Consider the following 72,089-nt stretch of genomic DNA (forward strand, 5'->3'; position numbering starts at 1 on the left):
TTCCCCCTAAAAGAAAAATGTGAATATTGATTTAATAAGTTCGTTTAAGTTGCTAGTATCCAATTACAATGTGTAGGTATCTAATGATTGCCTCAAAATGTACATTTATGTAAATTCTGCGCGTAAAGCAATTCCGGAACATTTGGCAAGTAAGATCGATCAAGGGAAAGATAAGAGATTGGAATTGACTAGTGAGGCCAATGTGAGTGCATACTAGTGAGATGTAACGTTTAATGGAAATAAGACTTGCGATGAGTTTATTTCCTAGAGTAATATGCATGAAGTCATGGACATGATTATGTGTTGTTATAATTATATGTGATTATTTGTATTACATTGATTGTATGTATGCATGACTAAAGATAATGATATGCTTTGTATATGCTATATGATTTATGTAAAACTTTATTATGTAATAATGGAAAAACATGGAATAAGTTATATGATAGAGTCATAAGAAATGAAATGAACACGAGAGAATAAGATAATCAAGTATAAGTCATATGATATGGTATAAGTGATTATACGAGAAATGTTAGGAGACTCTAAGAGAATAGTATAAATTCGAGGGCATAAATAAGGATACATAAGTTATATAGGGAAGATTGATAAATTAAAGGAAACTATGGTTTATGTATTATAGTGAAGAGCTACAAAGTTTTATTAAAGAGTATTGTGGAAGTCATGAGAAATTGAACTAAATAAATAGATGGTTTATGTGAGTGGAAAAGGAAAATGATATAAAATAAGTGGAAATTATTTATAAGATAGAATGAGACTAATTGAACCTGTAATATAAACTTTATAAAGGAGTACTTGGGTAAAATCATTATATGATACAATTATAGAGTATTACTATACAAATTATATTAAAATGTGATATATGAGAATATGAGTAAGTTTATAGGTTATTGATAGGACATATAAGAATATATAAATGTATGATGATATGAAAAAGGGAACTAAGTTTAATGATGTTGAACTCTATGAGTAGAAGTTATGTGATTATAAGTAACATGATTATGTGATCACAAGATATGATACATGATATGAGATATATGAAAGAGAAAATATATGTTATATGAAATATTATATGACTATGCGATTATATGGAAATGTTCTACGCGTAAGTGAACCATGTGTTTATATGTATATGGGATATGTGATTTATATGACGATGAGCTATGTGAAAGAACTACATGACTATGTGTATATGTGAATGTATGTTAACATAAATATTAATGCCCATGTTATGTGTCATGAGAGCTAGGGGTATAGTTGGCATGCCAAGAGTCGAGGGTCTACGCGGTCCTTCGGGACATATATGTATCCTTTGGAACATGTGTGAAGTCTGGGGAGACACATACTTGATCCTTGGCATATGTATATGATTCTTAAGGAATGATATGTGGTCCTTCGGGATATATGTATTCTTTGGAACATGTGTGAAGTCTGGTGAGACACATACTTGATCCCTAGTATATGTATATGATTCTTAAGGAATTATATGTGGTCCTTATGGACATTATTATATGGCATTACGGTGCAATTCTACGCGGTACTCCGGTGCAATTCTACGTGGCACTTCGGTGCAATTATACGAGTTGTGGTGACAGCATAGTGCACAACCTCTATAGACTCACATATCTATAGTTCTCACATGTGTACATGGGCTTTGAAAAGAGAACATAATTTGATATAATGATATGTGTATTTCTCGTGACATGGTAGAAGTGCATATATGTCATGGTGATATGAGATGCTTTGCGTTTATGTATTATATGATTATAGAAATTAGTAATGTATTGTGGCATATTAAAATATATATATAATATGCTTATATTCATTATATGCTCATATGACGGAATTGAAGTAATGACAAGGGAATTAGTAAGGATAAACAGGTTGGTGATATGAGAACAATGTATGTGATATATGTATATGATGTGTGATATGTGATATGAATTGCATGATATGATATATGTGTGATAGGGGTTATGGTATCTGTTACATAATATACAAGAATATATGTTGATGTATATGTAATTGAGTTGTATAATTTGATAGCATAAAACAGTCATGCATGATTAGTGGGTATGAATTCCATTAGATGTGTTTTCTTTATGCCTCACTAAGTCATCGACTTAGCATGTGAGTGTTTCACACGCAGGTTACAGAAAGTGAATATAGAAGCTGTGAGGAGCAATATAGGTCAGCATCTCCCTTACAAAATTTCAAATAAGAAAATAGAGGATTTAAATGTTTTTGGTTATTTTGAGTATAGTTGGCATGTACTAATTGGTTGAATTAAGTATGCTCTGATTGATTTTGGTTATGATGGTCAGTTTATGTAACTAAACCGCTTTTACTTTAATGAAATGTTTAAATTTTCTTTGAATTTTGTCAAGAGTCAAAGTTTGAAAAGTCAATGTGACACCTCATACTCGTATGTGGGTCGGATACGGGTTGGGGGTGTTACTTGTGAAATCCACCGGCCTTTCACTGATATGCTAGACAACCGTCTTTCCTCAGGATGACCTTCATCTTCAATTTTCACAATGAGAAATTTCTCCCATTGAATTTTTCAATATTAAATTTCGTTACCATAGCTTCTTTTACGGATAGCTCCCACTATTTCACTATCGTGAATAGTTCTCTGGAACTTTTAAAGAATGGGTAATAACTTCTTATTTTCTTATGTTGGGGGATCCACCTTTTGGTGGCAACCACAAAGACAATAAGCAGATATTACACACTCTAATCTGGCTCGGATACCAATTGTTGCGGAAGACGGCTATCGGATAGAGCAAAATTGCAACTGATAATTTGAGAAAAAAAATGAAGATAAAAGTGACATAAAATTTACGTGGAAAACCCCTAAATAATATAGGGTAAAAACCACGGGCAACGGTAGAAGAATTTCACTATGAGAAAATAGGAATTACAACTTCTCTCGATCTACTAAGGAGAAAACAATGATAATTTTCTCTTGATAAAAAAGAGAAAACAACTCTCAAGAAACTCTCTAAATTCTTTAGTATTGTAAGAAATCTAGAATGCTTTAGGATGGTTTTGAAGCTAAATGGGTTAGGGTATTTATAGTTGAAGCTTAAGGATTAATCTTGTAAATACCCTAAAGTTCAGTGACTAAATATAATTATCCCTTTAACAAATATTCAACAAAATTGGCTAATAATAATTTTTTTTTTCAAAGCCACCGGTTGCCATGTGGTTTTTTATTTTTCAACACAAATATGTAAGTGAACTAAAATTGTTTTTTTTTTTTGCCCTGGGAAAATGGCTATAAAAATGTTTTGGTTTTGAAAACTTGTTAAAATATGGACAAATTCTTGTGTTGTCTGTATGAACTACTTAAATTGCTTTTAGGTTTTACTTTCATTAATGTACTTCAAGTATCCAAGAGACATTCATCAAATGAATTCACAAGCTTTTCCTTTTCCTAAATTGATGTGAGTGGTTAATCTGCGGTGATAGAGAAATGGGGGTGCATCTAAATGAACTTTCACAACAATTGAATGTTCCCATAGGGAAGATCAAGTACCTTTTGTTTTTCTTTTGATTTGTGGGTTATGGTTGAGTAATTGATGTCAAATCACTAATAATTGGGGTTCGAAAGCCATGGAAAAGGTAAACAAAATGTATTAATTCATAAATTGACATATGAAATATGCATGCCTATAGTACATGCAACAATTTGCGTTGCCCTTTGAAAATAAGGAGAAAGAAGGACGTCCCACGTGCAGTCACACCTGGGACGACAGACAGTTTCGAAAAATAACACGTCTTTTTGGAACAGTAGCAGCAATTCGTGGCATTGGATGAAGTGTACCGATCTGCTTCACGTGATACCCCATATGCCTCACTCTCCCACTCCCTTGGCTTGGGCCATCCGGCCCCAGCGCCTATCATAATCCACCCTAACACTTGGTCTTTTCCATTTCTTTATGATTCCATGGCTCCCCCTCTCTCTATTTATATCAAATCTTGCTTTCAGATATTCTTTCTCTACTTCTCTCCCTCCCCCTTTCAGATAATATTAGTCGCTCTTTGCAAAATAAAAATAAAAAAAGGGTAAACTTGTCACTATGTCATTTACATAGGAATAAATCATAGCTAGCTGGATGATCATCACTTCAAAGCATTACCCTGTAAATTAATATCCCAACTCATATTATGTTCTCTTTATATAAAACTGATACGTAATCATGCGTATATAAATGTTTAATCGGGTGGGAAGTTTTTTGAATCGTTTCTCAACTTATACTCGTTATAAGTAATGCGTCCTTCATTTTGTGCCGGCCGGCATCACCAACCCTTGCGTTGTTGTGGGTATTTTCTGATCATTGATGGCCACTTACTCCACATCAATCAACACAATTCTGTAAATATAGATCGCTAGCTGATTGATGATGGTAATAGATGTTTGAAAAAGCAAATTCTGACAAACATCATTTACAGACACTTTTTAGTTGGTCTTGTCTCTTCGACAAAATAACTGTTGTATAAATCCTCCTCTGCAGGCTGACATGGCAGAGAGTGATGGGATTGATGGAAAAATCACAAGAAATTCAGCCTTGATCGTTATGATATACTATCAAAGATTAGGCAGTAGTACATACAAGCATGAAACAAAAAGCAATCCATCATACAAACTTATTACAAACAGTAGTTGTCTTATTCTTTTCAATTCCCTGATAGAGGAGATTGAAAGCACCTGAGAGAGTTATAATGCATGATACGTAATATACATATAGAGAGAGCTGTGATGATGAGTAGTGTCGAGTGTGACAGTCACATGTCCCGTACGTGGAAGACGTTGGGATTCTTAACAACGATATCATACATGTGAACGGAGCAGAACTTGGAGAAGTCTTTAGGAAGAGAAATGAGATCAATGGAGGAGTGCTTGTGGAACTGGTAGAGTTCAGGGTCACCCCCGTAGTACCTCTCCCACCCTAAACCTCTCAAAATGCGGTCCAAGGACGAGTAGGAAGCCACCACTTCACCCGACGGTAAGTGCACCAAAACCCGTCTCCGGGGACTACTTTCAAGCCGATATACACCATTGTTGAACACCCAAACCCCAGCCATTTTGGTTTCCTTTTCAATGTGTTCGAGAAAAGTCAATGAAGGTAGTTTGTTATGTTGGTGGGGAGGGAAGGAATGATTGGGGGGGTATATATATACGTGTGCTGACGGGACACATAAAATCAGTGAAGAGGGGATGATAAGTGACGATGTTGATAGGTTAGGGCGTGTTTGGGTTCGGTGGAGAATCTAGATACTGTGGGACCTTCGTCCCCTTAGGTTCAAATATGAATGAGGGTACACAGATGCCTTTAGGATGTAATTTAGGGTACATACCATCCATCCACCCGTGGGGTGTGTATGTTTGTGTTTGCAGAAAGAATCTCCTTTTCTTCATATTTTAATTTAGTAATAGTTTATTATATATGCGCATATAGAATAAATAAAGGTAACCCAAGTATGATTTTAATCGAGATTCTGGCGACACTTTTTTTTTTTCTTCTCTCAAAGTGGCTTTCAGGTATACATAATGATAATTTATTAGGTTTGTGTTTTATACAATGAGACTTTTAAATTCACATGCACAGATTATGAATAACTGATTTAAATTTTATTTAAATAAATGAATTTATTATAATGTTTTTATATAAGTTAGTATTTAAATTTAATGATTTTAAAAATTAATATTTAAATTTTTTCTTAAATTGATATATAAATCTAAAAAGAATTTTTAAATTAGTTTTTAATTTTTATTAAAAAATCACATTTATTTTTAGTGTTAATATAATATTTCATCGATAAATTAAACTGTATTATCATTTTGATTAGTTAATACTATTTCAGCATCCTAATAGATTATTGTTGGGATATTAAATTCATATAAATATCAATTTAAAAATACTTTTTAAATTCATATAAATATCAATTTAAAAATACTTTTTAAAATTTAATATTAATCTTAAAAATTAGGTGTTAAGTTTTCAAAGTTGTCATACCAAGTTGTGTAACAAAACTTTATTATAATTTTAATAAATAGTAAAATTTTATAGTTTATTAACTTATAATCAATACTTCAAGTATGAAACAATAGTGAAAAAGGGCAGGCGTATGTCTGCAGTCGAAATGTAGGGTGTAGCCCACTTACTTGCATCACAAGATGCCCACGTGAACCTGTCACTGAATTTGGTTTGGATGTGGCTGAAATTTAATTTATTTATTTTGTTTCTAATTTTCCTTTTGAATTAAATTGCTTAATCAATGCGTATGATGAGTGACAGGAGAGACACCTTGTCTATGTGTTTCTTACTCATCATTGGCTATCAATCGTTTGAAACCTTAAAAAGTCAGTTCTACTCTTGTTGCCTTCTTTTCATTTATTATTATGTAATGCACAACTTTATTAATTAGATAATTATTTTTATTTTTTATTTTAAATAAATTAACTGTCATTTTAATCCCAAACATATTTTTATATGCACATCTTTTTTAATATAATTTTGGTCCTATAGTAATGTTTATTATAATTTAATTTTGATAAATCTACGTATACTTTATAAATAAAATTGTTCTAATTAATATTACTTAAAAGAAATATTGCATCATTCATAATTAAAATCACTCTCACTCGACTTTAATTTATTTACCTCCCCTTAACCAGTTAGGTGTAAAACCTAATTAGAGTTTTCAAATATGAATAGTTGATCTATAATTAATTTATAAATTAACAATAATTATTATTATTTATTAAAAGAGTTAAGGAAAGAATATGAATATTAATATTTATCACTTTTGAAAATCTGTATCAAGGATGGAAGTGGGATTAAATTACAAGGGGTTTATCGTTTAACTTTAAAATAAATGTGGTCTAAAAAGTAATTAAATCATAAAAATTAAGAGATTAAAGATTTAATTTCATAAATTTTAAAACTCAAAAGTCTTAAAAATAATTAAATCGGACAAATTTGAGGTAAATGTCTAATTCTCTTAATTTTAAAACTAACAGAGTCTTAAAAATAGTTATATCAAAAATCATGAAAGAGATTGCAATAGTTATAATCAAAGTTAGGGGATTATCGTCTCTCCCACCTATAACATAATTCCATCCCTGATTTGTATCATCTCTAATCCGCTAATAGCCATTAATTGTTATGCGTATACATTTACTTGGTGAAAAAGCAAGAAAACCCACATGACATCACATGGACTATATCTGTAAAAAGAAATAGTACAGATAAGATGGTCCACACTGAGTCACTCAGTGTGAGGCCAGGCAGCTTGGCAAAGACCAAAAGAGCTCATAACCCGTGTTGTCAAAATCTTTCGTATTCATTAATTACCATCAACTTTGAAACATTACCCAACTCCGAATAAATACGACGCTTCTGTCTGTGTCTTCGCTACAAAAATGAAAACTCTTCAGCCCATTTTTTTCAAGTAATTCGGACTCTTAATTTCTTTTATATCAACCTTAAATTTCAGAAAAACTAAAAATATTAAATGTGTGAGATAGTGGTTTAAGGTCAAGGGATTAAATAAAGATAATGGTATATCAGTTGATTGATTATGTTTCACTTTTTTTCCTGATGTGAATAAATAGTCATAACTAAAAATAATTATTTAAATATAGATTTTCAAATGAGAAGAATTGAGAGAGAAAAAAAGATTTTTTAAAGAAAAAAAAGATTCGACCCTTTTTTTTAAAAGAGAAAGTTCAATTTTATACTTTGTATCCTAAGTGTCACGTGGTGGAATGGACGAAAAATTTGATTAATCTAGGGTAATTATATGATAATATATGTTCTAAAGACTCTCAACCATTTGACAATAGAAACTCAAACACCATTGCAGTCTATAGTGCTCAAACCTCATATTTATATTTTTCAATTGACAGCTAATGAATCTATCTCATTGAGATATAAGTTGTTCAATAGTGAACTGACTGCATCCATCCAGATATGTTCTGTGATTGAAAAAATCTTACTCTAAATTATATTTACTAACTCTAAAAAGCTTATTGTTCCGATGTAGCACCTCTAAAGCAGAGTTCATAGCATCAATATTGGTGTAGAACCTTAAATAACAATAATAATCTTAGCTTATAGAAATAATAAAATGATTTATTTTGTTTATAGAATATATTGATTTAGTTGGGTATACATGTTAGTCAGCAGTGGTCCTCAATTCCTTTGGTTCCAAACCTTTGTTTATATGTTTTCCTCTTTAAGCATAACCAAAGGCACCATGTCCTAAATGGAACACGCCCTCCCATCCCCCGATTCATGGTTTGGTAAATTCATATCCTACACTATGCATGTGTATGTGTATTCGAAATACTATACTAGCATTCTTTTTCGTACACACTACAACACGAGTCTTTGCCTTCCTCACGGAAAGGGAAGACGTGCACATAATGAGAGATCCATAAATATTTTTATATTAACAATAAAAAATTATAATTGGAATAAACATTATCACTAAAATAGATAACAAACTATATAAAAAAATTCAAATTTTAGAATAGACATATACGCACTCTAGAAAAGCTCTGGATATGCCACTACATGCATATATGAGGTTAGCTGGTTTGGAGTAAAGTTTCATGTTTGAATTTTGATGGTTGCATTTTTTACATCTTAATTCATCTTGAAGATTAAACTTTTGAGTTATTAAATTACTTCAAATTAAAATGATAATCAAATTGATATAATTTTAAAATATTGATGATTTTTTTAAAATATTCTAATTTAGGATTAAATTAATAAAATGTATAAGTCTAAGGACTAGAATTACTATTATAATGATATACTAATATAATATAAAATGAAGCAAAAAAGTATGCAACCCAGATGAGCAATGAACACGAGAATCCATCGAATCCCACCGAACTCGCGTAATATACAAGTATAAGAGGGTGAGGGCATATATACTCACTAATAAATTAAGTAAATAAATATATAAAGCAAGGTTAGGTCATTTATATATTTTGTGTAGCACAAAAGTAAAGTCAATAATTAGCTGTATTAGTAACCCAGAAATAGAAAATTATATCATCGAAGGAATGATGCAAAAGCTAAGGGGAAAGGGAAGAAATGGATAAAATTTTGAACTGTTCCTCGTTGGAGTTGGGATAAGTAAATTTATTTGGTGATTCCGTAATCCTTTTGTAAGTATAATTCCCTTCTCGAAACTTATTTGATAGCAAAGCCAGAGGGAATATTTTTTTTTATAGAAAGGGACTATTGTATTTATCATTGAATTGTGTGTATAATATACTTTGTCAAATGACCATAGTTCAGTTGGAATTTCAGTAACCATTAGCATTGTTTTTAGAAATAAAATAACTCAAACACTCCTTTTTTAAGAATATCATTTTTGTAATTAAAAAGGTAATGTTTTACTTAAAAAAGCAATCAATCATTTTTAAAAATAGTATATTTTATTTAGGTATTGTCATATTATTAAACCAATGAAACCCATTAGAACAAAGCAGTTACCATTAATGATAAAACAATATGTTGATATTAAATTATTATTATATTGAGAAAATAACATAAAAACAATATAATATTTTTAGAAGAAAATAAATAATTTACGGGGACAAGATAATTAAATATATATAGTTTTTAGATATAAAGAGTTAAAATTATTAAATTATTTTAAAATAAGATTAAATTAATAAGATATGTAAATTTTTAGGATAACAATTGTTAATACATCAAATCATGTTATTAGTATCTATTTGAAAGATTCAACAATTTGATAGCAAATGTCCAAACACTCCTATAACTAATGTGTTTGAACCCATGACCTTAAGAATATATAATCATACCTTAATCATCGTGATCAATTTATTTGTACAATTGAACTAATAATTAAATAACTTAAAATGTATTTTACGATAGTCCTTAATAGATGCAACCATAAGTAACCGAGAAAATAAGCCGAAGCCGAATACAGATAAGCTCGAAGCCCCACCAACAACTATTGTCAATCGTAACTTATAAATCAAACGGGTTGCTTTTAAGCTGTCTGCACAGTTTTATGTGTTTGGCATGTGCAATAGCAATAGCAATAGAAGCATACAAACGCTAATCTAACCCTGCTTTCACACAAACGTAGACGAGGAAAGAGAAAAGGATGGCTTAAGAATTCAGATCACAATTTTAAATTCTTCAAAACAACACAGTTAACAAAAGCGAGACTTGAAGTTGTTTGGCCTACGACTACAAGCACAGCCTGCCAATGCTATCAAATGTAACCATGTCTAAGATCATTCTTGACTTCACAGCATTACATTAATGTTCAACAAAATTAAGATGAATATAGACAAAATGAAGTTTTGTTTTCACCAACACATGTTGGTGAATCAGGCAAAACAATTACAACGGGCTCCAAACTTCATACACCCTTGGTCTCTTTCATTTAATCTTTTCGATGATATCCGAGATCACCTCCTCCATGTCAAGATCCTTCATCGGTTTAAATGGTCTCTTCATGTCCTACAAAACAAATATAAATCTATCTTCACAGAAAACAACCAGAGCATATTGTGTCTATTTTCTGTCAAGAACCATGACGCAGAAAGTCATTTATCATCTTATCAAAACTAATTCATATGAAAACTCTAATTTTCTCACAGATAAGATAACTATATATGAAGTGAAAGAAAAATAAATTAGCTGGTCATAAATATTGCAAGATGAAAATTTACCAACAGACTTATGAATGTCTCTCCGCCTTCCTCTCGTATTTCAAAGCATCCTCTTCTTGGCTGTTGGAAATTTGGAAAAAGAAATAAGAGGATAGATCAACCATGAAAAAAACACTGAACCGGGGGGGGGGGAATTCCAGGAAAAGAAAATACAGAAGAATCTTTATACCAGAATGGAAATCAAAAGCACATATAAGAACACTGGTAGCCAAAGACATAAAATTCAAGAAACCATACATAGACAATGATCTAGGCATCACCCTTTTTAACATATTGAACTAGACTCTTGTAAAATTGATCAAGAACTAAATGCAACATTCCCCGCAAGTACATAGAAATGTTTGGAGTTAAGTACAACTAAACATTGAAAATAGTAGCTCAAAATGTGGTTAGAAATGCAGTCCAACTGCACACATTATGTATGAATACGATTTCAACACACAACAAAAACTAAATGGTCTTTTATCTTGAATAAGAAGGATCTTTGAATCTCACGGGAATTAAACAAAATCAAATTCAAAAGTTCATCTTCTTCTTTTTTAATAAAACCAATTGTCAGACAGAAAAAGCATCATCAGTTTAAGCCCTCATGGTGCATATGCATCAAAAAGCTTGTACGCACATGTTTTACAGGTATTAAACAGAACCTTCTAATGTATGCTTCAATAGAGTTGAAATAACACAAACATGAATGCCTGTAGACAATAGATGATTAAAAGATTTTTTTCAGGAAAAAAAGAGGATGTGTTCACTGCAAACCAGATATATGAGGTTTAACCTTTTCAGGGTTGAGCGACACTTTGACGCCAGGAACACCTTTCTCCAAACCATTTTTGACTTGAAAGGCCCTTGTCTTGAATGAATTGCATTGCTTGCTAGAGAAAATGAATCATAAAACAAAGGATGTCAAGCAGCATAAAGAAGGAAACATTCCAAACAAAATTTCATTCAACCCAATCCATTAAAATAAAACTATGTCCAAATGCCCGAAACAAAATGGGAAAAGGGTTTGCTGCTCTTTTTCACACAAATACTTGCTACTTCATTTCATGTTCCTTATTGTTACAAAACTAAAGGGGGATTCTTCTAGACCAATTAATTTTGGACTCAACCAAGTTCGGACTTTGGAGTCGAGCCTAAATGAAGGAAACTCTACCAGTACTTTATTGTCCATTGACCTTACAAAAGAAGCATCAACCTCCATCAACTTGACCTAACAGGGGCTTACTTAAAACTACGTAAAAAGATGAATCCAAGTAAACAAGGGGCGGTTATTAGTTACAGAGGACATAACTAAGCACTGATACAGTAAAAGTAGAGTTTTGTTTCAAGACGTTATGTTCAACGTCCCCGGAAGTTTACAAGCCACAGCACAGTTATTAGTTTGCTTGGCGAGCAATAAACTATGAACAATGATTATTTAACGTTAGCCAAAAGTTTGACAACCGTTTCAAAACCCTAAACATAGAGAAATCCAAAATGGTCATCAGAATTCAGAACAATAAAAATATTTGCAACATTACAACCTCAACTAGTCGTGCCGTGTTCATTTTTTTTTTCTCGCAAAAAAAACCTTAAATTTTAATCTTCCATTTTTTGGAGGGGAAATCAGTGAAGAGAAACTTACCAGTGTTCAATTACTACAGTCTTGTTGCAGGATCCGCCGTCAGAAGCAGTCAACCCCTCAGACGAAGCTTTGGCTGTGTCAGCAGCATTCTCCAAAGATTCTTTTTTACTCTTAGGACTCAGCTTCGTCTTCGTCTTAGCCTTCGCATTTGCTTTTGCTTTTGGTTTCTCCTTGTTGGGTTGAGCCTTGCCGACCGGCTGACTTGCCATGCTTCTAGTCACTCTTTTCACCGCCTCTACAACTTGAGGCTTGGCTTGCTCCTCGTCCCCTTCCGTCGCCTTTCGTTTCGAGACCCTCGGCGCCATTTTCAGTTCTTTCTTTCTCTTCAATCTATTCTTACTTCGTTGTGGTTTGGCTTTTGTGTTTTGGCGATGAAAAACAGCAGATATATTTTTTTCCCGCTCTTCATAAATGGGGAATTTGAACGGACGACTGGGATCAACTCGATTGTTTCTTCCTTCAATGATCCTGACCCTTCGTGCTACCTGCTTTAAGTACTGGTCTCTATATTAGGGATGTGCATAAATATTCGACCCGGTTGACATGACTCGCAGATACGTCCATCCGAACTTAAAAAAAAGGTCATTTTTTAAAATAAATTATCCGATCAGGATACCGGCCTGACATTTCCCGAGTCATGCCCTAATCAAAGTTGTTTCATGAAATATTCAAACCCGCAGACTTATGCATACTACCTTTATACTTATTGGGCTAACGATGATGACGTCCAAAAAAAACTCTTAACATTGGAAAGGTATGATGTTAAAGTAGTATTTAATTTGTATTTTCAAAACTTTGAATTTGAAATTTGGATTTACTATTTACTATTATTATATATTTAATTATTAATAATATTATATATTAAATTAAAGTAAATAATTATTTTTTAGAATATTTTAAAGTAACACCAGGTATTCATATATATATAATAATATAATATTATTTTATATATAAAAAAATAATCCTTAAAATTAAAGTAAACAACTATTTTTTAGAACATTTCAATATATGGGATTTTTTTATATAAAAAATAATATTATATAGTAAATTAAAGTAAATAATTATTTTTTAGAACATTTAAAAAAATAGGGTATTCGGGTGCCCGCAACAATTGGGTCGGGACACGGGTCGAGAAATCAATTCCCCAAAGATCCGAGTACCCGAAAACCCAGGTAGCCGGATTTGCACACCTCTACTCTAGATTCTATGGGTGAGTAAAAATATTTGATTCAAATAATTCAATATGTTTATTCGATGATTCGATCTAAATATTTGAATATTCAATTTGAATTCTTTTGGATAATTTAGATTAAAAATCCAATAAGTGATACAAATAACTGAATTGGACGATTACCAACCCCTAACATTGGTCTCTTCCTAAAGAATACATTAATTATTTTTTAGCAAAATTACCCCTTAACATTTATATGAATGATTATGTTGCATCTTATTCTTCTTTTTGAAGTATTTTACCCCTTAATATTTTAAATTTTTGTCAAAACATACCTTATTGGATGAAAACGTTAGTTGACTAATGATCAATTCATATTGTTGACATGACTTTTTTACATGTGTCCAATTGCTAGCATAACACATAGCATATCATTATTTTGGATGATATAGCACGTGTCATATCATCTCTTTTGGTAACGTGTTATGTGTCACCACTTTTCATGACGTGACATCGTCACTTTCAATAACACATCACATGTCATGTCATCACTTTCGATGGTGTGTTACATGACATGTCATCAAACGAACAAATGTAAAAATGACAAGTTAGTCAACTAACACTTTCTATCCAACACGATATGTTTTGACTAAAAATTGAAACGTTAGAAAAAACACTCCAAAAGAAAAAACAAAGGACAAAATAACCGAATTGGACGATTACCGACCCCCTAACATTGGTCTCTTCCTAAAGAATACATTAATTATTTTTTAGCAAAATTACCCCTTAACATTTATATGAATGATTATGTTGCATCTTATTCTTCTTTTTGAAGTATTTTACCCCTTAATATTTTAATTTTTTGTCAAAACATACCTTATTGGGTGAAAACGTTAGTTGACTAATGATCAATTCATATTATTGACATGACTTTTTTACATGTGTCCAATTCCTAGCATAACACATAGCATATCATTATTTTGGATGATGTAGCACGTGTCATATCATCTCTTTTGGTAACGTGTCATGTGCCACCACTTTTCATGACGTGACATTGTCACTTTCAGTAACACATCACATGACATGTCATCACTTTCGATGATGTGTTACATGTTGTGTCATCAAACGAACAAATGTAAAAATGAAAAGTTAGTCAACTAACACTTTCTATCCAACACAATATGTTTTGACTAAAAATTGAAACGTTAGAAAAAATACTCCAAAAGAAAAAAAAACAAGGGACAAAATAACCGTTTGTACAAACATATAAGGGTATTTTTATAATTATGCTTATTTTTTATGAACATTTTTTTAATTCTTTTTTTAAGATTAAAATATGTATGGTTAATTAAATTGAAAATCGGTAGTTATACAAAATAACAGTAAGATTCATTTTTGAAAATTCAAATTTTATCAGTTATATTTGTAATGTGCTATTATAAATTATTATTTTTTAAGCAAATATATTATAATCACAAAAAATAATACAAAATATTATAACTTGAAAGTGTCGAAGTAAAACAAAATATTAAACATAGGAAGCACTTGACAATGTTCAAGTCAAACAGAATATTAAATAGAGAAAATAACCCCAGTGACTAAAAATCCCATATAATATACGATTTTAACCAACTTTTTCCGGATTTGCCAAAATGACCAACAAAATCGCAATGCGATCGCTAATTCGCAACGTGATCTCCATTATCGCAAATCAGTTTCCAGATTCGCAACGAGATTATGACTATCGCAATACGATTTTCCAATTTCGCGTTGCGATTTTCCCAATTCGCAATGCATCGCAATGCGAATAAGTAAATCGCAATGCAAATTTGGAAAATCGCAATGCGATACTGACTATCGCAACGAGATAATACAAAATCGCAACGCGATACTGACTTTCGCAACGAGATAATACAAAATCGCAACGCGATACTGACTTTCGCAATGAGATTCTGACTATCGCAACGAGATAATACAGAATCGCAATGCGATTTTCAAAGTTCGCAATAGGTTTTAGTTTCGCAACACAAATTTTTTGGGTATATATCTACGCAGCAGCAACAACTCATAACCTAAATCCCTAAATCGCAACTCATTCCATCTCCATCTATCACTCTCTCCGGCGACATCCGTTCCTACATCCTTCCCCATCCTGCAACATGTCTTAGTTTCGCAGCTCGTTTGTTTAGTAAATTAATTTACAACCATGAAATCATCTAATGTTGATCATGTTTGGATAGATTTGTGTTTTGGAGGGTCATGAGAGAATGTTCATGGTGTTTTACAATATATGCCTTTACCCATGAATCTTCAACTAAAACTGTCATTAAAAAAGTTAACTTATGAAACTCTAATGTTACGTGTTTCAAAGAAATTGAATTTAGAGCCCCTAAGTGGATTTAGGTTATCTTATCAGAGAAATGGTAAAGTTTATTTGTTAACCGACAATGAAGATGTTGAACGATTCATTGCTTACATTAGTGTTTCAAGTGATGATGTTACATTGTATGTTGTTGAACCTAGAAATAATATTGTTGGGTCAGTAGCGGGTAGTAATCAACTAAGTTTTTCTCAAAACCCACAACCTTTCTCTAATCCAAATCCCAATCAACTTTCAGCACCAAATTCCGGTTTTCGTATTGACCAATTAGACGATGATGAGACAACAGAAAAAATTGTGAGTACTAGTCAGTATTCAAAATTTGATCTTGGTCAATACCCGGACTTTGATATTGGTCAATACTCGGATTTTGATGATGTTTCAGAAGAAGAAACAGACCCTGCGTGTAATGATTTTGATATTGGTCAATACCCGAATTTTGATGATGAAACAGCCGTTGTCGAGGAAGATGTTGTTGATGATAATGAGGAGGAAGTTACGACTGTGAATGAACATGTTGAATATCCATTCTGTAATTCATATAATCCTGAAGAAGAAAAAGAAGAAGAAAAAGTCCCCGAAGAAAAGAAAATGCCACGGGAGTATAACGGAATATGCCAGAATTACTTCAGATACCGGAAGAAGAGTTGGTAAAGAAAGCAGTTGATTGTTACACAAAAGTTATTCGTATCAAGAAAGATGATTGTTTTGATACAAAGGAAGACTTGATGATAGCTTTGTATACGAAATGTGTGGAAGATGGCTATCAACTAAAAGTTAACAAATCAAGCAAAGATTGTTTCGAAACAAGGTGTATGATTGACAAAAACTGTAAGTGGCGTATGATTGCAAAGAGGATAAAAGATTGCGAAATGTTTCAAGTTAGGACTTTTATTGATAAACATACATGTTCAAGAACCCAAGTTTTTCCTCACCATAGACAAGCAAACAAAAAGGTGTTGGGTGGTTTTCTGGCTGAGTTAATGTTTTTGAATGGCAGGGTATATCGGGGACATGAAATTATGACTGACATGAATGCTTGGTTCAAGATTAGTATATCATATTCTCAAGCTTGGAGAGCCAAATGTTATGCCTTGGAATTGTTGAGGGGGTCACCAGAAGCATCGTTTGCCTAACTACTGGCTTATTGTCACAATTTAAAGCTGAAAAATCCTGGGTCGATAACTCATATCAAAACAGATAGAGATGGACGCTTTGAGTTGCTGTTTATCACCATTGGTGCTGCGGTTAGTAAATCAATATAATTATGTTGACTCATTTTTGTTAGTTACATGCATTTCACATTTAAATGATTATATTTCTTGTGTATATTATTTTGTAGATTCGTTCGTTTATTACTTGCATGCGCCCAGTTATTATAGTTGACGGAGCACATTTGAAAGGTCGATACCTTGGAGTAAACTTATTAGCAGTAGCCATGGATGCTAACAATGGGATATTTCCAATAGCTTACGGGGTTGGCAAATCTGAAACCTCTGATTCATGGACATGGTTTATGGGATATCTTAGGGATTGCATAGGTCCTATTAGCAATCTGATAATCATATCCGATAGGGCAAACTCAATTGACAACGCTGTTAGAAGGTGTTTTCCAGATGCTTTTCATGGACTTTGTGGTGTTCATTTGTATAGAAATCTAAAATCAAGGTCTGCTGGTATAAAAAATCACAAATGGACATACTGGAATGCTGTAAAAGCTTATCGGGAAGTGGATTTTAATAAGCATATAAACTGTTTAAGACGTGTTTTGCCTCAGTGTGCTCAAACACTAGAAGATGTCGGGTTTGAAAGATGGTCAAGAGTACATCAACTTGGATCAAGATATGGTTTCATGACATCTAATAGTGCAGAATCAATCAACGCTCTAAGTCGTCATTCCCGGAAATTACCCATTACTATGTTAATGGAGTTTTTTCGAGCCTCTATTCAACAGTGGTACTACAAGAAATGAAACCATGCAGGTATTATTTCTTTAAATTCGTAACTTATCATATATTTTACTAAGTATTATTTATTTAAATTTACAGGAACATTGAAACATCGTGTTACACCATGGACAGAAAAAAAGATAACGAAACGTGTTGTGAAGTCAACGTCATGGAGAGTTGAACCATGTTCAAACACTTTGTTTGAAGTACTGGATAATAACTTAAATGGGCTTGTCGATCTAAATGCAAAGACGTGTAGCTGTATGAAATGGCAAACATCTGGTTATCCGTGTGGCCATGTTATAAAAGTTTCTCTTCATCTAAACCAAGATGATTCAAGCGCATACGCTATGGATTGCTACACTACAGAAGTATATCGACAGACTTATGGCGAGATTGTCTACCCTATTCCACATCCTTCTGAGTGGGACATACCAGATGACTTACAAACAGTTTTTCCACTAGCCATGGACAGAAGGCTACCTGGTCGACCAAAAAGTCACGATCGTATACCGTCTAAGGGTGAAGAGAAGAAGAGATCAATATGTAGTCGGTGCAAGGAAAGTGGTCATACAAGGTTGACATGTGGATCACCAGTGCCATCACAATCATCTTTTCCTCTACCAAAATATGGATCCTCATCAAAATCCAAAGCTCATATGGTGTCAAGAAAAAGGTAATCAAAATCGTAATCATCTTTAAAATCCCAATCATAACTGGCTTCACCTTTTGGGACTGTTAACTTAGGTGATTTTTAAATGCAAATGTTGTATTATGTAGATTTTATGTGTGAACTTTTAACATTTTCAGTTAGGCATGTATTAGTAACTTGAGTTTGAAAATTGCTATGATATGTTCAGTTGTTATCACTTATTAGGCAATCATTTGACTATCGCAACACGGAAATGACGTTCACAATCATCTTAATGTCTATCGCAACGCGGAAATGACTATCGCAATGAGAAATGAAAATCGCAATGAGAGAATCGCAATGCGAAATGAAAATTGCAATGCGAAATGAAAATCGCAACGAGAGGATCGCAATGCGAAATGAAAATCGCAACGAGGGAATCGCAAAGCGAAATGAAAATAGCAACGCGAATTTAGTTTCGCGTTACAATTTTAGTTTCGCGTTGCGATTTTCATTTCGCGTTGCGATTCTCTCGTTGCGATTTTCATTTCGCATTGCGATTGTCATTTTTGCCTTCAACATAATGCAGATTGAAATCAACAAAGTCAACCATTACATTTCAATCAATTAAACAATCACAAATAAGAATTATGTTCACATCAATTAAACAAATCAACTTTTACAAATCATCTTTTACAAATCAATTAAACAATCAAAAAATAAGCAATAATTCTTATTTCCTCATCTACTATTGAATCAACTTTTGCAGCCATACATCATTTTCACGCAGCTCACTTCTGAGAATAACCTGCAGAAACCAAACATTTGCTCAAACAACACTTTCTACACATCTAAAACCTACAAACAACAAATTATTGAATTATAGGTACTTAACCAAACATTTTCAAACCACAAGCCTATAAACTTACCAATTGTTTATGGACATTTTTATAACGCGGATGCAGGTAGGCAGCGTCTCGTATATATCGATCTAGCCATATAATGCCGAAACCACAAGCCTACTGTAGCTCTATCTCTATCGGTGGGAGGTAGATATTTTATACTTCATGTGATCAAACACTCCAACTCCAAGCATACGAGAGGACCACAATCCCCTCTGGGTCCTTTCGTTTGTTGTGGTGCGGTCTCGTCTATGCTAACTGTAATATTGAGCTTCTTTGGCTTCTTGTTTCCAGAACGAGTCTAATAATTTATCGCATCCAAGAATTTAGCCAAATGAGAGATCCATCCCTTAATAATATCTCTTAAATCATCCAATGATATGTAATTTATCATGTTGTCATATACTATTGCCTTAAGGGATGGGAGCTGAAGCTCGACGAGAAGCCAATGTTTACGTTCCAAAACAGGGATAAACACCTGCAATCATAAGTAATAATTCATTCATTTGCGCACTTATTTATGAATACCTTTAAACTCAATCTAAAATAAATACTAACCTTATCGACCTCCCACCATGCAGGATAAAGTTTAGCTTGTCCATTGCCCAACGTAAATGATTCATCTCGTTGATTCTTCAAGTGAACGACGTTAAAAGACGTCGGCATAATTGTATATCGTGTATTTCTTTTATTTTCCTTAAGTTTCCTAATTATTAGAAGACGTTACACCCACGCATCAATATGTTGTTTTACAAAAAAATACATATATTAGTAACTTACATAAATTTAAAAATAAATAATCAAATTGAAATATAAGAAAAATATAAGACTTACCCCTCCATCGAAATAGCCATTGTCTTCGACCCCTAATAATACGCCCCACCAAGACTGATCAAGCAACAAATAGATATCATCGTTGAGCTTGTATATGTCAGTGAAACACCCCTGGCTCCGCTCATGTAGATAAAAATCAACTGCGGTCTTAGCCCAAAGGGTGTTATCCAGAATTGTGTCCGGTAGTTGTCTCCTCTCCACTTCAGATACCGGTATGGTACTGGCCGGTAACTCATACGAGAGCCAACTTGAATCCATCATGTCCGGTACGTCAGAGGGTTTCTCAAGAATCCTACATATGACGCCATGTGAATCGGGCTCTTGAATGGTGGGAGGGACATCTTCAACGATGACAGTGGCCTCTTGAACGGTGGGAGGGGACTCTCGAGGAATGATAGGGGCCTCTTCAACGATAGGAGTGGACTCTTGAGGGATGACAGGAGAGTCGGGCTTCTTCTTGCGGTGTCTTCGCACTATTGGGGTGTACGGAGACTTAATAGCACATGCACGCCGTCTGATGCGTGAACTCTGTCGTGCAAGAAAAACCCGACGTAAAGCATCCACCTTATCGGTCCGCTAAATAATTAAATACAAATATCAGTAAATAAACAGACATGATATTTAAACAGTGAAAACAAAGAAAAATATGTTTCAAACTTGCATTGAATTCACCCAAGTCATTATTCTATCATAGTTCACAAAATGCATCAGATAACAAAGGCAAATATGTTTCAAACTTGCAACACTGTCAACTTAGTATTTGTCTTTGTCTATTGGTTGAAGTAATGCAATTTATTCAAGTTTCATTTTGCAGAAGAAGAATAGTTTCTGGAACTTAAAATCGCAACGTGAAAAATGACTATCGCAACGCGAAATGAAAATCGCAACGAGAGAATCGCAACGCGAAATGAAAATCGCAACGCGAAACCAAAAGACAAAACAAAAGACAAAACAGTGTTACTAAATTAGTTTCAAGAATAAACTATTTCTTCTTCTTCTGCAAATTGAAACTTGAATGGATTGTATTACTTCAACCAAAAGACAAAACAAAGACAAATACTAACTTCAGAGTATTAAAGAATACACAGTTTAGCAGAATTGGCAGCAAACGAACAAATTTACTTTCAACCAAAAGACAAAACAAAGACAAATACTAACTTCACAGTGTTAAAGAATACACAATTTAGCAGAATTGGCAGCAACCGAACAAATTTACTTTCAACCAAAAGACAAAACAAAGACAAATACTAACTTCACAGTGTTAAAGAATACACAGTTTAGCATAATTGGCAGCAACCGAATAAATTTACTTCAACCAAAAGACAAAACAAAAGACAAATACTAACTTCACAGTGTTAATAAACAGTTTAGCAGTATTGGCAGCAACCGAATAAATTTACTAAGCAATCTAAGTGAAATGGTTAATCTAAGTGAAATTATGAGTAAATTTATCATCAAGTTAAATATGGAAAATCTTAAACTTACCTCATTGCGTAGAGTATAAACCTCATTCTGCAACGATACTACCATCTCACGTAGAGCGACAACCTCACCACGTAAAGTAGACACCTCCACACGCCATGCACCATCGTTATCGCATAGAGTACCGATCTCCTCACGCAAGGCATTGACCTCATCACGTAACTTCCTTGACTCATCCCGTGGAGGTGGAGAACAGGGAGATAGAAGTCGTGGCATCTTTGCCGGTCGCCTATCATGAGGTGATGGTGGAGAAGAGGCTCGATGATGTGACAGGATAGGTGATGGCTCTCGTTGTAGAGGTGTATAGTCGGGTCGATCAGGTGATGGCTCTGGGTGAGGTGATGGCTCTCGAAGTGGAGGAAGTGGAGGCTGCTCATCATTCGTGCCATCAAGAAAACGCTGACTAGCTTGCCACCAATCAGTGGCAAGCTCAGCCTCCGTGGGTGTCAGTCTCATTAATGGAGTGTTGGCCTCCTAAAAATATAAAAACTCAAACAAAGTTAAACGTCTACTATTAATAACTTGTTTATATATGATAGTATTTGTGTTAACTTACATTATTTATTGTCGCATATGGTATTAAGTCTTCCCAATCTAACAGACGTTTCCTCTTCCAGGAAATAGCCCTAGGAATATCATTTGAGGTTTTTAATGCATATGTCCGCATGCTGGGGAAAGCCTCGAATATCCAAATATACAAACAATATAATAACAAACATTAGTAATTGTTAAATAATTAATTATAATTTTGAAAACATTATATAGAAATTCTTACCTTAAAGGCCCAAACAAAGCCTGACAAAGTATATTTCGACCCATCGCCCCGCAAACTTTTACGGTCATCAAAGGCAGACGACAACTTAGTCCAGGTAGCTTTCCATATATACGAACCCCACGGAAATAGATTCCATGCATTTAGGTCCTCTACCAATAATATTAGCTCATGAGGAATAGGTTGTCTGGCCTCTCTGCCTAAAAAGCCGGCATACAAAAGTAGTAGAAGGCATACTCGGACAACATCGACGTCATTCATCCGAGAAAACTATCTTTCTTATTAAACAATTTCTTCAGGTCGTCGACGTGTAAGTTCGGCTTCTCTATTGACTCATCAGGAAAAACCCTGGATAACCATGATGGGCGGGTGATATGACAAGTGTACCAGCCTACATCATCGTGTCCGAATCGTAGACCAGTGATTAAGCAGAACTCCTTCCACCCAAAACAAGTATACGCCGGTGGAAAATGAAACCATATCTCTTCCTCACCACGTTGTATACTGTCGGGTAGATCGCTAGTCATGGTCTGAAGCCACAAATAGGTCAAATTAGCATCTCCACCCGGATGCTGTACTCTCAGCCATGGCCCGAAATAGGTTTCCTCAAACAATTTTCTTTGTGCAGGTGAAAGCTTCGAAACAATTGTAGTGGCTAGGCTAACTTTATTCCTTAATGTCAATGAAGCCGAAAAAAATTTCTACAAAAACAATAAACATACCAAGTTAGATATACCAAAAACTACACTGTGAAGATATACCAAAAACAATAAACATAAATAGTAGTTTATTCTTGAAACTAAAATTTGCAACACTGTTTTGTCTTTTGGTTGAAATGAAAATCGCAACGAGATAATGAAAATCGCAACGCGGAAATGACTATCGCAACGACAAAATCGCAACGCGGAAATGACTATCGCAATGAGAGAATCGCAACGCGAAATGAAAATCGCAACGCGAAATGAAAATCGCAATGCGATTTTGGTTTCACGTTGCAATTATCTCGTTGCGATTTTCATTTCGCGTTGCGATTCTCTCGTTGCGATAGTCATTTCCGCGTTGCGATTTTCATTCTCAAAACTATTCTTCTTCTGCATTACTTCAACCAAAAGACAAAACAAAGACAAATACTAACTTCACAAGGTTAAATACTAAACAGTTTAGCAGTATTGGCAGCAATCGAATGAATTTAATAAGAAATCTAAGTGAAATGGTTAATCTATTATTGAAATTACCAGTAAACTTATCATCAATTTCAATATGAAAAACCTAAAATAATGCAAAAATTTCAAAATAAAAACAATTAAAAAAACTAACCCTCGGAGGTTGATTTTCCATTTCTGAATGATTGTGAGGGATTTCTGACCGTGAATGGTTGTGAGGGATTTCGCCGGCGATGGGGACGGAAATCTTTGGAGATGGGGACGGATTTAGCCGTAGAGAGTGAGAGATGGAGATGTGACTGAGTGTTGTGATTTTAGGTTTGAGGTTATGAGTTGCGATTACTGTGGACGGTTCAGTTTCCGATATATTAAGAAAAAATTCGTGTTTGGAATTTGAAAAAAAAAATACGCGTTAATACGAATTGCGCTATGTAAATCGCATTGCGATAGTCAGATTCGCATTGCGATTTACGTATTCGCATTGCGATTTTCCTAATTCGCATTGCGATTTACGTATTCGCAACGCGAATTTGGGAAATCGCAATGCGATAGTCAGAATCGCGTTGCGAATCTGGAAACTGATTTGCGATACCAGAGATCGCGTTGCGAATTATCGATCGCATTGCGATTTAGTTGGTCATTTTGGCAAATCCAAAAAAAGTTGATTAAAATCGTATATTATAAGGCATTTTTGGTCACTAAGGTTATTTTCTCTATTAAATAAAACTGGCACTTGCCAATGTCCAAGAGAAATTGGAGTTGTATATTTCAAGGACCAAGAGGAGTAGAAAATTTTGAATTTTACTCCATTTTCCTCTTAAGCCACCAAACTATAATATCAGAAGAAATTGATAAGAAAACAGCTCGATTCTCCTTATTCATTATTAGCTCTAGAGCAAAAAAGAAGAATTCACTAGCTTTCGGAACCTCCTCTGATAACTCATCAACTACTTTGATTGCTTGTTGAATGCGAAATGAGTCCACATCAAGAGTCAACCTAGATGTGGCTTGACTCATAGTGTCAGCTGAACTGCACATGTTCTATAAGCATAATTTCATCATTTTCACCATATCCAACTTGATTTAACATGTGAACATCATTCAATGGATTTTCTTCCTCGATTTCTTCTAGTGTATCATTATCACCATGCTCAATAAAATCGCTAGGCAATATACCCGAAGAAGGTGCCCATGCTTTTAAGAAGCAGCCACTATCCCTGTGAACATTTGGTCCAACTTCCCTTCTAATTCAGGATCAATGCCTGCGGTTCTGAATCTTTGAGCTTCGGGCACCACCTACATATAAATCAACAGTTTTAGTGATAAATTATTAACAACATTATAAATAAAGAAAACATAAAATTAAGAGTTATTAATGTACCCGGAGCCTACTCTCCCACCACTCTTCCGAGGCATCCACAGTTCCTTTTCTATGATTCCACTCTAGTCCAAGATCTTTTTCTTTAAGCTTTTTCCATAACTTCCATCAATATGTGTACCTTTCATCTATCTCACACACATAAATATTCACATATAGTCTCGAAAATTTTATTACAATTTTTAATCATTGTTTATTTTATAACCAGACAAACAAAAACAGAAATTTAAACCTCAAGAAGCAACAATTAAAATCCTTTCTATATCAAACTATGTAGTATGAACTAATTATAATATGATCTAATTTAAATTGATAAAAAAAACTGAAATTTTAATCTCAATTGAAAAATCTTAAACCAACAATATAATTACTTTCTTACAAACTAATGTTATTCAAGCACTGTAACACTTAAATAGACGATATAAAACGAAGCATTGAAGCAACATATTCGTAAACAAATTTCCACTGAAGTGCTGCTGAAAGCAGGCGAAGGATAAAGAAGATCAACGATATTCATTGAAGTTCAGCTTGATTGGTATCAGTAGTAATGATCCTAACTTTAGGCTTTTTGATTGAGATGAATTTAGCTGTTTTGTTTCTTAATTTAACCATGATATATAACATCAATAACTGTTTTTTTTATTTCTTGATTTTATATCTGTTTCCTTCTGTATACGACTTCTTAGTTCATGTTTTTACCTCATTTCTACAAATTTTCTGCTGTTTTCATTAATCATACTGCTCAAATAATCAATCTCAACTTCGGGAATTAGAAGCGAAAATTCATCTGTGAGCACGGCTTAGACATCAAGATTAACATTACAAGTGTGCGCAAATAAAACTATTATACATCCCAAAGAAACAGAGTTTAGACATCAAGAATCAACATCACTAACATGTGCGTAAATTGTATTCCCTGTCTTCTATATCTATTCAGTGTGCCTATATTTATAAACAGATCGTCAACCAGTTCGGATAAACCATTACAAGTGAGCAAGCATGCGGTTTACGATTTAAGAATATGTCGATCGTAAAAAAGGGTTTCTACTCGATCGTAAAAGAAAGGGTTTTTACTCGATCGTAAAAAAATGGGTTCTTACTCAAATCGTAAAAAGAAGACCTCGAATTAATCTTTCACCTTAACAAACATTCAAATAACATAGATGACAAGATAATGATAGGTTGATTTGAAGCAGAAAAAAAAATATGAAACCCATTTATGATAATATCAAGAAAACATAAAGAAAAATAAGAGAATGGATCAAAATACCTTCTTTTCAACAAAAATCCTAATTATTAGATAATTTAACTCACCACACCATTCATAATTTTAGCTGATAAAATTTATCGATTTTATCTTTTTTTTAAGGTAATTTTTTATTTCTTTCTTACATATAAATAATGAGTAAATAATTATTTAAAAATTATTTTGAAATGAATAAATTTTATTAATTAGGATCATGAATGATGTCGTAATTTTAGCTGATAAAATTTATCGATTTTATCTTTTTTAAGGTAAATTTTTATCTCTTTCTTACATATAAATAAGGAGTAAATAATTATTTAAAAGTTATTTTGAAATGAATAAATTTTATTAGTTAGAATCATGAATTATGTGAAGAACCAAATCATATAATAATTTCTACCGATTTGACAATAGAAATGCAACATATCTTTGGGTTAATAGATCCCTGTGAAAAGTAAATCTCATTTTCACTCCTCTACTGTTTTTCATTTGATTTATTTTATATTTAGCATGAACATGGGAGTTTTATTATGCGACCGATTAAGATGCAGTTAAAAAAGATAAAAACAAATAAGTGAAATTTAAAATGTTAGATTTTTTTGTAATATTTTATGTTGAACTCAACTTAAAATATTTTTTAAAAAATGATATTTTAAATTACATTTATTTTCATAACTTCTTATTTATTATGTGATAGATTAAGATGCAGTTAAAAAACAATAAAAATAAGTAAAATTTAAAATGTTACATTCTTCGTAATATTTTAAATTGAATTCAACCTAAAATATTTTGAAAAAAAAGTGATATTTTAAGATAAACTTATTTCCGTGGTTTCTTAACCTTAAAATAAGGTGCTTTTATTAGACTTTCCCACTGTCATTTAAATACTTTTATCATTTTAAACATAATATTGATATATTTTAAACATTTAGTATTATATTATACTAAAACATATCGTTAGAATTAACAATCATTTGGTCTAGTGGACTGAAACATTATATTTCTTAAGTAAAGTTAGAGGTTAAAACCTTGACGTTTGCGAATTGAGTAAACTAGATTAGGAGGGTTGCCCCACCTTTGCAGTAGTCGATCTGGATTAGTCGATCAAGAGATCAGATAACAATGATTAATTAAAAAACATAATTTGAATAAAAGAATAAATTCTATGCAAAAAATATATTTATATATAAATTTATTTAATGAAGAATCATAAGTAAAAAAATATTTATAAACAAATCTGTGTTCAATATTTAAATAATGATATTTTTTGGAATTAATCGAATTTATATATCCAAATAATGTTTTTTAATTTTAAGATTATATAAAAATATTATCATAATACATTTTTTATTTTTTTAATAAAAAACATAAATATTTATTAATTTATATTTTTAAATATTTTATACGATACTGATTCAAACTTTAATAAAGGTGGACAAAAAACATATACTATTTTGCATAACAAACTTTAATCCTACTTCCACATTACATAATCTCAGTGGTATAGTTGGGCAAAATTTATGTAGAAATCTCCGTATAATAACAATAATTATATCTTCAAAATTTACCATTGGGTTCGGAAAAACTATGAGGGGGGGGGGGTAATTAACAATGGCATGGGAGGGGATTTTTAGCTGAAATAAATTTCAGCTCATCTCGCCAACCCAGCGAAAGTATAATATCCCCATCCATCACCGTGACCAACGGAAAGGACGGCAAAGACCGCTAGCTGACGGTTATGCCACTGTATAATTAGAGAAATTGATTAACAATCTGTTTAAGGTTTCTGAATAAAATTTTCTTGCGAACAAATAACAGGGCCTCTTCACATTATTCCACAAGCATGGCCCGGTAAGCACTCTCCTCTGCAACCAAACTTTGTTACTTTATTATTTAACCCATTTTATATTATTGACCATTTTCTTTTACCTTCGGATCACTTGTGTATTGTACGCCGTCATCAATGAACTGCACAAAACAAAATTTATTATTAATGATAACAAACAAGGTGAAACTGCTTTATTTGGGACGGAATGGGTGTATATATATCGTACTGCAAGGTGTTTGAGGAACTCGAATGATATATCTTGAGCCCTAAATGATCTGGGATGCCACTTCCTTTCAGACCAATCTACGTATGTCACTGACCGATTGGCAATTCCACCCGGATCAATCATCTGAAGTATACTTGATATTTGAGTTAATTAATAGATTGGTATTATTGTATGAAATAAGAAACAAGTCTGGTGTACCAACATTAAAAAAGGTTGGTAAGTAATGCTCGTCCGCATAGCAATTGCGCCCCTCAAAATTTGGCTGCCAACAAGATGAGATGCATGTCAACAATAGGGACAAATTAGTTTATCATCATGACTTCGCAATGGAACAAACAAAATAGCTATGATGGGCAGAATACCTTGCAATAAAGCCTAAATTTTGTGTAATACAGTGTGTCAGCCATAACTATTATAGCATGCTGCCGCTTCATGGAGAACCACTGAAATTATATATGAACCAAAACCAGCTAAATGTATGAGAAACGCCAGTTTCGTGATTTATTTTTTGTTGCAGAAATCTAACACTTTTGAACCATTTATCTGCTCAGGATAATAAACTAAATATATAAATATACTAAATAGGGAAATATGACACTAGAATTACAGACTTTGCTGTAATCCAGGACTATTCTAACAGATGCCAACTAGAAAGACTGCAGTAATAGCCACACGCATCTAGGACATCAGAAAATTACTGCATAAGTTGTAACAAGATAATTATCAACCCCATTCCATCTTAGAAATAAAATACCAATCTCAATTTTTCTGGAATTGGTTAATTAGCTCAAAGCCATGTTCCTACAGTAAAAGGATTAACCTGTGAACCTTTCCTGAAAGCGGCCTTTTCAATTTCGGGCATCATACGCTCTGAATACCTCCCAGTTCCATGTGGCCCCAGATCAACAAAACTGACGAGAGAGAGAGAGATCAAAAGTGAGAAAATTAGTTTTTATGTACTATTAATAATTACAGAAAATAAATGAAAAAGGCATTTACACAAAGTTACATGACAGTATAAAATGGAGATTGAGTACTTCTTACCAATCAAGAAAGCTCATATTAGTGTGTATCAGATAGTTGTAGACATAGTCAAAGTTGTGTAGTGGTACGCAACTATTGGAGAAGATTTACAAAAGAGACATTAGATAAATACCTATCATAAGAATATTATGCATGAAATCTGATGTCTCTATTACCTATCTGACAGCAACACAAACTGCTGGTTATCAGGGTCTAAAAGTGCATTTGCCAGCAGTCTCCTGTTACAGTAGGAGGAGAAGAGCGTGGAAATGACGAAGGAATTGAGAGAAGAGGAGGTCAAGGGTTAGGGTTTGATGAGGGAGAATTGGGGATCGAAGGAAGAGAGGGATTTGAAATTGGGGATTTAGGGATTAAAGTAAAAGAAGAAGGAACGAGGTATTTACCTGATGTGGAGCAGATTAAACGCTGGAGTCAAGAGGGAGTTGGATCGTCTGAGTTGCAGTCCAGCAAGAGAGGAATGAGCCCAAGTTTGATGGCCCAGGACCTGATGAGAGAAGAGAATATTAATTAGTTATAGCTATTATATAGTACTGACAGCTGGCACATTTTAGATTACAATTATAGCCCTGTAACTAAATAAAACAATGGCTGGAAAGAGGAATTTCTCAAGTAATGAAGGACGTATCTCTTTTCTGTAATCTCTCAATTCTAATTTCTTCTTCTTACATCCTTTCTAATTCTCTAAACTATAACAATTGGTAATCAGAGCTACGATTCTGGCAAAACAGTTTTGAGGGCATGCCAAAGAAGAACCAAGCCATGACAGAATCGGATTTAGCTGGGATTCAGAAACAGATTGCAGACCTTGCTGCTTTGGTGAAACAAGGTCAAGATGCGACCAATCCACCTAAGTGGTGGGAGACTCAAGAAAACAGGATTACGGCATTGGAGGCAAGGATGGCCACGAATCATGGCTATGTGGAAGATATACTGAAGATATTAACGGGCAGAAATGGTGAACAAGAGCAAGCTGCAGGGGATCAGGTATACACTCCTAACAGCTCTAAAAATGGGGAGAAAAATCCTGTTTTGGTGACTGTAGTTAAGGATAAATCCAGATTCTCTTATAAAACTGATGAACCTGGGATTTTGAAGGATAAACCTTATGTTTGTTTAGCCCCTAAGAACAGTTCTAGACTTGAGAACCAAATGGGTGAAAACAGTAATAATAGACCTGTCATGCTGGGATTGGAAACTAAAAACAAGGGAGCAGGGGGTTCATTTAACAGCTCAGGGACTATGTGGCATAGACCCAAAATAGAGTTGCCATTTTTTTGAGGGGGTAAATCCTAGGGGGTGGTTGCAGAAGTGTCTCAAGTATTTTTCCTTATGCAATGTTTCTGTAGATCAAAGGGTAGAAGTGGCTACTATGTATCTCACTGGAAAAGCAGAAATTTGGTTTGATGGGTATATCATGCAAAAGCACCATGTTACTTGGCATGAATTTGAGGCAGATCTCTGTCACAGATTCAGTGACAGAAATTTTTCTGATATTGTTGAGGAATTCACTAAATTGACTCAGAAAGGGTCTGTGGAGGAATATCAAGAGAAATTTGAGGAGTTACAACCCCATATGTTGTTGCAGAATCCTACTTTAACTGAGGAGTTTTTTGTGTCACTTTTTATTAGTGGACTCAGGGATGATATTAAGCATAGGGTCAAAGCTTTGGATCCTAGGAATTTATTTGAAGCATGTAAGCAAGCTAAGCTCTATGAATTGTCTGTGGAGTTTGAGAACAGAAGGTTAAGGCCTTCTTTTAAATCCCCACCCTACCCAAACCCCATTACTGTTTCTAAATCAGTTTCATTGCCAGTAAATACAAAACCTACAGCAGTGCCAAACTCTAAACAGAATCTTATTGAGTACAGAAGACAAAACAACCTTTGTTTTAAGTGTGGAGACAAATTTCAGCCAGGCCATCAATGTAAAACAAGAAATCTCAATATGATGATTGAAGAGGAAAATCCTATTCCTACAGAATCTGTTCCTATTGATTCAGACCAGCAGTTACTACAAGAAGAGGAAAACTTAGAGATATCTATGAATGCTATTACGGGGTGTATTAGTCATAATACTTTGAGGATTCAAGGAACAATACAAGGCAAACCTTTGAATATTTTGATTGACAGTGGAAGTACACATAGCTTTTTGACACCAGAATGGGCTGATGCTGGATTTCAGGTTCTAACTCCCTATCCTTTAGCTATAACAGTAGCTAATGGCCAACAACTCTATAGTTCAGCTAGATGCAACAACGTGGAGTGGCAGATGCAAGGGCACTCTTTTATACATGACTTTAGACTCCTTAAATTGGGAGGCAGTGATATGGTTTTAGGGGTTGATTAGATGAAGTTATTTAGTCCAATTCTGATGGACTTCAATCAAATGACAATGAGTTTTCAGCATCAAGGTGAAAATATTGTTATACAGGGACAACAACCTTCACTGCTGTTACAGCAGATTTCAGGTGCTACTTTATTAAAAATGACAGCATCTGAGGCAGCTATTTTGGGGCATGTGGTTTTGTTGAGTATGACTGAAATTCCTAAGTCAGTTCCTGCAGCTCTCAAACCTCTTTTAAAGAGGTATAGCTCTGTTTTTGATGAGCCTAACGGATTACCTCCTACAAGGACTCATGATCATGCTATTTTACTCAAATCTGGTTCTAGTCCTGTTAATTTGAGGCCCTACAGATTTCCTCATAACCAGAAGACTGAAGTGGAAAGACAGATTGCTACAATGTTATCATCTTCCATTATTCAACCTAGCAAGAGTCCCTTTGCTTCTCCATGCCTATTGATAAAGAAAAAAGATGGGACTTGGAGGTTTTGTATTGATTACAGACAATTAAACAATCTGACAGTCAAGGACAAGTTTCCTATTCCGGTGGTGGAGGACTTATTAGATGAATTATATGGAGCAGTTTATTTTTCTAAGATTGACTTAAGGTCAGGCTATTGGCAAATCAGAATTAAAGAGGAGGATATTTACAAAACAACATTCAGAACTCATCAAGGGCATTATGAATTCAAGGTAATGCCATTTGGTCTTACTAATGCTCCTGCTACATTTCAAGCACTAATGAATGATTTGTTTAAATCATTTCTTAGAAAATTTGTTTTGGTGTTCTTTGATGATATATTGGTCTACAGTAATTCTATGGCAGAACATATTACTCATTTGCAATTAGTTTTGGAGATTTTGAAAGTCAATCAACTATTTGCAAAAATGTCCAAGTGTTTTTTTGGACAGACCCAAGTGGAATACTTGGGACATATTATTTCTGCAGCAGGAGTAGCAACAGATCCTAGTAAGATAGAAGCTATGAGGAATTGGCCTATTCCTAAATCCTTAAAGTCTTTGCGTGGATTTTTGGGTTTAACTGGTTATTACAGGAGGTTTATTAAAGACTATGGGTCCATTAGTAAGCCTTTGACTCAACTTCTTACTAAGGATAATTTTCAGTGGACTACTGCAGCTTTGAATGCTTTTGAATTGTTAAAACAAGCTATGTGTGTGGCTCCAGTTTTGGCTTTACCTGATTTCAGTAAAAGTTTCTGTTTGGAAACAGATGCTAGCTCAGGAGGAATTGGGGATGTGTTATCTCAAGAGGGCAGACCTATTGCTTATCTTAGTAAGGCCCTAAGTCCTAGACATGTTGCCCTCTCTATCTATGAAAGGGAGTATCTTGCTATTTTACTAGCAGTTTCTAAGTGGAGGCATTACTTAGAAAGTAAGCCTTTTATTATTAAAACTGATCATGAGCCACTGAAGTACTTATTGGAGCAGAAACTGACCACTACAATTCAAAAGAAAGGGTTGACTAAATTATTGGGGTTGGACTATACTATTCACTACAGAAGGGGTAAATCTAATACTGTTACAGATGCTTTATTAAGGCAATGGGAAGATACTGGTAACTGTTTGGCCATGGGAATCACTTTGCTTATTCCTAGTTGGGTACATGAAGTTGAAACTAGCTATAAGGATGACAGTTTGGCTGCTTATTGGATCAGATTATTATCTGTAACACCTACTACTGCTCCTAATTGGTCATTTTCAAAAGGGATCCTAAGATTTAGAGGCAAAGTTTACATTGGATCTAATGGGTCTCTTAGGCTCCAAATTCTTCAAGTTTTACATGATTCTCCTCATGGAGGTCACTCTGGGACTCAAGCTACATATCAAAGGATTAGATCCTATTTTTATTGGCCTAGGCTGAAGGCAATAGTGGTCAATTATATAAGATGCTGTACAATTTGTCAGCAAACTAAAGTTGAGCATATATCTAAACCAGGACTGCTACAGCCCCTTCATATTCCTCACCAAGCTTGGGAGGTGGTTACTATGGATTTTATTGATGGCTTACCTACTTCTTTGAGAAAGAACTGTATATTGGTTGTGGTGGATAAATTCACAAAATACAGTCATTTTATGGCATTGTCTCATCCCTATACTGTAGTGGAGGTGGCTAAACTCTATCTTGATAATGTTTACAAGTTACATGGTCAACCTAAATTAGCTATTTCAGATAGAGATAAGACATTCACTAGTCTCTTTTGGAGAGAACTAATGAAGCAGCTTGGAACTACTACATTGTTCAGCACAGCTTACCATCCTGAGACTGATGGTTAGACAGAAAGGGTCAATCAATGTTTGGAGCAATATTTAAGGGGTTTATGTTTTTTTCAACCTAAGCAATGGGCTAAGTGGTTGCCTCATGCAGAGTGGTGGTATAATACTACCTACCACACTGCCCTAAAAATAACACCTTTTCAGGCATTGTATGGTTACAAGCCTCCTACTATGGTGTGGCAGACAGATTCACATGTACAGTCAGTTCATGATTTAATGAGAAGCAGAGAAGACATTAGACAGTTAGTAAAGCTACAATTGGAGAATGCTAGCAACAGGATGAAACAAAAAGCAGACAAAAACAGGACAGAAAGGGTTTTTACAGTCGGAGAGACAGTTTACCTGAAGTTGCAACCATATCGACAGACTTCCTTGGCCCTGCGAAAAAATTTAAAGTTGGCAGCGAAATTTTATGGCCCTTACAAAATTATTGAAAAAATTGGAGAAGTTGCGTATAGATTGGAATTACCTGAATCATCACGTCTACATCCAGTTTTTCATGTCAGTCTGTTAAAAAAACACATCGGGCCCTCAGCAGTCTCTTCAACGACTCCTCCTGCAATGGACGAAGAAGGACAGATTAGAATCGAACCTTATAAAGTGATGGGCAAAAGGATTATCAACAGACAAAACAAACATGTTACACAGTTGTTGGTGCGATGGACGAACCTTGATGAGACCAATGATACATGGGAAGATTATACTGTTTTGCGAGGGCAATTTCCAGGCTTTGATCCTTGAGGTCAAGGATCGATTCCAGCGGCGGGTATTGTTACAGTAGGAGGAGAAGAGCGTGGAAATGACGAAGGAATTGAGAGAAGAGGAGGTCAAGGGTTAGGGTTTGATGAGGGAGAATTGGGGATCGAAGGAAGAGAGGGATTTGAAATTGGGGATTTAGGGATTAAAGTAAAAGAAGAAGGAACGAGGTATTTACTTGATGTGGAGCAGATTAAACGCTGGAGTCAAGAGGGAGTTGGATCGTCTGAGTTGCAGTCCAGCAAGAGAGGAATGAGCCCAAGTTTGATGGCCCAGGACCTGATGAGAGAAGAGAATATTAATTAGTTATAGCTGTTATATAGTACTGACAGCTGGCACATTTTAGATTACAATTATAGCCCTGTAACTAAATAAAACAATGGCTGGAAAGAGGAATTTCTCAAGTAATGAAGGACGTATCTCTTTTCTGTAATCTCTCAATTCTAATTTCTTCTTCTTACATCCTTTCTAATTCTCTAAACTATAACATCTCCTTTCAGCATCAATCATGGAAATTTTCCCCCAAGCCACCTGCATTTGATAGCTACTTCTTAGGAGGCATTACGTGGTCACATTCAAGCAGACGTGATATCAATGGTGAAAAAAAGAAAGATATAATTCATCGAAGGAAACAAAAGGGGTCATCATCAAAATCAAAATTGCATGTGCACGCCCATCCTTAAAGCTTCTTTTTCCCTTCTTTGCTCGAGAACCTTTTCAAGGCTTAAGTCCACCTACACTGTCACTGCGAATGTCTCGACCAATAAAATAGTCGCTATAGTGTACTGGTTTTTCTCTGGAAGCATGTACATAAACAGAGAACCTGCCCTCGTGGCCCTGTAACAAATGATTAAACTATGTTATTTGTGATAAAATTTGAAATTTCTAGAGAAATGGATTATACCATCTTTTGAGAAAGATACGAATTTGCAATTGTAACAGTCAATTTTTTTGAAGGTCATGGAGATCAAAACTTTCTATCAAGAATTCGTAATTTCAAACTTTTTCCCAACAATTTAATCTGAAAACAAGCTATTAAAGTGTGCATCAGCCCCCAGAAAAGTTATTTATAAACATCTCATTTTCGTTTAATCTGTTTCCTTCTGGAAACATTTAGAAGGAAAGACAGAAATTGTAGGTCAGCTAACATATTTAAAAAGTCTAAAAATTAGACTTGAAAACTACTGTTCAACCGGCATCTATAGCTCACTTCAAAACAGATACTAGTCAATGAATCAATGATCACAACAAAACATCTAAGCAACCACATATAATTTAGCAGAAGTAATGGAACTACTTGCAAAACAAAAGTTGCATAACTGATGCAAAATCAAGCAAAAGGAATTGATGACAAAGGAACAAAGTCTTACACGAAAGAACTTATCCCACAGTGGCTCGAAAGGTAGTGTCCCTGGAGTCAAATACAGGAAAGCAATTTTTAAATTCTTTGATTGCGTTGGAGGTGAGTTGAGGATCTCCCTAATTACAACCTGAGACCTTGTCTCTTCATCACTTAATTCCCTAGAACGAAATGATGGCTGGTAGTACAAAGAACAATCTCCAGATGAAAAGATATAGCAGGCTGTTGAACTTGATAGAGGGAAGAGATAGGCACTAGTCAATAACATGATCACAAAAGTTACCAATATAATAATCGACAGTGGCCTCTTCAGATTCGATCGCTTTTTTAAACCAGACCTGACAAGCATATCTTTTACACTTTGCTGCCATGCACGCAACATGTCAGAATCTGAAAGTACCACTCGGTTAACTTATCTCACCATGTTCCCTGTTGAGTGCAAGGACCATTACTATATTCTGATCCGGTTATTGGACTCGGACCCTATAATCTAAAAATAGGAAATAAAATGAGCATCAAAGCCATGGATACAGGCATTGTAACAAGCCTTACAAAGAAGAGGACGATACTTGAAAATTCATGATAACCACCAGAAATATCGAAAACATTGTTGAAAAGATTAATAGAATTTCAGCTGGTGAAATATACTTCCAATAATCAACGATACGGCTACAGGGATTGTACGAAGGGCCCAAACACAGAAGATTTAAATCAACATTATAACCGAGAATCGAAATATCAATGTTAGGCTTTAGAAGCTTACATGTGATGCATTGAATCCTACAAGCATTGTTTATCAGCAGATTTTTGAAAAACCAATTCTACCTAAAACTAAAAGGCTGATAGTAATATTAGAAATGAAAAGAATTGGGTCCAATAAGAAATTCAGATTTGCACTCGCGATTGAAATGCGACTTCAATCAATACTCAGATGGAGAATTTTTTTATTATTTAAAACGAAAATAGAAATCATGAAGAAAAATAATAAAGCAATGATATGGCAGCCAGATGAAGAATGAAATCAACGAAGGAAGAGTACCTGCCTGGCTCTGGCTGCACCTGGAAATTGTATTTTGGAATTTGGAAAATGCATAGAGAACGGATCAGCGGGTGAAAGGAGATATCCAGTAGCAGCTAGCAAACGCCAATTGCCAAATAGCTATGTGTTCTTAACAGTATTTGTGGAGAGAGCCGGTTTCTTTTATTTTGTTTGTTCAATGTATTTTATTTAGTGTAAAGATCTAAGTGTAGCGTAACGCCAGTGCATGTACGTCTGTGTATGAACATGTAAATATGCACGTTTACATTTGGATTGTCTGTTTCTCTATTAATTAAGGTAATGGCCTGTTTTGCTATTATCAACCCGAAACTCTAGCTTCCACCTCCTTTGTCCGTTCAACTTCTCTTTGAGAATCATTCAAACCTTGGATTTCCCATTTTCCATCTCTCTTGGATCAACCTATTCTCATTTTCCAGTTTTACCCTTTACGTTTTACCTACATAATATTATTATATCATATAATGATGAGACGTCATAAATTTTTGGATTTGGTATAAATAATATAGTGATGGCATTAATATTATTATAGAATGTACGGATATGTATATTGTAGATGCTCGTTTTTGTCCGGGGCTAAGTTAGAACAGATCCGAAGCAATGATGGGCTTAAAGAAGAACCCAAACCATTTGGAGGCCAAATCCAATGATCCTCAGCAAAAACATATTCCAGTCCACGTGAAGGTTGGAAAACAAAAATGGTTAGAAGGAGTTAACAAGGGGAAAAAGGAAGTTAACAAGTTAGGAGCCATTTTGGTAGTGGAGAGGAACACAACTGGGGAATTAAAAACTGAAAAGGGTCAGTTTTAGGGGGAGATGATTTTTTTATTGTTTTTTTTACTCAACGGGGGAATGAGAAAACAGAGGTAGAATATTTCTTCACCCCAGATTCAAAGATCAAACGGTGTGTGTAAAAGGGATTCATGTAATTTATCCTTTTGATAGCAATACAAACAGAGGAGATTTCAGAGCAGTTTTTTTTATTAGCAACACAGTTTTTAACAATAGAAAGCAGTAAAAAAAAGAAAGAAAGAGCAGTACATAACCAAAAAAGCAAGCAACAATCATTTCAGTATAGAAGAATCAAGATGTTCACCTTGCTTGGTTCGGGTTCCAGCCAAATTTGAAGTCATCAGAGTACCTTGGTTCGCCACCGGTGATAAAGGACTATCCCTCAATTCAAAAGCAATAGAAAACAGAGGGGTTCATCAGCAGCAGAAAACAAAGGTAACAAAGGCTCTTCCCATAATTTCTACATTTCTCAAAAATAAGGAAAATATAAGATAAACAAAATCAAAATCAAGTTACAAGGTAGTTTCTAAATCTGATTTTAGGGAATTTTTGTTTCTTTTTGTTTCTGTTTTTCATTCGAATTAAAAAAATAATAAAAAAGGATTTGGGTTTTCTTTTTAACATCTTTAATATTCATCCTTCTGTTTTGGTGAAGAAAGCAATAGGAATGGGTTAGAGTTTGTTTACCTTTAGTGAAGAGGTTTCGCAATCGGGGTCCATCGTAAGGAGCGGGGAAGTCGTCGCCAGAGTGAAGTCGGTCGGGCTAGGAAGTCAAGCAGTCGGTGTCCTTTGGTTGTTTAGGTTTTGCATGTTAGATTTAGAGTTTGCTTTAGGGAGTTTAAAGCAAAAAGAAAGGGTTGTAGTAGAACTGACCACTATTGACGGGGGTTGGAGAGAAGAACGATGCACACGTAGGGCATTTGGGGGTTTCGGTCGAAGGAAACAAGAGAGGGTATGATAGGAGTTTTTCATTTGGGTTCCATTTAGGTGTACATAGGCTTCCAACGGCCATTCGGAGCAGGAGTGATATCGATTTAAGGGGGTGAGATTCTCTTCTTTTTCCTGAGAGAGCGGCGCTGCGCGAGAGAGAAGAGAGTTGAGAGTGAGAGAGATAACGGCTGGGGAAAGAATAAAATAGGTTTAGTTTTTTTAAACTTAAATAACATATGTATGTTCTTATCAAAACGGCGTCGTGTAGGTGTTTAAGGTTCCCTTTTGCGCAGGGGTTATTCACCATTTGGGTCACACAAAGTTTTCATGGTAATTCATTTTGGTCCTTGAATTGATGTTTTCGTATTTCTATTTTTACCTCCATATTTTGAGCGCATTCTATTAAGTCCTAACTGGTAATGTATTTAGTTTCTGTTTGTTTATGCTTTTGACTTGTACTTTTACGCATGTTATATTTTAGTCCCAGAATAAAATCTTTTCTGTTTTTAATTTAGTTATTAATTGTTGCGTGCATTTAATTTTAGTCACTAAATCAAAGTTTCCAAGATTATAATTTGATCTTTATATTTGTAATCGTTTCCTTTTTAGTCATTAGTTTATGTTATTTTTTTGCTTGTTTATGCATTTGGCACGTAATTTTGGTTAATTGGTGTTCTATCCTTTAAATCTAATCTGTTGTGTTTTAATTTGGTCTTTGTATTGCAGGTTTATTTAATTTTAGGCACAAATGTTGATTATTTTGTTTTTGTCATTTAGACATTAGAGTTCTATATTTTTGCATGTTTCTTTTATGTCCTAAAGGTTGATTTATTTCTTCATACATTTGACCATTTAATATATACATGTACACTTTAATTCTTACTTTGTTTGTATTTAAAAATAGTAAAATTTTGTTTAATATGGTTTAGTCCTTAAATATAGTTATCTCGTGAAATTTGTATTTTGGAGTTAATATGTTTTTTTTTCAAGTCACTTTCGTACATTACATATTAATACATATATATATATATATATATAAATTATAATTTGTGGTATTTAAATATTTTGGCATGACATCCACTTTTTGCATAATTTACATGATAGCCTCACGTGCATAACTCGACCTATTACATAATCGAACTAAGGGTAATACCCTTTTAATTTAAAATTGTTTTAAGTGCGCAGTCATAACTGATTTGAGGTCTGCTTTTAATGATTTTAAAATAAAAGTGTATCCCGAAAATGAAACCAAAAAATTGATTCGTCACCTAAAATTTAGGAACGAGAGAAAAGGAAATGTTCGTTTATTTAAATATATCGAGAAAAGATTGTTATATCTTTAAGATATGGTCTCGATATTTGTAAATAATCGAACATTCTTTATCTTTCTAAAACGACTTGGTAATTTTAATTTAATTTGTTTGAGTGCTTTTGAATGTTTTTAAATTTACATCATTGTTTTATGGGATCAAAAATCAAATAAAGTTCGAATTTGTAAAGTTCAATGCAAAGACATTAATTAATCGATTAGGTACCGTTTTATGGCGTTGTGGGGGTGCTAATCCTTCCTTACACGTAACCGACTCCCGAACTCGGATTTTGATAATGCAGACCTTAACTTGTTGTTTTAATTAAAATTAATTTTTATTTAAAATAACAAATATTTTTGGGTGCCCAATCACACCCTAATCAAAGATTGGTGGCGACTCTTTGAACCGTATTTTTTCGATCGTAAAGAAAATCTAGAATTTTCGAAACGAGAGTTTTTTTTAAAAAAGCGCATTTGTTTTTTTTTAAAAATCGATTGAACGAGATAAATTAATGTGGTTTTCAAAATCTCACCTTTTCACCTTTTAAAAAAAATCGTTTCGACAGCTTGGCGACTCCGCTGGGGACTTTTTTTTAGAGAGTCAGGCCGATAGTCGATTAATTAATTGTCTTTGCAATTGAAAATTACAAATTCGTTTTAATTTGGTTTTTGATCCCTTGTTTGGTTTTTAATAAGTTTTGTTTGTATTTTGATTTTTTTAATTTAATTCGATTAACAATTAAATAGTTGTACTAATTTGTTTGGTAATGATTTCAGATTAATTGTATGAATTTAGGAAATTTTGAGTGTTTTTATTGTGCTTTTTCGCTTTTCCTCACACACTGCACAGTTACATTTTCATGACATGAGCTAAAACCCTGCTCCGTCCTAATTAAGTAGGAGTGAGAGACGATGCCCTTGTGTGGTTTTCACCTCCGCATGGGATAATGGATCGTTCATGGAGCTCACGCCTTATGGTCCTCGTGATGGTAATCACCTCCGCATGGACATAAGGAGGTGTGTTCCCTCGAAATTGAACTCGATCCCCTAAAGCCTGTGATGGGCCAGGATTAAGGGTTCGGCAGCCCAAGGGGGCACCGACAAGGACAATTCGAGAACCTATTACTTTAGAACCTAACCCGGCATATAGTGAACGTAGAGCCTGAACTTATGTTGAACCAAACCCGAACCTTAAGAATCACGTGAGGAGGGTACACAAGGAAAAGCTTTTTTTGAGTTATTTATTTTCGTTTTTCGAATAAATGCATGCGAACTAGATATCATGCGGTTAGGTTTATTTTTTGAATAAGCATGCGAATTAGATATCATGCGGTTAGGATTTATTTTTGTGAATAACAAAGCATGGGGGTAGATATCATGTTGGGTAGGATCTGATAAAGCATGATTGGGTAGCCAGCGCCCAGCATGTGAGTAGGATTCTTGAATAAATTATTATCCCAATTTAATTGCTTTATGTTTACTAACTGATCTTTTGTTGTCTTTGCTTTATTTCTTTTCTATTTTGCATTGCAATGTCCATTACATGGTGTTGATTTGGGATTGATGTCCATATAGAAGGCCAGTAATATGGAACGAACGATTCAGAAAGAGGTTGAGGACAATGCCAATGTTCTGAGGTGGTCGGAACAGTCCTAATTGACCAATGGGGACAGCGTGATGCCTGGATACGTGTCGGAGTTATTTGGTTATACTCACATCAACGTGCGTCAGAATGATCTAAGTGAGCTAAAGGAGATATGGGGAAGATGGACAGTAGCCGATAAGGAGATGTTTTATTAGTTGTACGACGATATTCCTTATCTTCTAGATGTTCCTATTGACCGAAATCTATTTAGAGCATTGGCACAGTTCTGGAACCTGGCTTATAGCTGTTTCACATTTGGTTGAGTGGATCTGACACCAACAATAGAGGAGTATCAAGCTTTGGTCCGTTGTCTGAGGTCCCAGATAGATAGAATATATACCAAGCTGCTAGTCACTCCTTCGTTTAAGAAGAAATTACTATTAATGACCGGAATGAGTGAAGATTGGGTAGTCAGAAACATTAAGAAGAAGGGAGACAGTGAGTGCATCTCTTGGGCTGCTTTGAAAGAAGTAATTGCTCATCACCCTGATAGGAGAAAGAAACTTGACTTGTTTGCTTTAGGGATTTATGGGCTCGTTATTTTTCCAAAAGTGCTAGGATATGTAGACGTATCAGTCGTTGACCTGTTTGAAAGATTAGACAAGCGTGGATCCTGTTCCAGCTATTCTAGCTGAGACGTTCCGGTCTTTGAGTTCTTGTAGGCGTGAGGGAGAATGACGCTTTATAGGATGTGCGCCTTTGCTGCTAGTGTGGATTCTGAGTCATTTCAAACATGTTGAAAGAGCACCAGGACGAGTGTTTCTAGAGGGGTTTTCACCTTTGAAGGATTTTCTTTCTAAAGAATGACATGGGGGCTTCACCGAAGAAAAATGGATGGTTATCTTCAAGGATATCAAAGACGGTGATATTTTGTGGCGAGCTTCGTGGAATGTCTCTTCGACTATACTTTACCGATGTGGAGAGCGAGATTGGGTTCCTTTACCAGGTATATAGGGTTCTGTTGGGTATGCACCGCTACTAGTTTCCAGACAGTATGGGTCAAGGCAGTTCATTCCAACCACATGGGACTTGGTAGGGTCGGATTTTGCATTCAAAGGAGATCAGTATAAGGGTAAAGTTAAAGGGGTTGCTGAGGCCTGGAAGCAAACTCGTCGTGTGAATCTGTTCACTTATGATCACGAGTTATCTCAAGAGTACGAGCAGTAGAGAAGCGGTCGAGTAAATGACAACATCCCGATAGTGAATCCTGAAAATATTCAGTCGGTGGAGGAACAGTTGAGAGTGGTGTCATCTCCATTAGAGTTAGCTAAGCGCGATTTCGAAGCAGAATGGAGACAATGAAGAATGACTTTGCAGAAGCTGGAAGATGAAGTGTATCAAAAGGGATTGGAGATTGACATTCAGAAGAGTAGAGCAGATCGAATTGAAAAAGTGGAGAAACAACTTCGGTTAGACTTTGACGATCTTCGGTCTTATCAGCCAATGGTAAAAGCTCAGACAGGTTCTAGCTCGAGTAAGTCATCTGTCGAACAGAGGCAAGAGGTGGCGAGCCTCAAAAGAGTAGCCGAAGAGAGTCAAGAAGAGCTCAAGCAAAGCAGGCACCAAGTGAAGATTTTATCGAAAGAAAAGGATTCTTTAGAGCAGCGGTTACAAGAGAGTAAAGCCCATAATGAGAAGTTGAAGGAGAAAATTTCAAATTTAGAGACTGCATTATGACGATACCGAAGCAGGGAAAGTAGCTCAAGCCATGGGAAAGTTGAAAGTCTGAAAAAACAAGTGATTGAGCTTGAAGCCATGGTTCAAGATTTTCAGAGGCAAGCAAGTGAGCTATCGATAGTTCCTTATGAGGGGGATATACAATGGCGTTTTCGATGGGAGCAAGCTCAGGCGAAAGTTAAGCAAAGAGAAGATCTTATTGCTTGTTACCTAGGACACGCACGGAGAATAGCTCAATATTTGGTCATTTTATCCGAGGAAGCTGCTGATGTGACTGAAGAACTGGATCCCGAGGCTGAAGAAAACCAGAAGATCGTGGAGTTGCTAGCACATGTATAGCAAATAGGATAGATGGTGCAGATTTATTTGTGATATGTTTCAACTTTGTAATTGAACGTCATTCTAATATAAAGAGTTGTTCTAATGAGTCGTTCCAGGATCAACACCCTGCATTTTGCATATGCATTTTTAATACATTTAAATTTTTGCATCGCATTTTATTCATTCATAATCATATATTTCATATTCATTAATAAATATCAGCGATAACAAAATGACTCTGTGACAGAGTAATACTGGAAAATCCCAAGCATACCTACAGAACCAGGAAGAAAGTTATGGAGGACAAACTTGCCCAAATTGAGAAGGCTCAGTTGGAGTTACAAGATAATATCAAGAAAATGCAAGAAGATATGATGAATGCCCAAAAGGAGATGTTTGCCAAGTTTACGAGTATGTTGGAAGGAAGAAATCTGGAACATGGGAAGGGCCCTATGCCAGAAGGTATAATTGAGGACCCACTTCATCCTCCAGGGTTAACCCCTGAACAATCTCAGAACGTTCAAGTGACCCCTGCACATGTCGGGAAGGTGCACATTAATCCAGTCGGTGCTTCTGTTAACGTACAACCTGGATCTAGTTCATATCAGGAAGAACATCAATATCATCAAGTTCTAGACCTTGATGAAAAAGCCAAGAATGACCAAAATAATCCGTTAGAAGAGAAATGGAAGCAGTTAGAAAGAGAGGTCAGAGCCATGAAGGAAGATACCAGTGTCTATGGATTTGACGCAAAGGAGTTAAGTCTAGTTCCTGATCTGGTCTTGCCTCCAAAGTTCAAGGTTCCTGACTTTGAGAAATTTGATGGTACCAGGTGCCCCTCTACGCATATCACGATGTTTTGTAGGAAGATGACCGGATACATAGGGGACGATCAATTGTTGATACACTGCTTTCAGGAAAGTTTAACTGGCTCGGCAATCCGGTGGTATAACCAGCTGAGTAGAGCTAATATTAAATCATGGAAAGACCTAGCTAAGTCCTTTCTTGAGCAATACAAACATGTGAAAGATGTTAGGCCCAACAGGATGATGTTGCAAGGAATGGAAAAGAAGTCTAACGAGAGTTTTAGACAATATGCTCAAAGATGGCTAGATGTAGCGGTGCAAGTCCACCCGCCATTAGAAGAGGAGGAAACAAATATGCTTTTTGTCAACACCTTAAAGGCTCCGTTTTTCTCGCATCTTATCGGTAATCCTTATCGAAGTTTTGCTGATGTAGTTACGGCGGGAGAAATGATTGAAATGGCGATTAAGAGTGGAAAGCTCGAGGGAGGAGAGTCTAGTAAGAGGCCATCAACTAGGAAAAAGGAAAACGAAGTCAGTAATGTGAGGCAGTACGATTCTAATAACATTACTGTTTCCCGTCCTCAAGGAGCAAGGTCGTCAACACAAAATGATAATAGATAAGGGGCAAGGGACCAGAGGAGAGAGAGGCCTCAATTTGACCCTATCCCGATGACTTATAAGGAATTGTTTCAGATTTTGTATGATCGATATATGGTTTTTCCGTATCACGTGACACCAATACAACCTCCTTTTCCCAAATGGTATGATGCTAGTGCTACTGTGAGTACCATGCAGGAAACCCCGAGCATTCTATTAAGAATTGTACTGCTTTTAAGAAGGTTGTCCAAGCTTTGAGAATGAGGAATGTCATCAACTTTGGTGACAGTGAGCAGCCAAATATAGCTCAGAATTCGTTGCCAAGCCATGCAGGGGCAGGAGTTAACGCGATTACTGAAGAGAAAGGAAAGAGAATTGTAAGGAATGTTAGTGAGGTGGTATCACCCATGAGTTGGGTGTGGTGCCAGATGGTCAAGGTAGGATTGTTGAAGCCCAGTTTGATAGGTGAACAATTTAACAGTGGAGAGGTATGTCAGTATCATAACAGTGAAGGACACAGTATTCAGCAATGTCCTGACTTCCTATCTTGGTACAAGACATGATGGACAGTAAAGAAATTGAGTTCTTTAAAGAGATTGCTAAAGAAGAGGAAGCAAAAGTTTGCGCTTCAAAAGGATCATCTAAAGGGGTTTACAATGCTAATTGTCCCCTATTTATTACTCCCAAGAATCGAGTTGCTGAGAAGGTAGCCCCAAAAGTGGTTATTACACCTCCATCTCCATTCCCATATCGGGATAATAAACAAGTGCCTTGGAGATATGATTGCTAGATGGGAGATGTAACAAAAGAAAATGAGAAAGTTGATGAGGTGGGACACTTTACTAGAAGCGGTAGGTGTTATTCTTCTTAATCCACCTAAAGAGTCTGAGAAGAAGGTTGCAGTTGATAAGGGGAAAAAGGTTGATGTGTAGATAGAAGAAGATAAGCCTGTTATCAATGAACCAGTAACCGAGAGTGAAGCGGTAGAATTTTTGAAGTTTCTGAAACACAGTGAGTACAGTGTTATTGAACAGTTACACAAGTTGCCTGCCCGTATTTCTGTTTTATCATTACTTTTGAGTTCAGAGGCCTATAGGAATGCTCTGTTAAAGGTTTTGAACCAGACTTTTGTTCCGAAAGAGTTACCCATTGAAAAGTTGGACCAATTAGTTTCCAATATACAAGCTGATAATTTTTTATCTTTTTCTGAGGATGAGATCCCTTCTGGGATGATTGGTAGTCAGAAGGCTTTGCACATTACAGTTAAATGTAAAGGGCATGTGTTGTCCCAGGTCTTGGTTGATAATGGTTCAGCTTTGAATGTGATACCCTTAGTGACTTTGAAGAAGCTTCCATTAGATAGTACGCTTATGAGAACCTACCAAAGTGTGGTTCGAACTTTCGATGGGACTAAAAGAGAAGTGTTGGGCAAGATTGATGTTCCTCTGAATATTGGTCCAGCAACTTATGAAGTGGAATTTCTCGTAATGGACATTATGCCTACGTACAATTGTTTGTTGGGAAGGCCTTGGATTCATCAGGCATGTGCAGTTCCATCCACATTGCACCAGAGACTGAAATTTGTGATCAATGGAAGGTTGGTATGTATTCATGCTGAAGAGGACAATATTGCTTCTGTTTCTACTACTGCTCCGTATATTGAAGTTGATGAGCAAGCCGTCGAGTGTTCTTTCAGATCATTGGAGTTTGTCAATTCTACGTTCATGGCCGAAGGCAGGAAGATACCAAAGCCTCGATTGTCAAGTTGTACCAAGATGGGGCTCAAATTGACTCTTGGAAGAGGAGCGAAAGTTGGAAAGGGGTTAAGTCAACAGTTGCAAGGACCGGTAAATCCAATATGCCATATTACTAAAAAAATCGATTTGGTTTGGGGTATCAGCCAACTCCGAGGGATAAGCTGAGGGGAATTAAGAGGGGTCAGGAAATGAGAAAGGCCAGATTGGCTGGTGAAGACCTTAGCTGGGAACCCATGACCTTCCCGCCGTTGAGCAGCATTTTCATATCTGGAGGGTATATGTTTCAAGGGAATTCAAGGAACACTGAGGTGATGGTTGAGAATGCATTGGTAGATTTAGGCATTAATGTTATAACTGATGGTGAGTTCGAGGAAATAAGGGCTATGGGCATTTATCCTGCACCACCGGGCTTCGCGTTGAACAATTGGACCGCGGAAGAACTGCTTGTAGTTTACAAATCTGTTATAGAGTAATGCACTGGAATTTTCTCCCTGTTGTTCATACCCTGGGATAATAGGTGATTTTATGTAAAGGGTTAAGCTGTTTGTTTTTTCTTGCTTTCAATAAAAGATGCATTCTGTTAGTTCCAAATGGCAAACATTCTCTCATGCATTTCATTCATTCATTTTTTGTTGTATATATTTATGTATTTATTTATTTCTATTTATTTATATGGGAAAAGATCCTCCCATATGTATATATGTATATATATCTTCTCTTTCATTATTTTTTCAGGAGCTCATATATCAATAATATGAATGCCAATGACTCTGACCCGGAGATTGATTTCAAGAAGCCTATATGTCAAGGGGAAATCGAAGATTGTGATGATGATGAAGGATGTGAACTACCTTCTGAATTGATGAAAATGGTGGAGAATAAAGATAAGCATATTCTGCCTCATAAAGAGTCTACTAAGATTTTGAATTTAGGGACAGATGAGGATAAGAGAGAAGTAAAGATTGGTACCACTCTGTCAATTGGAGGTCGACATGATCTGTGAATTGCTTCAATAATACAAAGATGTGTTTGCTTGGTCATACGAAGATATACCGGGTTTAGATACAGAACTGGTTGTTCATAAACTGCCAATAAAGCCTGAATGTAAACTGGTACAACAAAAACTGAGAAGAATGAGACCCGAGATGCTGCTCAAGATTAAAGAGGAAGTGAAGAAACAATTTGATGCCGGATTTCTTAAAGTTGCTAAATATCATGAATGGGTGGCGAATATTGTCCCAGTACCGAAGAAGGATGGGAAAGTTCGAATGTGTGTCGACTACAGAGATCTCAACCGAGCTAGTCTAAAAGATAATTTTCCTTTTCCACATATAGACACACTAGTGGATAATACTGCTGGAAATTCTTTGTTCTCTTTTATGGATGGTTTCTCTGGCTACAATAAAATTAAGATGAACCCTGAAGATATGGAAAAAACGATGTTCGTTACCATGTGGGGAACGTTTTGTTATAAAGTAATGCCATTTGGACTGAAGAACGCAGGGGCAACATATCAAAGGGCCATGGTGACGTTATTTCATGACATGATGTATAAAGAGATAGAAGGTTATGTCGATGATGTGATTGTGAAAGCTAAGACAGAGGAAGAACATATTGGGAATTTGTGAAAGCTTTTTAAAAGATTAAGAAGATGCCAGCTAAAACTCAACCCAAATAAATGTACTTTTGAAGTGACATCTGGGAAGTTGTTGGGATTCATAGTAAGCCAAAAAGGAATTGAAATAGACCCAGATAAAGTAAAGGTTATTCAAGACTTGCCAGTCCCACGAACACAAAAAGAAGTCAGAGGATTTTTGGGGAGATTGAATTATATAGCTCGATTTATTTCAAAGCTGACAGAAAAGTGTGATCCCATATTTCGCCTTCTTCGCAAGAATAACTCAGGGGAATGGAGTGAGGATTGTCAAAGAGCTTTTGACGCAGTGAAAAGATATTTGTCGAGTACTCCAATCTTGGAGCCACCCATTTCAGGCAAACCATTAATTTTGTATTTATCGGTTTATGAAAATTCAATGGGGTGTGTGTTGGGGCAACGTGACCAAACTGAGAAGAAAGAAAGGGTTATCTATTATCTCAGCAAGAAGTTCACTGAATGTGAGACAAGATACTCACCCGTTGAAAAGTTGTTTTGCGCTTTAGTATGGGCTACCCGAAGGCTCAGGCAATATATGTTGTATCATACTACTTGGCTTATATCCAAGCTTGATCCCTTGAAGTATCTTATGTGTGTGCCTGCATTATCTGGAAGATTAGCAGATCCTATTGTCCGAATTTGACATCCAGTATGTAAACCAGACGGCAATTAAAGGAAGTGCTATAGCGGAATTCATTGCAAGTAGGGCTTCGGAAGAATATGAGTCGTTGAGCTTTGATTTCCCAGATGACGATTTAATGGCCATTTCGGTGGAAAAAGCAGTTGCATCCACTAGAAAATATTGGAAGTTGAACTTCGATGGTGCTTCAAATGCCTTGGGATATGGAATCGGGGCAATTTTGGTCTCACCAGAAGGAGAGCATTATCCTTTTACCAGTCGGCTTAATTTCGATTGTACTAACGATATGGCTGAGTATGAAGCTTGTGTTCTAGGTCTTAGAGCTGCTGTTGAATACAAAGTAAAAATGTTCAAGGTGTATGGGGATTCAGCTTTGGTAATATACCAGCTCAGAAGAGAATGGGAGACAAAAGATCCCAAGCTTGTAGAATACCGTAAGTTAGTTATGGAACTTGTTGAAGAATTTGAAGAAGTAACTTTCAATTATCTCCCCAGAGAAGAGAATCAAATGGCAGATGTCTTAGCCACACTGGCAGCAGCGTTTAAGATGAACGAGATTTCAAATATGATGCCCATTGAAATGAAGGCTTATGAGTATCCAACTCTTTATTTTAATATTGAAGAGGAATATGGAACCCCCTGATATTATGATATCTTGCAATATATAAGGTATCAGAGTTATCTAGAACAGACCACTGAAAATGATAAAAGAACCATTAGAAGAATGGCATCAGGGTATGTGCTTGATGGTGAGACTCTATATAAGAAAAGTCTAGATCAGGTCTTGTTAAGATGTGTGGACGCGAAAGAAGCCAAATTGATTCTTGAAGAAGTGCATGAGGGAATATGTGGTACCCATGCTAATGGGCATGTTATGGCTAGACATATTATGAGATTTGGGTATTATTGGTCAACTATGGAAACTGACTGTATTAATTATGCCCGAAAATGTCACAAATATCAGATTTATGGAGATAAGATACATACTCCTCCTCACCCGTTGCATGTAATGACAACTTCGTGGCCATTCTCAATGTGGGGCATGGATGTTATTGGACAAATTTCGCCCAAAGCTTCAAATGGTCATCGCTTCATCCTGGTAGCCATAGATTACTTCACCAAGTGGGTAGAAGCGGCTTCTTACGCAAATGTTAACCAGTCTACAATATGCAAATTCTTAAAGAATGAGATCATTTGTAGATATAGTTTACCAGAGAGGATTATCTCCGATAATGCTTTGAATTTAAATAATAAGATGATAGAATCGGTATGTAAACAGTTCAAAATAAAACATCATAATTCTACCACTTATTACCCAAAGATGAATGGGACAGTAGAGGCAGCCAATAAGAACATCAAAAGGCTCATAGAGAAAATGACTGAGACCTATAAGGAATGGCATGAGAAGTTGCCCTTTGCTCTGTTTGCTTATCGAACTTCAGTACGGACTTCAACTTGGGCAACTCCATTTTCTTTGGTTTATGGGATGGACGCTGTCTTACCTATTGAGGTGGAAATTCCCTCACTTCGAATTTTGTCAGAGGTAAAGCTCAATGAGGCAGAATGGGTACATGCTAGATACGACCAATTGAATTTAATTGAAGAAAAGAGATTGAAAGCTATTTGTCATGGTCATATGTACCAAAAATGTATGATAAGGGCACATGGTAAGAAAGTTCACCTTCGATAATTCCTTGAGGAAGATTTGGTGCTTAAAAGGATTTTGCCTGTTCAGAAGGATTTCTGAGGAAAATAGATGCCCAATTGGGAAGGACCTTATGTTGTCAAGAAAGCCTTTTCTAGGGGAGCTCTAGTCTTAACTGAAATGGACGGATCAGAATTACCCTATCTAGTGAATTCTGACGTTGTTAAAAGATATTTCGCTTGAAGAAGAAATGAAAAAAAAGAAAAAGAAAAAAAGGAGGAAAAATAAAAGAAAATAAAAAATGAGAAAAAAATGAAAAATGGTGAAAAAAAAAAGAAAAATGAAAAATGAAAAATGAAAAATGAAAAATGAAAAAAGAAAAAAAGAAAAAAAAAGAAAAAGAAATAAAATGAGGGTTCTAGATGAAAACCCGAAAAGGGCGTCTTGAAACCAAAGGAGGTCTCAAGTTGAAAACTCGCGAAGGGCGACTTGAGTTTTGTTTAAATTCAGAATTCGTGCATGGTGGAGGTTCTGAATCAATTTTGGAAGTGGAAAGAGCTCCTGATATGGATAGTAACAATAACAGTTGGTGATCAGGGATGAGACCAAAAGATTAATGAGTCTCGATTGAAATAACCAAGAGAAATTGAATACACATGAGATTCAATACTGGTTTAGGGCATCCAATGATAGAGATTTGGGAGTTTAGAAGTAGCTTCATACTCTTAAGCATCACAATTTTGGAGATCTTTTTGACAGAAGCTACACTCGAGACATTCTAACGGCGTGCCAGTTCAAAAGCATTTGCATTATTGATATTTGAAGACGCCTACTCTTTTGTTCTTTTACTGTTTCTAGTTAAAAGTTTTCCATGAAATTACCTAAAAATTCTTTGCATTATATAAATAAAGAGATGTACTTTCTTGTTAATTTCCCTTTTGCAAGCATCTTATCTTGAAAGGTTAAAACATATAGCTTAACTTGAAGTACATAAGATCATTCTGTATTATTGTGCAAAAGGTTTTGGAAAATGCATATATTCTGAAGCTGATAATGGTTTTAACATGTAAGCTTGTGTGGTTATGGGAGGTTAAAACTTTGGAGTTCGTAGAAAATCTCAGCCATTAAAAGATGACCCTAAGAGATTGTTGTTTGTCGAGAAGTTGGTCATGGATACTGGCGGGTTTCAAGAAAGAAAAGAGTCAAGGTCATGTTAAGCAGAGAGATATGGAATTGAGATTATTAGCTGGGGTAAACTGGTCAAATGTTCTGTGCCCAAGATGAAACCGAGTTCCATCGAGATCAAAAGGAAATGGAGTTCATTCGAAGAAGAAAACGCATTAAATTGCATAATTGCATACATTTAGGCATGAATAGGATCATGACATTCATAATGGCATGATGACTTAAATATCTACAGGTCCCAGGGATAGTTGAAGATTGAAGATGTGAAAGTATCAAGATGAGGATAACTAGTTTTTTGAAATCTTGAAAAGAATGATGTTTAGACGACAACTGAGCCAAAGTAGATTCACATATCCAATGGCTTCCAGACAAGTTTTCGCGATGAAGATGGATTTTCAGAAATTTTCTCAAATTCTAAATTTTTGAGTATAATATTTTTCAAACATACATTAATGTTTGGTAATGTTTGATTTTCAGGTTTGGCCTTCGAAACAAGTCAAACTTAAGCCTTCACGAAAGAGTAGTGAAGCAAATCATCTATAAGCCTTCATGAAAGAATAGTGAAGCAATTTTGATAAAGATTGTTCAAGTTCTATACTCCCTGAATGAATAGGGAGCGGACCCATTTTTATGAAGATTGTTCGAGTTCTATATTCTCTGATGGAATAGGGAGCGGACCCGTTTTATGAAGATTGTTCGAGTTCTATACTCTCTGAAGGAATAGAGAGCGGACCCGTTTTATGAAGATTGTTCGAGTTCTATACTCTTTGAAGGAATTGAGAGCGGACCCGTTTTATGAAGATTGTTCGAGTTATATACTCTCTGAAGGAATAGAGAGCGGACCCGTTTGTTGAAGATTGTTCGAGTCTGATACTCCCTGAACGAATAGGGAACAGACATATTTTATGAAGATTGTTCGAGTTTTATACTTCCTGAACGAATAGGGAGCAGGCTCGTCATTTGAAGATTTTTCAAGTCTCATTTATCCCGACGTAACAGTGAGTGGTTTAATCTTTTGAAGTTCTCATGACCGGACAAATTCGATCATCTTTTGATCTTTGCTCTATTCTCGTTACACGACAATGAGCAAAGAGGGGCAGCTGTAGATGCTCATTTTTGTCCGGGGCTAAGTTAGAGCAGATCCGAAGTAATGATGGGCTTAAAGAAGAACCCAAACCATTTGGAGGCCAAATCCAATGATCCTCAGCAAAAACATATTCCAGTCCACGTGAAGCTTGGAAAACAAAAATGGTTAGAAGGAGTTAACAAGGGGAAAAAGGCAGTTAACAAGTTAGGAGCCATTTTGGTAGTGGAAAGGAACACGACTGGGGAATTAAAAACTGAAAAGGGTCAGTTTTAGGGGGACACGATTTTTTATTGTTTTTTTTACTCAACGGGGGAATGAGAAAACACAGGTAGAATATTTCTTCACCCCAGATTCAAAGATCAAACGGTGTGTGTAAAAGGGATTCATGTAATTTATCCTTTTGATAGTAATACAAACAGAGGAGATTTCAGAGCAGTTTTTTTATTAGCAACACAGTTTTTAACAATAGAAAGCAGTAAAAAAAAGAAAGAAAGAAAGAGCAGTACATAACCAAAAAAGCAAGCAACAATCATTTCAGTATAGAAGAATCAAGATGTTCACCTTGCTTGGTTCGGGTTCCAGCCAAATTTGAAGTCATCGGAGTACCTTGGTTCGCCACCGGTGATAAAGGACTATCCCTCCATTCAAAAGCAATAGAAAACAGAGGGGTTCATCAGCAGCAAAAAACAAAGGTAACAAAGGCTCTTCCCATAATTTCTACCTTTCTCAAAAATAAGGAAAATATAAGATAAACAAAATCAAAATCAAGTTACAAGGTAGTTTCTAAATCTGATTTTAGGGAATTTTTGTTTCTTTTTGTTTCTGTTTTTCATTCGAATTAAAAAAATAATAAAAAAGGATTTGGGTTTTCTTTTTAACATCTTCAATAGTCATCCTTCTGTTTTGGTGAAGAAAGCAATAGGAATGGGTTAGAGTTTGTTTACCTTTAGTGAAGAGGTTTTGCAATCTGGGTCCATCGTAAGGAGCGGGGAAGTCGTCGCCAGAGTGAAGTCGATCGGGCTAGGAAGTCAAGCAGTCGGTTTCCTTTGGTTGTTTAGGTTTTGCATGTTAGATTTAGAGTTGGCTTTAGGGAGTTTAAAGCAAAAAGAAAGGGTTGTGGTAGAACCGACCACTATTGACGGGGGTTGGAGAGAAGAACGATGCACACATAGGGCATTTGGGGGTTTCGGTCGAAGGAAACAAGAGAGGGTAGGATAGGAGTTTTTCATTTGGGTTCTATTTAGGTGTACATAGACTTCCAACGGCCATTCAGAGCAGGAGTGATATCGATTTAAGGGTGTGAGATTCTCTTCTTTTTCCTGAGAGAGCGGCGCTGCGCGAGAGAGAAGAGAGTTGAGAGTGAGAGAGATAACGGCTGGGAAAAGAATAAAATAGGTTTAGTTTTTTTTAACTTAAATAACATATATATGTTCTTATTAAAACGGCGTCGTGTAGGTGTTTAAGGTTCCCGTTTACGCAGGGGTTATTCACCATTTGGGTCACGCAAAGTTTTCATTGTAATTCATTTTGGTCCTTGAATTGATATTTTCGTATTTCTATTTTTACCTCCATATTTTGAGCGCATTCGATCAAGTCCTAACTGGTAATGTATTTAGTTTATGTTTGTTTATGCTTTTGACTTGTACTTTTACGCATGTTATATTTTAGTCCTAGAATAAAATCTTTTATGTTTTTAATTTAGTTATTAATTGTTGCGTGCATTTAATTTTAGTCACTAAATCAAAGTTTCCAAGATTATAATTTGATCTTCATATTTGTAATCGTTTCCTTTTTAGTCATTAGTTTATGTTTTTTTTTTGCTTGTTTATGCATTTGGCATGTAATTTTGGTTAATTGGTGTTCTATCCTTTAAATCTAATCTGTTGTGTTTTAATTTGGTCTTTGTATTGCATGTTTATTTAATTTTAGGCACAAATGTTGATTATTTTGTTTTTGTCATTTAGACATTAGAGTTCTATATTTTTGCATGTTTCTTTTATGTCCTAAAGGTTGATTTATTTCTTCATACATTTGACCATTTAATATATACATGTACACTTTAATTCTTACTTTGTTTGTATTTAAAAATAGTAAAATTTTTTTTAATATGGTTTAGTCCTTAAATATAGTTATCTCGTGAAATTTATATTTTGGAGTTAATATATTTTTTTTCAAGTCACTTTCGTACATTACATATTAATACATATATATATATATAAATTATAATTTGTGGTATTTAAATATTTTGGCATGACATCCACTTTTTGCATAATTTACATGATAGTCTCACGTGCATAACTCGGACTAAGGGTAATACCCTTTTAATTTAAAATTGTTTTAAGTGCGCAGTCATAACTGATTTGAGATCCGCTTTTAATGATTTTAAAATAAAAGTGTATCCCGAAAGTGAAACAAAAAAATTGATTCGTCACCTAAAATTTGGGAACGAGAGAAAAGGAAATGTTCGTTTATTTAAATATATCGAGAAAAGGTTGTTATATCTTTAAGATCTGGTCTCGATATTTGTAAATAATCGAACATTTTTTATTTTCTAAAACGACTTGGTAATTTTAATTTAATTTGTTTGAGTGCTTTTGAATGTTTTTAAATTTACATCATTGTTTTATGGGATCAAAAATCAAATTAAGTTCGAATTTGTAAAGTTCAATGCAAAGACATTAATTAATCGACTAGGTACCGTTTTAGGGCGTTGTGGGGGTGCTAATCATTCTCTGCACGTAACCGACTCTCGAACTCGGATTTTGATAACGCAGACCTTAACTTGTTGTTTTAATTAAAAATAATTTTTATTTAAAATAATAAATATTTTTGGGTATCCAATCACACCCTAATCAAAGATTGGTGGCGACTCTTTGAACCGTATTTTTTCGATCGTAAAGAAAATTCAGAATTTTCGAAATGAGAGTTTTTTAAAAAAATCGTATTTGTTTTTTTTTAAATCTATTGAACGAGATAAATTAATGTGATTTTCAAAATCTCACATTTTCACCTTTTAAAAAAAAATCGTTTCGACATATATATATATATATAAATGTCACTCTTTTCTAATTTCTAATTTCTTTACACAACTGTTTACGATTTTTTGGCGTATGTATACGAATAATAATTATATTAATATTGAGATATATGATTTTTTAAGACTTAATTGTATCAAATATTCTTAAATTATAATTTAGATTTTTAATTGGTACAAAAACCTTGAAATAATTGAGATCTCAAACTATCAATATTGTTTAGACACTTTAATAATATAGATGAAAATACTAAATAAAATATTTACTACAATTGATTCTATGTTCAACCTAAAAATGACCAAGGTTTTTCGTTTTTAAAATAAAAATAAAAATCTCTAATGATAAGATATCAGGAAGAAACAAACACCGATCCTTTGACACAAACTACATCCCCATGGATGTCTCAACTTTATAAGTTCTGAAACAGAGACGAGTTATTTCATTTATGAATATCCGTAGGAATAAAAAACAAGATGAAATGAAATTACACTAACATAAATAAAATATACAACTCCTACAACTATGAACCTCAAGATTTCAACTTTGTAGCGTGAATTGGGTGCTTACACTATTTTTTTCTCAATTTTCTTTCACCCACAAAAAATAATAAACAAAAGGACCTTGAGGGGTAAGAGAAGATCTGTCACTTCCAATGGCAACGCCACAGCTCCCTGCCCAACATGATAACCTAGACCCTCTAAAAACAACACGTCCAGCTAGCCTGCAAAAAATACAAACAAATTAGTTAGCATACCAAGCTGCGGATCTATATAGAATGAGAAGAAATGCTCCTCAGCTTGTACACAGCAGGTCTCCATCAAATCCAAGTTTTAAATTTTGCAGTTTCAATACCAGCCTCTTCTATCAGAGTTTACCCTAATCTTTGGTTTATGCAATTGTAGAAGCATACCTCTAATATTTCCAACATTAAGAGGCCAAAACCTAAACGCATGCAGTCTACTTGTCCGTGTGCCCCCTTTTGCCCTTGCGACGACCATGGGTTGTATGAGCATGTCGAGCACGCTTCTTTCCATTTTTGCTACAGAAATTAAAGTTTTTGACACGGTGAAGAGAAGGATATTTGCAGCAAACTACAGCAGTCTTATAAGAACAACATAAGACTACATAGATAATTAAGAAACTGACCAGAAAATGGATGAAAATATTCTGAACAAAATAATAATAGGTAGAGCCAACAGAGCAGATGCCTGATAAAAAAAAACAGTAAGTTATTTGCTTGTGCTAAGTAATAACAGATTAGATGATTCGACTTCAGTTGACAGTAATTGAAAAGAGTATGCAACACAACCAATATACCTACCGCAAACCACTCAAGCTCTTTGGTCGCAAGGGGCCTGGTCAACTCATGCTTCTTCAAAGTGTCTTGCACGGAAGCTTGAACCTAATATTACAGGCAGCAATAGTTTGATAATCAAGGCAACAACAATCCAAAAAAAAATACTATATTCGGATTCTGTATTCCAAGAAAATTATAAATTTCTGCAACATGTAAAAGTAATTTATATGCTTTACCCTCCCACAAGAAATTTCCGTTGCACCACATTTTATGCAGTGCAGCAAAACATAACATGCCACAAAAGTTGGGGGACTATTATGCGAAAGCCAAGCAAAAAATCAAAGTTCATTTACCAGTAAAGGAACACTTAAAACTAAGTATCTGGTAATGCAAAAATCAGTATAGTACAATTCTTAATCCTCTAAAATGAGACAGAAAATGATCAAGACAACTTTAAAAGAGTAACAAATGATAGAACATTGGTTACTTGCACAGACCAGAACAAAGAATGAGGACAACCAAAATAATTGGCATTCTATCCCAAATTTCAATTTCCATAGCTACCATTACTTCAGAACTTCACTGAGGCACATCAACAAAGCAATTGAATATTAAAAATAGATACATCATGCTTAGAGTTTTAACTCCCTTGCTGGATTGTTTCCAACAATAGTTCATGAAGAGAGACCAAAAAATAAGTAAAAGAAGTTATTGATACCTGTTGATGGTATGTTGTTGCCGATTCCAAAAATTTTCCATAAGCATTAACTACCTCCTTTCTAAATGGCTTCATCACCTTGCAAACGTTATCATAATGAGGCTTTGCTAAAGTAGCAACCTGATCAATATATGGCTTACTGAACTTCTTTGCTTCCTGTGATCAAGAAATCTGTGCTTTAGGATGTGCATTTAAACAAAGAAAAGACACGGTGGAGCATCACATACCTGGAAGTAAGGAACAACTATTTCGTGAACTTTGACAATATGAGGAGTTACTGCAGTCTTTGATGCTTCATAAACTTCAACAGTTTTTGTTTTTAGTGATCGCACATGTGGTTCAGCATGTGTGGTTACCACCACCCACTGATCCTTAATAGCTGGAACCCATTTCTTCAAGTGAAAAGATCAGGATCATAAGAATACACTAATGATTAGAAAGAAACTCATATAATCATACATAAGCTCCTGATTTGGTTTGGAATTTGCAGTTTTAAAAGAATCTTACAGTTTTAATTGTTTCCACGTGGGGTTCAGCCCACTTTTCAGCTAAGGCCTTTTTCTCAAGAGCCTGCATGTAATATGAACAACAATTTAGTTGTAATAGTATGCTGTACTTCATAATCTAATGTTGCACCTTGATTTGAGGATTTACACATAAAAGTTTAAACTAGTACGATCTAAAAGGCACCATGTTGCAGTAAAGGATAATAAAACCAATACCTTCTGTACCACCATATCCACGGCCGGTTTTCCACGCTCGGTCCAATGTGTCTGAATGAAGGCCTACAGCAAGAAAGTTTTTAGAATCAAAAGAGAAAGATCTGTTATACACAAAAAAAAAATATTACTCTTAATTTACCTGACCACGGTTTAACTGCATAGCAAGCCAAGGTGGAAGCCATGCCCTGTGAACCTGATTGCAATCATTACTAATTAGACTATTTAGTATTTAATATGTGCTTGTAGAATTTACTAAATGCTTTACAGCTTTTGGTCTTTGTTGATAAAATATCTGCAGTTAATAATCAATAATAGTCACATGCAAACTATTTTGACCTAGTACAAGTAATTTGGTAAAATAAACATCATAATTCTAATTAAAATTTCCAATTTACCAAAATTAAAGCAACAACTCCCTTCCTTAAAGCAGTATTCCCTTCCAGAGAAACTTATAAAACAGAAGTCCATAAAATTTACCAGTTCCTTTAGCTGAAGAAAGATTACTTAAACCAGCAGATAGTATACACAATTTATTGATTTCACTTGTAAATTTTCATTGAAAGAAATTTCAAAAAAATTCAAAATAGATGGCATAGTATAATGAACTAAGCAAAATACCTCCATCAATTCATTTCCCTTTGAGGAGGCCTCAAACTTTGTCTTAATCAATTCTTCCTATTAAATTAATAATAATATAGTCAGTAAAATAGCTCCAGGACCATTGTCTAACTCAAAGTATTGACTTTGCAACTAGTTAGTCATAATATACCTCCGCAATATTTAGAGCTCGATCAGTTTTTGCTATTTTGTTCACCTGCTCCTTATTGATCTTTTCAAGCTGCAAAATGAAGATAATTCTAAATGGGTTTAGACATACTACATGCAGCAAAAGAAATGTATTCATATATGTGCCACTGGGAAAAAAAAAGGATAGCAGAGCAAATCAACAAGACAATTGAAATTCCTCGAACTTCTAGCAAACCAATGAAAAAGAAAACTTACATTCTCTAGCTTCAAACTCAATTCATTCAACTTGTTCTCAGCTTTGGTGGCACGGGCTTCCAAAGAATCTGCTTTCTTTAATTTTGCTTCTAATTCAGTTTTAAGTTTATCAACCTGGGCAACCAGACGTACTATCAGAATGTTGAAAAGAGCTATAATTACCTGTAAAACTAGAAACATCCTTGATGAGCAACTACCTGTTTCTGCAATTCAAGTGCCTGCGCATGAGCTTTTCCCACCTGCTCCTCAGCATCCGAGGTTCCCTTTTTCTGAGAAACAATAAAGTAAATATTTTAGAAGCCATCTCTTTTTCATCATTATACAATTAGTTTATAATTAAGAAAAAAGAAAGTAAAGAACTTGCATACCTGAAGAGATGATAATTCAGTTTGCAAGGATGTGATGCTGTCAGATTTGAGTTGAATAATTTTATATTTCTCCTTTATTTTCTCGTCCTTGGTTTTCAGTTCTCGAATTTTCTCCTCAACATTTGATTCTTTATAGAAGAAAACAAATTGTAATTAATCAATAAAGATGAACTTAAATTCCGCATTTGAAAGCGATTGAACTTTCACTAATAAAAAAGGTTTAAAAATACAAAATGAAGCTTTAGCCGCTCTAACGGATACGAAAAAGTAGACACGAGAGTTAGTGCTAGAAGTATAAACAAGATGAACCATTCTGTACTAGTGGACATAAAGTAAAGAGGCTTTGAATCTGAGATAGGATCGAATAGAGAAGATAACGATAAAATTAAGCAAGAGAGGTAATCACGTCGATAAGAGAATCGGGAATAAGAAAACCAACCAAGAAAACGGATCTTAGACTTCAGTTGATCCAACTCCGCCTTCAGAGCAGAAGAACTGGCGGAGTCGGATTCAATCGCTGGTTCGGTTGAGGCATCGGCTCTAATCTGATTGAAAATTAGGGCCAAAAAGAGGGAGAAAATCACGAGCCTAGAAGCTGCCATTCGCCCCGAAAATCGCCGCGAAAAATAAACCCTAAAGATACACTCACACAGCCCAAAGGCTTCAACTTCCTTCTTCGCCGGTACTAAATGTGGTGGTTTTCTTTCCTTCAATATTTTTCTATTTGTTTCTTGTTGGTTGTCGATATTTCATATGGAGGATCAGATAATTATTGGTTCTGGAAAAATAAAAGGAAGAAAGGAAAGAAAAATCTTTTCCTAATCGATCTTGTCCATCTACAAAAACGTGGCAATTATTTTATTATTATTATTTGTACGTAATAAAAATAAGGGTGAAGTATAAAAATGGTCCCTGAACTTTTCTATATTTTTCATTTAGGTCCTCCAACTTTTAAAACTTATAATACAATTCTCCAATATTTAGTCTGTTTGCAATATGGTCCCCGATGTTACATTGCCGTTTAGGGTTGTAAATGAGATAAAACAGATCGTGAGCTACTCGATATCGACTCGATCAAAGCTCGATAAATACTCGGATCGAATGAACTCGACTCGAGCTCGAACTCGACTCGAGTTCTTAATGAGCTGAAACGAGCTACTTGATATTCGACTCGAAAAGCCCATGAGCAGCTTGAAAACTTAATATATTAAGATTTTATTTTAAAAAAAAAATAAATTATCAATAATATTAACATTTTATGTATTGTTTTTTTATAAAAAAATACAGTAAGATTTTCATGTATTTAAGGTTCAGGTTTGAGTTTGAGGCTTCAATCGAGTTAAGTTTAAGATTTTTTTCATTTCGAGCTGCTCACGAAGTTTAGTTCAGGATTTCGAGTTTCGAGTCGAGCTTGAAAGTATTAAGCTCGCGAGTTTTCGAGTCGAGTCGAGCTCAGCACTACTCGACTCGGCTCATTTACACCCCTACTGTCGTTAAACTGTCGTTAGTACGTTTGCAATATGGTCATTGAACTTTTTAGACGCTTGCATTTAGGTCTCCCAACTTTTAAAACTCGCAATATAATCATCAATTTCATTCTAAACCCCAAATTCATTTTCAATCTCGAATTTCATTTTTCGCTTCTCTCTTCTCATTTCCAGTGTAACTTTTCAGTCGGGGATACATGAGAAATTATAATCTAACTTTGAATTATGTGGATGTGTTGGCTTGAATAAGGGTCCATTGAGAGAAGCCCCGACCAAGATATTATCGAGACCATCAACGATTCAAGGTGTAATGTTAGATACAAGTCATCTCAGGTGAAGCATAGATCTTTGATGAAATGCTTGCGAGAAAAAATGATAGAAACACAGAGTTGATAAATACTACTAAGATGAACTAAGTATCATTGTTGAAAGTCACCAACAAAGCTGGAATTATTTTGTATAAATGACATATAATAATTTATTCTTTTAATCCTTGTGGTTAAAGATTTTCTAACAGATGATCAAATATAATGAAATCACAAACAGCGCATTCACCTCTTAGTCTCTTTCGCAAATCGAAAGGCATCATGACAGGGTCAAGTAGTTGCTCCAAATATAATACTCTGTTATGATGCCTTTCGAGTTGCATGCATGCAGAATTGGCTTCTAAAACTATAATTCAATACAATTCAACTATAAAATTTACAAAACATGTAAAAAATCCAATTCGTTCACGATATATCAGTCTCATAATCATCATGAATTTATTAAAAAGAATATAAGCTCACAGGACGTCGAAAACCACAGGTCGGAGCAATACAATTCCTAGTAAACTAGTATCAATAGTCTCTCGGATTGAGCTTGGTGATTCCCATAATCAACTTGATCGTACTAACGATAGTTTAACATCGGGGACCATATTGCAAACGGACTAAATATTGAAGGATTGTATTGTAAGTTTTAAAAGTTAAGAGACCTAAATGAAAGCTTTAAAAAAGTCCAGTGACCATTACTATACTTTACCCTAAAAATAATTGAGATCCGATTTGATACTTAAAATTAGATATTTTGGTGGGTGGTAGGTGAAAGTGATATTTGGCAGCGGTCCGTTCCAATAAAATAATGGTTTAAACCCTTGGGTTGCGTAATTGGGTTGATTCTTGCAGAATAAGTGCAAGGGACGAATTCTAAAGAGTTTCTGAAGCGAAACACACGGTAGCGTGTGAGAAGAAGAGAGGGTTGATGTTGCAATGGTTACCGTCGAGTTTGAATGGTGCACTAAACGAGGTGAGACAGGGTTGGTGAGACAAATAAGGCTAAATTAGGGGGAAATTGGTTTTAATTAGGCTTAAATAGGTTGGCGAGCTAGATGGAGGTTTATTTATCAAAATATATATTTTTTAAATTATTTTTAAAATAATATTTTTTAATATGTATAGAATGCATATATATAATTTTAAAGTTTAAATATATAAAAGGTGCGTAATTTATGTCCGTTTTTCAGTGTAATGTCTAACGTTTATTTTGTTCTAGTTTAGTGTCTAACGTTTTATTTCGTTACTCAAAATGAATTAAGACGTGACAAACCGTTAGTCTTATCCATTAAGTGACATGTGTCACAATCTCGTAAATTTGAAATATATTTTTAAAAAATATATTAAAAATATTATTAAATTTATATAAAAACCCTTATTTCTTTTAAATTATAAAAAAACCTCAAAATCCCCAAATTCTAACACTAGCATTCCTCCGTCGTCATTTTCGGTCACGACCACCGTCTTTGACGTAGTCCTTATCATCATCCTAGCTATAAGTCATCGTAGTTGTCATCGATTGGTCACCGAAGTTGTTTGAGATTGCGATTTTTATCTTAAGTTTTACGAGGTATAAAACGTTGATTCGTCGTCGATCATCCATTGATTAGTCTTAATTTCATAGGGGTTTTGGTCACCAATGGGAGTTTAGGTCGAGTTGAGCTTCATCGACGGTAAAGTACGACGGTCGACGTGGGTTTAGGGGTTGAAATGAATGTTTTCAAAGTTCAAGGTTATTTAAAAATTTATGTTTTTTTAAATATATACTTTTATATTTTTAATTTTATATAAAAAATTAAATTATCAAGTTGTGACACATGTCACTTAAAGAAAAAAACTATCAGTCTGTCACGGCTTGACTAATATTGCGTAACAGAATGAAACGTTAGGCACCTAACTGGAACGAAATAAACGTTAGACACTAAACTGAAAAAATGAGCATAGGTTGGACACCTTTTGTATATTTAAGCCTATTTTTAACATTTTTTATTTAGTTGATAAAATTAGTTTTCAATGTTTACACAAATGATTATTTTGACTTTTATTTTTATTTTTCTTAATGTTTTTATTTTTTATGAAAATAATCTTTGTTTGATAAATTGACGGTCAATATATATTATTGATATGATATTTTCAAATATAATTAATTAGTGATACGAGTCACATGATATATATTGGTGACTTGGCTTGTCATATTATTATTTTGATCAAAAATTAAAATATTATAGCTAAAATTCTCTAAAAAAATTATGACCAAAATGGTTATTTGTGCAAACATTGGGGGTTAATATTGTCATTATGCCCTTAATTTTTTAACTTCATGTATCTTCTTATTTTTCCAATTTCTCTTACATTCAATTCAATTCTCAAATTTGAACCATGTTAGTAACATCCCAAAAGTTGGGTCAATGACCAAAATAGAATTTTTGGTAATTTAGTGATCAATCTCAAAAAAGATTGAAAGTTTAGGGATTTAAATAAAAAGTATTGATGTTGGATTTAATAACAAAGTTTGAAAGTAATAAGGGTATTATGGTGATTTTTCAGGAAAGATTTTTATTTCCCTTTATAAAAGGTAATAAGAACGTGGGAAGGAGATAATTTCTCCAGAGCATTCTTCAGTCTTCTTCTTCCTCCTCTCCACCGTGAAGCCTGATATAATGTAAGAGGGTATTCAGTTGGTTAATTCTTTCGTTTTAAATCTTGTTTTGATTTTTGGGATATTAAGAAAGATTAAGAAAAGCTTTAGGTGGCTTAAAACTCAAAGATTAACAAGTTATGAGAAATTAAGAAAAATGAGTTTTTAAGTGAATTTTTGAAATATAATGAGTTAATATATTTTGAAGTTGAATTTAACTTGTCAATGGTTGAATTAAGAGATGTGAAGTGATAGAATGAGTTTTAAAACATGTTGAAAATTTGGTATGATTCTTGAAATTAATCAAGAGGAGAGGATATTAAGGTTAAATACAAGATAAATGAATAAAAATGAATCTAAGCATGTATATGTAAGTTAGGATTATAAAAGAGGATGAACCATGAAGTTTTGAAGATGAAAGAGTGAATTATCGTGCCTAAAGAGTAATTTCTGGGCAAGGTGTATCAGTACACATTCAAAGTGTATCGATGCACTCTTTAAATAAGAAACATCGAATGCCAGGAATGTATCGATGCACTATGAGTGTGCACCGATGCACCAAGATAAATTTTGAAGGTGCATCGATGCAGTACGGGGTGCATCGATGCATCGATATTTCGAAGCTATTTTGGGTACCGATGCACCTATAGTGCATCGGTACACCCCTGAATGAAAAAGTGAATATTAGTTTATTAAGTTTGTTTAAGTTGTTAGTATCAGATTACAAGGTGTAGGTATCTGATAATTGCCTTAAAATGTATAATTATGTAGATTCATAGCCTAAACAAGTTCCGGAATCATTGACAAGTAAGATCGATCAAGGGGAAAGATAAGAGATTGGAATTGACTAGTGAGGCCAGGTGAGTGCATAATAGTGACATGTATTATTTAATGGAAATAGGACTTGCAATGAGTCTATTTCCTAGAATAATATGCATGAAGTCATGAATAAGATTATGTGGTTATTATTATTATATGTGTTATATGTGATTATATATTTTACATTAATTGTATATATACATAACTAAAGATATTGATGTGCTTTTTATATGCTATAGGATTTGTGTAAAACACTAAAATGTAATAATGGAAGAACATGAAATAAATTATATGATAGAGACATAAGGAATGAAATGAACGAGTGAGCATAAGATAATCAAGTATAAGTCATATTATATGGTATAGGTGATTACACGATAAAGGTTAGAAGACTCTATGAGGATAATATAAATTCGAGGGCATATGCATAAATAAGGATACATAAGTTATATAGGGAAGATTTATATAGTTAAAGGAAACTATGATTTATGAATTATAAAGTGAAGAGCTACAAAGCTTTATGAAAGAGTATATGTATGAAGTAATGGGAAATTGAACTAATTAAATAGATTAAATTAATATATATAGATTAATTATGTAAGTGAAGGGGGAAATTATTAATAGGATAAAATGAGACTATTTGAACATGAATTATAAACTTTATAAAGGATGACTTAGGTTAAATCATTATATGATATAAATATAGGGCATTACTATGTAAATTACATTAAAGAGACATGTTTACACGATTACAAGATATGATACAAGACATTAGATATATGAAAGAGAAAGTATATGTGATATGAGAAAGTGAAACAAGTTAAATGATATTGAATAAGGTGAATATAAGATATTAAAGCATAAATTATACGAAAAGATATAAGTCATAGGATATGACATGTTTATAGGAACACATGAGAAGTGTTATATGCCATGTGATACATGAATACGAAATGATATGAGAATTTACATGAACTACGTGATTAAATGTATATGTGAATGAAGCTACGAGTTTATATGAATATGTGATATGTTTACATGAATATGAAAAAAGATATAAAAGATAATGCCCATGATATGTGTCATGAGAGCTAGTGGTATAGTTGGAATGCCAAGAGTCGAGGGTCTACGCAGTCATTCGGGACATATATGTATCCTTTGGAACATCTATGAGGTCTTTTGAGACACATACTTGGTCCTTGGAATATGCATATGGATCTAAAGGAATTTTCTATATGGTCCTTAGGGACATCTTATATGACACTTCGGTGCATTTATACACGACACTTAGGTGCAATTGTACGTGGCACTTCGGTTCATTTATACGAGCTGTGGTTACAACATTAGTGCACAACCTCTATAGACTCACATATCTATAGTTCTCACATGTGTACATGGGCTAATAAAGAAGATGATATAAAAGAACCTTGTATGATATTATGTGCTTTGTTTGTAATCTTTATGGTGAAATGATATATGTGATATGATGGTGATGTGTATATAGCTTGGTTAAGAAGAATAGGTACAAGAACATATGACTAAAAGATAAAGAACAAAAATAAGACTATTAAAGAGATAATGAGAAATTTATTACATACGCTTTATATGTTTTGTGTTAGGAAATATGTTACCAGAATTATATGATGATATGGGTATTTTTTTGTGAAACAATATATATATATATATATATATTTATGTTTGGATGCATTTTATGGTTTACCATGATTACATGAAATGTGCATACTATGAATTAGTTATGATATGTTATAGTCAATTTGTTTATGCCTCACTAAGTTAAAGACTTAGCGTGTGATTGTTTCACACGTAGGTTATAGAAGCGAGAAGAGAAGCGAAGAAGAGCAAGACAAGTCAGCATCTCCCTTACAAAATTTCAGATTAGAAAATAGATGATTTAAATGTGTTTGGTTATTTTGAATATAGTTGGCATGCACTAGTTGATTGAGTTAAATATGCTCTGATCGATTTTGGTTATTGTGGTCAATTTATGTAAATAAACCGCTTTTACTTTAATGAAAGTTTTAAATTTTCTTTGAATTTTGTCAAGAGTTAAAGTTTGAAAAGTCAATGTGACACCTCATACTCATATTCGGGTCGGGTACGGGTCTGGGGGTGTTACATTTAATGGTATCAGAGCTAAGGTTTAGTAGATTCTCGGCATAAACTGAAGTCCAAAGTGTCATAAAATGTGTACATGCCAACACAGAGTGAAAAATTTCTGATCTGATAGTGTAAGGAGTATGTTGTCTTGCTAATAGAATAAGATTAGTTTATAGTAGAAATTTGATTATGAGAATTTCAAAGAAAGCGAGGGATGAACCTGATGGTAGTAGGAATTCACCTGCCCTGGCCAAGCAGGAGGAAGAACAGACACCTTAGGAAGTGCCTCATAAGATCAAAGACTGATTTCAGAAAGTTGAAATCATATTAGAATAGTGATAGAAAGTTTTCACAGGTTTGAATCGGAAAAGTGATATGAAGTATTCTTATTATTTCATGGATACGATAGAATATGGTGAACAAGTGTCACCATAAGAAAGTTAAAAGATCTAAGGATGTGGTTAGAATTTGTAGAGAGTTCGAGAATAAGTGCATCAGTGACAAGCGTATAAGATATATATAGAGCCAGAGTTTATGTGTTTGAAATAAAGGAATATTATCGTGTATAAGCAAGAATGTGAATAGAATATGTAACACCCCCCAACCCGTACCCAACCCGGATACGAGTCCAAGATGTCACATTACCTTTTTAAAACATTACTCTTAACAAATAATAAAAAAATACTTAAAATTATATTAAGAAAATACGATAATATACATATATTAATACAAGTTTACCAAAATACTCAGAGCATACACAACTTAACCCTTTAGTTACATGCCAACACCCATTTACATAACAAAATGACCTACTGATTAGGTTGCTTCTGATCTGATAGTTGCAGGAGTAATGATGTCAGCTGCTTAACCTGTATCTTCTACTTTCTCAAATCCTACGTGTGAAACACTCACACGCTAAGTCATAGACTTAGTGAGGCAATGTAATAATAATAGCAAGGAACTGTAATGAAAATGCCATAATGATATGAAATGAGATGAAATCGTATACTTAATCAATGTAGTTTATATCACCATGATCCTTACCCGTAAGCATATTACATTAGCATTCACGAATTTGTATTAATAAGTTATTGGCCCATGATACCATACTGAGAACCTAAGGTACGTGAGTATTGTGAGGTTGTGCACTATGCTGTCACCACAGCTCGTATAAATTGCACCGAAGTACCGCGTAGAAATTTGTCCCGAAGGACCGCGTAGAATTTGTCCCGAATGACTACATATAAATTCCTTAAGAATCATATACATATGCCAAGGATCAATTATGTGTCTCAAAAGACCTCACAAATGTTCAAAAGAATATATATATATATATCCTGAATGACCGCGTAGACCCTCTACCCTTGGCATGCCAACTATACCTATAGTTCTCATCTACAGAACATGGGCTTTTACAATTCACATAATTTATATCGCATAGACATATCATTTCCATACCTTTATCACATAATTCATATAACTTTTCCTGCATATTCATGTCACATAATGCATATAATATGAATTCATGTCAAGTATCATAATATGGAATGTGATCATGTATCAAATATTGAATCTAGACTTATCACAAGTCTAGAACTGAATATAATATTATATTCATGCTATGTATATGCACTCACCTATATTTCCTTGCTTTTTCCTCGATCGATCTTACTTGTCGATTGTTCTAGAACTCGATTAGGCTCAATATCTACATAAACATAATTTTCAAGATGATTATCAGATGCCTAAGTCTTGCAATTAACCTCTAATAGCTTAAACAAATTTAAGGAATTGATATTTCATTTTTCTTTTAGGGGGAATCGGTTCCCCCCTATGGGGGTATCGATTCCCTCTGGTATTCTGCAATTTCATATTCGTTTGAGGGGTATCGATTCCCCTTGAATGAGTATCGATTCCCCTAGCCCAGAAATCCAATTTTGAGCTCGAAAATCACCTTATTTCAGCTCAAACCTTCATATTTTACTCCCTTTAATATTCCTAACTTACATACACATACTTAAACTCATTTCTACTCCATAATCAGTTCTTTAAACTCCAAATCTAATCATTCCTATGTAATTGAAAAATTATACTAGTTTTGCAACATGCTCAAATTCCTATTCTAACACTTCCTATCCCTTAATTAACTTGAAGACAAGTCAAATCTCACTTCCAATTCTTATTATGAACTCTAATCCAAGATTTCACTTTTCTACTTCATTTATTCAAATCCTCATATACTTCTCATCTTGAGGTTTTAAAACAAATTAAACTTCCTTTAAGCTTAACTATTACCTAATGGTCATAAATTAACCATAAATTCATCAAGAAATTCACTAACAAGAGATCTTACCTTTAGCTTGGGTCTCACGTATGAAGAAGAAGAAGAAAACTCTGGAAGCTTGTTTTGGTTTCCTATACTTCCACGTGGTTTAATATAATACTAACCCCAATAATTATCTTGCTATGAAAATACCATTTTGTCCTTTTAATCCTCATTCTTTATAATTTAATCCTACATAAAATAGCTCAAATAAGTCATTAAACTTTTCCATCATTCTACTTTAATCACCAAATTCTGAAACTTTACAATTTAATCACTAACCCGGTATGGAGGATGTTACAAATCTTCCCCTTAAGAAAATTCGTCCTCGAATTTTCAATAAGAAAAGAGATGGGGATACTGATTCCTCATATCCTCATCACGCTCTCATGTTGCTTCCTCTACTTTGTGATTCTTCCATAAAACTTTAACCAATGGGATAGTCTTGTTCCTCAATTGCTTAACCTCATGAGCTAAAATTTGAATCGGTTCTTCCTCATAAGTCAAATCCGGTTGTACCTTGATCTCTTATGGGGTTACAATATAGGAGGGATCCGATCAATATCTCCGAAGCATTGAGACATGGAATACATTGTGAATCTTTTCCATTTCTGGTGGCAAAGTCAATTGGTATGCTACTGATCCCACTCTTTTTACAATCTCATATGGTCCAATAAACCGAGGACTTAACTTTCCTTTCCGACCAAAACTCAGCACCTTATTCCATGGAGATACCTTTAAAAATACTTTATCCCCAACTTCAACTTCAATCTCATTTCTTTTAAGGTCAGAATAGGACTTTTTCCGATCAGAGGTCACTTTGAGGTTATGTTGAATTTCTCAAACTTTCTTTTCTACATCTTGAATCAAATCCGGCCCAACAACACTTCAATCTTTGAGTTCATACCAATTTAATGGAGTACGATATTTCCTCACATATAATGCCTCATATGGGGCCATATTGATACTGGACTGATAACTATTGTTGTAAGCGAACTCTGCCAGAGGTAAATACTTTTCCCATGATCCTTTGAATTTCATTACGCATGATCTTAACATATCTTCCAATATCTAAATAGTTCTCTCTGATTGTCCGTCAGACTGAGGATGAAAAGACGTACTAAAGTTTAAACAAGTTCCCAACGCTCCATGCAATGATTTTTAGAATCTCGAAGTGAATCGAGGGTCTCGATAAGAGACTATGGAAATAGGCACTCCATGCAATCTAATAATTTCTCTAATATACAGTTCTGCATATTTTTCCATAGAGAAATCTGTTCTAACCGGAAGGAAATGCGCTGACTTAGTCAGCCGATCAACAATTACCCAGATTGAATCTCTTTTTTTTGGAGTCAAGGGTAACCCCGAAACAAAATCCATCGTCACATTTTTCCATTTCCATTTAGGAATGTAAAGCGGTTGCAATAATCCTGACGGAACTTGATGCTCAGCTTTAACTTGTTGACATATCAAACACTTGGACACAAATTCAGTAATGCTTCGCTTCATCCCTGGCCACCAATACCGATCTTTTAAATCCATATACATCTTGGTTCCACCCGGGTGCATCGTCAATTGACTGCAATGAGCCTCTGCCAATAAATCTTTCTTCAACTCTTCATCGTCTGGTATCACAATTCTTCCTTTATAATACAAATTTCCATCTTACTTAACCTCAAAGTCTTTAATCTCTTTACTCTTTACTTGCTCAATTCTTTCCAAACACCTTTCATATTTACTTTTCAATTCTCCTATTCATTCCAACCATGCTGGTCTAAGTTTTAACTCTGCACATAGACCACCGTCTCCATTCAAGGATAACCTTGCATCCATCACTCGTAAAGCTGCAAACGTCTTTCTACTCAAAGCATCTGCTACCACGTTAGCTTTCCCAGGATGATAGTCAATTATTATATCATAATCTCTCAAAAACTTAACCCATCTCCTTTGCCTCAAATTAAGCTCTTTTTGAGTCATCAGATATTTCAGACTCTTATGGTCT

General features: G+C 34.7%; 4 protein-coding genes across 5 annotated transcripts; all 4 read right to left on the reverse strand.

The window, feature by feature from the left end:
• Window positions 1-4,780: 4,780 nt before the first annotated feature.
• LOC120210914 (flowering-promoting factor 1-like protein 2) lies at window positions 4,781-15,939 on the reverse strand. Its single transcript, XM_039209563.1, has 2 exons — window positions 15,919-15,939; window positions 4,781-5,138 (listed from the first exon to the last, which is right to left on the reverse strand). Exon 2 carries the CDS (start codon window positions 5,110-5,112, stop codon window positions 4,813-4,815), a length of 300 nt encoding a protein of 99 aa, XP_039065494.1. The 5' UTR covers window positions 5,113-5,138; window positions 15,919-15,939; the 3' UTR covers window positions 4,781-4,812.
• Window positions 10,198-12,760, reverse strand: LOC120210904 (selenoprotein H-like). Its single transcript, XM_039209557.1, has 4 exons — window positions 12,387-12,760; window positions 11,538-11,634; window positions 10,760-10,819; window positions 10,198-10,547 (listed from the first exon to the last, which is right to left on the reverse strand). The coding sequence occupies exons 1-4, from the start codon at window positions 12,689-12,691 to the stop codon at window positions 10,467-10,469; spliced, it is 543 nt and encodes a 180-aa protein (XP_039065488.1). The 5' UTR covers window positions 12,692-12,760; the 3' UTR covers window positions 10,198-10,466.
• Window positions 15,940-28,284: 12,345 nt separating the features above from the next.
• LOC120210246 (glycosyltransferase BC10-like) lies at window positions 28,285-37,260 on the reverse strand. The gene is made up of 11 exons (XM_039209014.1): window positions 37,184-37,260; window positions 36,155-36,634; window positions 35,523-35,621; window positions 35,280-35,315; window positions 29,548-29,612; window positions 29,393-29,464; window positions 29,169-29,259; window positions 28,711-28,791; window positions 28,551-28,610; window positions 28,349-28,471; window positions 28,285-28,308 (listed from the first exon to the last, which is right to left on the reverse strand). Exons 2-11 carry the CDS (start codon window positions 36,524-36,526, stop codon window positions 28,285-28,287), a joined length of 1,023 nt encoding a protein of 340 aa, XP_039064945.1. The 5' UTR covers window positions 36,527-36,634; window positions 37,184-37,260.
• Window positions 37,261-56,697: 19,437 nt separating this feature from the next.
• Window positions 56,698-61,133, reverse strand: LOC120210923. 2 transcript variants are annotated; one of them, XM_039209568.1, is made up of 15 exons: window positions 60,828-61,133; window positions 60,389-60,516; window positions 60,218-60,289; window positions 60,021-60,134; window positions 59,788-59,856; window positions 59,637-59,693; window positions 59,158-59,211; window positions 59,019-59,081; window positions 58,804-58,866; window positions 58,524-58,688; window positions 58,297-58,452; window positions 57,591-57,683; window positions 57,428-57,489; window positions 57,192-57,320; window positions 56,698-57,002 (listed from the first exon to the last, which is right to left on the reverse strand). In XM_039209568.1, exons 1-14 carry the CDS (start codon window positions 60,988-60,990, stop codon window positions 57,239-57,241), a joined length of 1,341 nt encoding a protein of 446 aa, XP_039065499.1. In that variant the 5' UTR covers window positions 60,991-61,133; the 3' UTR covers window positions 56,698-57,002; window positions 57,192-57,238. The 2 variants fall into 2 exon arrangements, with proteins under 2 accessions (XP_039065499.1, XP_039065500.1); XM_039209569.1 differs by having other exon boundaries at window positions 57,603-57,683; window positions 60,828-61,131.
• Window positions 61,134-72,089: the final 10,956 nt, after the last annotated feature.

The sequence above is a fragment of the Hibiscus syriacus genome, unplaced genomic scaffold (genome assembly GCF_006381635.1).
Source record: "Hibiscus syriacus cultivar Baekdansim isolate YM2019G1 unplaced genomic scaffold, ASM638163v2 tig00000715_pilon, whole genome shotgun sequence".
NCBI lineage: Eukaryota > Viridiplantae > Streptophyta > Magnoliopsida > Malvales > Malvaceae > Hibiscus > Hibiscus syriacus.

What these genes read in the sequence shown, in the direction of transcription:
- LOC120210904 (XM_039209557.1), bottom strand. Translation starts at nt 12,691, where the DNA reads ATGGCGCCGAGGGTCTCGAAACGAAAGGCGACGGAAGGGGACGAGGAG. An exon ending in ACTGTAGTAATTGAACACTG is followed by an intron (nt 11,635 to 12,386) that starts GTAAGTTTCTCT and finishes CATTTTCTCTAG; the next exon opens with CAAGCAATGCAATTCATTCA. An exon ending in TGTCGCTCAACCCTGAAAAG is followed by an intron (nt 10,820 to 11,537) that starts GTTAAACCTCAT and finishes AATTTCCAACAG; the next exon opens with CCAAGAAGAGGATGCTTTGA.
- LOC120210914 (XM_039209563.1), bottom strand. Translation starts at nt 5,112, where the DNA reads ATGGCTGGGGTTTGGGTGTTCAACAATGGTGTATATCGGCTTGAAAGT.
- LOC120210246 (XM_039209014.1), bottom strand. Translation starts at nt 36,526, where the DNA reads ATGTTGCGTGCATGGCAGCAAAGTGTAAAAGATATGCTTGTCAGGTCT. An exon ending in TGTGGGATAAGTTCTTTCGT is followed by an intron (nt 35,622 to 36,154) that starts GTAAGACTTTGT and finishes CATTTGTTACAG; the next exon opens with GGCCACGAGGGCAGGTTCTC. An exon ending in AATTTAGGCTTTATTGCAAG is followed by an intron (nt 28,611 to 28,710) that starts GTATTCTGCCCA and finishes TCTTGTTGGCAG; the next exon opens with CCAAATTTTGAGGGGCGCAA.
- LOC120210923 (XM_039209568.1), bottom strand. Translation starts at nt 60,990, where the DNA reads ATGGCAGCTTCTAGGCTCGTGATTTTCTCCCTCTTTTTGGCCCTAATT. An exon ending in GTCTAAGATCCGTTTTCTTG is followed by an intron (nt 60,517 to 60,827) that starts GTTGGTTTTCTT and finishes TCTTCTATAAAG; the next exon opens with AATCAAATGTTGAGGAGAAA. An exon ending in GAGCTCTAAATATTGCGGAG is followed by an intron (nt 59,694 to 59,787) that starts GTATATTATGAC and finishes TTAATTTAATAG; the next exon opens with GAAGAATTGATTAAGACAAA.